The sequence below is a fragment of the Heloderma suspectum genome, chromosome 4 (genome assembly GCF_057233095.1).
Source record: "Heloderma suspectum isolate Gila_16-S chromosome 4, 16-S_ref, whole genome shotgun sequence".
Lineage (NCBI taxonomy): Eukaryota > Metazoa > Chordata > Lepidosauria > Squamata > Helodermatidae > Heloderma > Heloderma suspectum.
Genome location: NC_139461.1, coordinates 15,555,581 through 15,627,669, shown reverse-complemented (window position 1 = coordinate 15,627,669; position 72,089 = coordinate 15,555,581).

Here is a 72,089-nt window from a genome sequence, read left to right as displayed (position 1 = left end):
ACATATATACAGATGTATACATGTAATCCTCCCGTGTCGATGCTCCCCTCAATGTGGATACATCAGTGGGTGGGAGATGCACAGCCATCAGAAGTATGGTTGGTGGGCAGACTGCCATCTCCACAAAAGGGCTATATACATGGATGGGGATTTTTTTATGAACCACTCTTATTTCTCAGATCTAACCTAGCTCACAGGGTGAGGATAAAATGGGCTGGGGAAAGAAATACAAATGAAGCTCTGAGTTCCTTGGACAAAGGGCAGGAAATAAATGTAACACATATGTTCATGTGCAAAGATTTAGAGGATGCAGCAGAAAGAGGCTAGTGTCCCTCTTGGATGGTGCAGTAGTGAGGCTAAGTCAGCTGAGAGGGGATATGGTCATATTTCCATCATGTTGTGGCCCTGGACTCTAGCAATAGCAAAGGTTCAGGGATGAATGAGGATGAGCCAGTTGTATCTGTGGATGCCATGCACCAGGTTAAACCAAGTCCCTGATACTGAACCCAAGGCTGACATTTATGAAGCTGTGGGCCCTGACCCAGTACACCCACGAACACTCCATCCTCAAGACAAATTCACTCTGGAGCAACACAGTATCTCCCCAATGGCACAGGAGGCATACCAGGTAAGAAGCCATTCTCTGAGTTATCGTGTGGATGGATGCTCGACTAGTTGGGACATCTGTGGCCACACCCCAGTTGTGCAACTCTCTCCCATCAAAGATTGGTCTGGTGTCCTCACTTATTAGTTTCCTCTGGCTTCCTCTGAACAATTTTGTTCAGACAGGCTTTTTATTAGTTAATTTAGGGATGGCGGAGAATTCCGTCACAGACTCCAATGAGGCTGGATTCTTAGAATCCGCACCCCCCCCCTGGAGTCCATGGTGGAACAGACCACTCACCTCCACAACCCCGTGAAGTTTACACCGGCCGGATCCTACCTGCCGCCACCAGGTCCAGGTCCGGGACCATCTGCTGCCAGACTGTGGATGCAAATGGTGTTCAGCGTAGCGGTATCTTTACATAGCCTATCATGCAAGGGAACAAGGACGCAAATACGCCATTTGTGTCCCTGTTCCTTCACATGATAGGCTACGTAAAGATTTACCTAGCCTATTATGGCAAAGAGCAGGGACGTAAATGGTGTCCGCTATGCTGGATGCCATTTGCGTCCTCAATCCGGCAGTCCGGCAGTGGTCGGACCCGGGTGGCGGCTCCGTGGACTCACTGCGGAGTGGAGCCAGACAGGGAGGATTCCGGGGGGGGGGGAAGAATGGATCACCTCCCCCCTGTGGACCCCCTGGTGGATTCAGGTAGGTGGGGTTTGTACACCCCTACATTAATTAATTTAGATATGTCCATGTGGTTGAAGCCTGCAGTAACATTTTCAGCCACAAGAGACAGACTTCCCTAACCAGCACATAGCTTTACAGTCCATACAGTGTGAAGCCAGGGAGGGAGTTGAGTAGGCTGAGGGTCAGAGTTATTCACTTGCTCCCTCAGGGGAATGGAGTGGACAGACTTCAGAGGCCTACAGGGGTGCATCATGGCAGAGGAGATGCCTAAGGATTCCATCAGGCATGACAGATGTGTCCAACTGCTGAGTAGGTTTTCTGGGATTTGCTGAGTCAAACTAAAGGGTATTTCATTCCATGTGAAGCTGGGTCCATTCACTATTATCAAATAATGTAGACTGAGGCAGGTATAGGACTCATATGGAGAAGAACTCATGTGGAGCTTTCTGAGGTTCCAGACTGTCTTGCTGAGTCCCCCATCATGTCCTGTGGACTTTTATTCTAGATCAGGACAGGGCACACAGACACATTCCCATCATATGGTGTTCTGCCAGGGACAGAGGTTCTTTAGAATTTGACCAAGGCAATAATCACACCAGGTGGGTTTCTTTGCCTGATTTTATTTAGAGGGAGAGGCAAGATATTAAGAGCAGAGAAAAATATGGAAAGGAACAGGCAGATACAGAGAACTTTTGTCCCTCCAGTTACTGGGAACCCCACTGAAGTAACAGACTGCAGTGGGTCCACAGCTGGCCAGCCATGAGTCATGACACATGTGTTGTTATCTGTGCCCATGGAGAGGTTCCTCTTTATGAGTTCCCTGAGGTTTTTTTTATGTTGTATTTCTCACACAGACTACAAAACATTTTGCCAATTTGTATTGAGATAGTGCACAGCACCACAGTTCTGGATGATTATTACTCTTTCCCAACTGGCAAAATTGTTTTTGCTGATGTGGATTCTTCCATTACAAGCTTAAAAGTGCTGGAGGTGAAAGGCCAGCCAGGAAAATACTTCCACAGAACACAGCTCATTACAGAAGCAAATTGGAGCAGAACCAAAATCAAAGAAGTAGGGAAAATTCAATTTTGGGAAATGCATAAACATTATTTTTAATCTAAGAAAACTGCTCGGGGGCAAGCAGAAGCTGAATTTAAAGAAAAGTTCCAGCATCTCACATAGCTATGTTTAGTTGCTGCTTATCAAATTTTTATCTCATTCTTCAGTACGCCTTAAATTATTAAGGCTTCTGTAATTGAATCTGCCTGAGTGTTTAGTCTATGAAAAAAAAACAGTAAGGTGTATATGAGTGGGAATTACAAATAAGATTAGCAAATGACTGAATAAAAATCACAAGTTAATATTTTTTAAATAAAATATGAGGTGCATATGCTAGGTGGTAATTGCTTTGCATTCACAGATGACTAGAAGATCTCTCCAGATAATCTTTGCTCAGGGTTATTCCTCAGTTGGGTATATTATTATTATCATTATGGAAGCTATCAAGAAGGGCCAGGTGTCTCAGAATGCTGGTGCCCAGCTATCTATTAACCAGCCACATACGATGCTGATTTGGACCTAGTTGCACTGGTGTCCATGTTTGCTTTAAGGCACATTTCAGAACTTTAATGCAGTAGTATAGCTGGGCCTGGAACCTGGGGCCAAAGTCTAGGGGTTTGGGGGGGTGGGGGGATGACCCACAGAGTGGCAAGTGCAGAAGCAAACTCCATTTTATTCCTGTAGTCATGATGATGCTATGAGTTAAGTGAGTTTAAAATGCAAAACTTCACATGCTAAGAAGGGAGGAGATTGATGATGATGATGATGAAACATATATCTAAAACAACCTCAAAGAAACAATCTCAGAAGCAAACAACTATAACCATAAGACATTCCAGGATCGATTAAAACTTATCGTATGCTGCCAAATGCCAGGGGGAAGAGAAAGGTCTTAACCTGGTGCTGAAAAGATAACAATGTTGGTGCCAGGTGGGCCTCATTGGGGAGATCATTCCAAAATTTGGGGGCCACCACCAAGAAGGCCCTCTCCCTTGTCTCTGTCTTCTGAGCTTCCCTCAGTGTAGGCAGCTGGAGGAGGGCCTTTTTCTTGTTGCTCTTTTGTTTAAATCAGGGTTGGGAAACAGTTTTGTTGCTGTTGTAGTTCTAATATATCAGGAATGAAGAAGCAGTTTGGAATAGCATTTGGAACAGCATTTGGAGGTGGGGGGAATACAAATGTTAGTTATGTGCTTCACAACTAAAGTAATATACATGGCCATTGAAAGGGCCCCCACCTAAGATAATTAAGGCCATAGTCTAAACTTACCTAGCTGCACCACTGCTTTATTGACTTAAACTAAAGGTAACTAACTGGCAGTGTGTGGGCTTGTCCTAAGAACATTAGAAGGACTCTAGTAGATTAGATCAGTAGTCCATTTAGTCCAGCATATTTTCCCCCACAGTGACCAACTGGCAACTGCGTACTCTTGGAAACCCATAAACAGGATGTGAAGGCAAGAGCCTTCCCCTCCCTTTGATCCCCAGTAACTGTCATTGCATCTGAGCAATAACCATCATGATAGCGCTCGTGATTCATGCCCTCCTTTTAAAGGCATGGGAACTGACAGCTGTCACCACATCTTATGTCCTTGAAGTAAGCATACATGGTGTGAAGAAGTACCTCCTTTTCTCTGTCCCAGATTGACTGTCACTTGCACTGGAAGACAAGTGCATATTAACCTGTCCATTAGATCCAGGCTGAAACTGTGCCCAAATACACACTTGCATCAAACAGTAAATGCAGGATTTCTGTTATCACTACACTTAGAACTTACTGCTTTTCAACAGAAGCAAGTTCACACACTCAGTGGTAAGCCATGAAGCGCTAAGTAAGTCAAGTGATGTACGAGCTTGTGTGAATTAGCCCACAGAGTTTCACCTCCAGAGTGGAGATGGTCATGGATACTGAAAGGTACTTTCTGAGTACCTCCAAGCAAAGTCATTGAATCTGAGCTTAAATGACAGTGTACCTTGGTGGTCCTCCCATAGGTTTATATTAATTTAAGTTGATGTGCCTGTTTTCTACCTTGTCCAATCAGATTGAAGGTCCTCGCCAGATACACGTCTTTGAGAAGCTCATAAAAAGGACCTTAGGGCAGGGGTGCGGAACATCTTTCAAACCGAAGGTCAAATTCTGTTTTGGAGAAATTCTCAAGTGTCATTTTCCAGTGGAGGGTGAGGCATAAGGAGGCAGGCAACCTACCCCGCATCCCAATTCCAACATATTTTAGCTTAAAACTCTTACTGCCAATAACAAATCTTTAGGAAAGTAGGGATGCTGGACAAATTAGAGATGGACTATAATGAGCTCAGATTTCTATGAATCTGACCTGTGGAATCTGCTGTGGAGTGACCCCCTCGAGGTCCCTGGAGTCTGTGGACTTTTGTATTTGGGGGGGGTACTTTCCCAAAATGTTCACACATCTGTTTGTAGAAAAATGTGCAAGTTTCTGCTGAGGAAAAGTTGAATGGAATGGGGGATAATACGCTAAAGGTATTGTGTACTGAGTACTGAGTACTGAGGTAAATGATGCAAATTGTTACGAAACCTCTTATGTAATTATTTGCATATTTTTCTGCATGACCAAAAAAAAAAAAAAAAGCATCCATCCATGAGTGGATGACAGAACAAAAGGCACCTGACAAGCTGTGAAACACAGATGGAGTGGATTTTACACAGTCCATACATCCCTACTTTTCCACACAGGGTGCCTAATATTCTACTTGCCATAGAGGGGGGACTTAAGATGTTGAGACCCACTGATGCAAGTCAAGGACAGGTGAGGATTTTGTTTCAGTTCATTTGGGGAAGAAGTTACTAAACTTTGCTACGCTCCCTATATTTGGGTGAACGTGAGTGTCTGAAAACTGGAATGCGGGAAAAACTGAAATTGATCAATTCATCCCTCCAGGCCCAGGGCTTTGAGTGAACCCCTGGGTATTCAAGCAAGTTAGTGCTTGATTAGGGTTCCACCTCTTTTTCCTGACAGGCTCCTCATCTTAACAGCCATGTGACAGGCTGGCACATCACAGTCCTCTCTAGGCTGGGAATAGCTGTACCTATTGAACTTGGTTGGTGCAGATGGGTGAGAATTTCATTTCATTTTGCTTTTGATAAGCATTTGCCTAAATTAACAGAGTTATCCAGCAGAGAAAGAAATTGAGATTGATTGATTGATTTTAAAAAAAATCAAATGTGGGAGAAAGTGACACTGACAGTTTTCCCAATCCGTACTCCAGATATTGCTCAACAGAGGTGTGATCAAGTGGCCATTTAAACTTCACCAGCCTATTTGTGGACAGAGAAATAGCTAGGGATGTCAGACAAATCCATCCATGTAGAAGAATTCACTGGGCTTTCATCAGCCCAGCCCCCTGGACATGGGCTCGTCCCCCTGCAAGCTTGCCCAAGTCCATCTGCACCAAGTTGGGCCAGCTCGCAGATTTTTTTCCATTTTAATTTTTTTTTTCTGTAAATAGAAATTTGCGCAAATTGCAGGATGTAATTTGTGTGATTTACACAAATTCTGGTCAATTCTGCCCTAGCCGGGCAGACGAACCACCCACTAACAGTACCTCCGTCTTGTCTCGATTGAGTTTCAGTTTATTAGCCCTCATCCAGTCCATTACCGTGCCCAGGCACTGGTTCAGAACAGCCACTGCCTCACCTGGTTTTGATGAGAAAGAGAGGTAGAGCTGGGTGTCATCCACATATTGATGGCACCTCAGCCCACACCTCCGGATAACCTCCCCCAGCTGTTTTATGCAGATATTAAACAGCATGGGGGATAAAATAGAGCCCTGTGGAACCCCATGGCACAATTGCCACGGCACAGAGCCATAATCCCCCAGCACCACCTTCTGGAATCGGCCATCCAAGTAGGAGCGGAACCACTGTAGTGCAGTGCCTCCAACTCCCAACCCAGACAACCTATCCAGAAGGATACCATGGTCAATGGTATCAAAAGCCGCTGAGAGGTCCAGGAGAATCAACAGGGTCGCTCTCCCCCTGTCCCTCTCCCGGCAGAGGTCATCCCACAGGGCAACCAAGGCAGTTTCCGTTCCAAAACCAGGCCTGAAGCCCGATTGAAATGGATCTAGATAATCCGTTTCATTCAACAGTGCCTGGAGCTGTCCTACAACCACCTGCTCAAGCACATTGCCCAGGAAGGGGCTGTTGGCCAATGGCCTATAATTGTTAACATCCTCTGGGTCCAGGTTAGGCTTTTTCAGGAGTGGTCTAATTACTGCCTCTTTTAAAGCAGCAGGCACCACTCCCTCTCTCAAGGAGGAATTTACAACCTCCTGGACCCAGCCGGACAACCCCTCCTTGTTTGATTTAATAAGCCATGAAGGGCAAGGGTCAAGCACACAAGTGGTTGATCGGACTTGGCCAAGTACCTTGTCTGCATCCTCAGGCCTCAGTAACTGAAACTCATCCAATAAAACTGGACCAGACGGTGCTCTGAACGCCTCTACCAATGGAACTGCATTAATGGTGGTGTCCAATTCATGACGAATCTGAGCGACTTTATCCTCAAAGTGCCGCGCAAACTTGTCACAGCATGCTACCGAGGGTTCCACCGTCTCTCTCCCTGGCCCAGATAGGGATGGCGGAGAATTTCTCCCCGAAACTTCGGGGGGCTGAGCGCCAACGTGTTCGGTACCCCGAACAAGTTTCGGGGAGAAAACCTCCGCACCCCCCCCCCGGGACGGGACTTACCTTCGCTGAATGTCCCTCCCGGCGGCGGGTCCGGCCGGCGGTTCGGCGGGTGTTCGAGCGGGGCGGGAGCGGCAGCCGGTCTTTTGACCGGCTGCCACCGCCGCCATTGCAATAAAAGAAAAAAAAAACGCCCCCTGATAGGCTACGTGACGATTAACGTAGCCTATCATGGCTAGATTTGCAAAGTCAGCTGTGATAGGCTACGTCAATCGTCACATAGCCTATCACGGGTGACTTAAAAAAAAAAAAAAAAAGCGCGTACGGATAATGGCGGCCCCCATAGGGAGCTGCCATTCCCGTTCCTTATTTGGTCGCTGTAGTCTACGTAAAGATTTACGTAGACTACGGCGAAAATAAGGGCAATGCTATAGGCTACGTGACGATTGACGTAGCCTATCACTGCTGACTTTGCAGATCTAGCCATGATAGGCTACGTTAATCGTCACGTAGCCTATCAGGGGGCGTTTTTTTTTTTAACTTTCGCGTTCGCGGCCGGGCGAGGTGGGAAGCCTCCTCCCCGGCCTGAATTTCGGCCGGGGCAAGGCGGGAAGCCTCCCCCCCGGCCTGAATTTCGGCCGGGGCGAGGTGGGAAGCCTCCCCCCCCCTGGCCTGAACTTCGTGGGGAGAGCAGCGAAGCGCCTCCCCCCCACCGCGAACATCCTTCAAGGACAGGTAAGGGACTTTCATCCACCCCTAGGCCCAGAATGTAACAGGCCGCGAACCACTCAGAAAAGCTCCGCTGGACGACACTGAGAAGATGCAATGCTGGTGGAAAAGAACTGTCTCTTTGCCACCCTCACTGCCACAGAGTAGGCTCGATAGTGGGCTCTTACCTGTGTTCGGTCAGACTCAGCACAAGTTTTCCTCCACCTGCGTTCTAGCCATCTCCCCTCTTGCTTCATTGCCCTCAGCTCAAGTGTATACCAAGGAGCTGGCTGGGCTCTGCTCAGAGGGAGAGGGCGCTTGGGCGTGATCGTGTCAACCGCCCGAGTCATCTCTGCATTCCACAGAGCGACCTGGGCTTCGACAGGAGCACCAGCCATACCAGCAGGAAAATCCCCCAGTGCCCTCTGGAATCCATCGGAATCCATTAATCTCCGGGGGCGGACCATTTTAATAGGTCCCCCACCCTTGCAGAGGGGAAAGGCCGCCAGAAGTCTAAACCTCAGCAGGAAGTGATCTGACCATGACAAAGGGACAGATGTTAATTCCTCCACTTTCAGATCACCATCCACCTGCCCCGTCGAGAAAACCAGATCAAGCGTGTGTCCTTTTGTATGCGTTGGGCCGATGACATGTTGGGACAGCCCCATGGTTGTCATGGCGGCCATGAAGTCCTGAGCCGCCCCGGATACAGCAGCCTCGGCATGGAAGTTGAGATCCCCCAGGACCATCATCCTGGGGGATCCTCAACACCAAGTCCGAGACCACCTCTGTCAGCTCAGGCAGGGAGTCTGATGGGCAGCGGGGTGGGCGGTACACCAACAGAATCCCTAATCTGTCCCGGGTACCCAACACAAGGTACAAACACTCAAGATCTGCAGTCGAATGAGCAGGAAGCCTGGAGAGGGAGATTGAATTCCTATAGACCACGGCAACCCCCCCTCACCGACCCTCAAGTCGGTGTTGGTGCTGCACCGAATACCCAGGAGGGCACAGCTGGGAGAGAGTGACCCCTCCCAGTTCCCCCACCCAGGTCTCAGTAATACATGCCAGGTCAGCCCTCTCATCCACAATCAAATCATGGATGAGGGAGGTCTTATTTTGGGCTGACCTGGCATTCAGCAGCAGCACCACCAGACCCAAGGGCAGACTGGTAAGGCTGCCAGGAACCATCAGGTTGGGGGAAGAACCAGAAGAGGGGACAGCTGTAAGGTGTCTAGCCCCTCTTCTCCTCAGCTGGCCTGTTAATCCCCCAACGCCATACCTCCCCCTGCCCGTGACCACAGTTATGGTGGCACCTCCCCCACCCCCTGAGTTGCCCAATAGTCCTCCCAGGCACATATTAAAATATTAGGATATAAAATACACAACAGTTTAAAAGAATATAAAAGAGATAAAAGAGAACAGCAGCTAAGAAGGAGCAGATAGTCCACGTTTGCCCCTTCCCCTTGTCTTTAAAGCTGCTGCCCTCTACTGCTGCTGCTATTTGCAGCAGCAAATAGGTGATATTCAACCTGTTCTGGAGGGGGTTGCACTTCCCCTAAAGGATCAGGTTCATAGTTTGGGCGTGCTCTTGGATCCAGAACTGTCACTTGAGGCACAGGTGAACTCAGTGGCACGGAGCACTTTTTATCAGCTTAGGCTGGTATACCAACTACGCCCTTATCTGGACAGAGATAGCCTAGCTACAGTTATCCATGCTCTGATAACTTCTCGTCTCGATTACTGCAATGCGTTATACGTGGGGCTGCCTTTGAAAACGGTCCGGAAACTTCAGCTGGTCCAAAATAGGGCAGCAAGATTGTTAAGAGGGAGTGGCCTGCGAGCTCATATTACGCCAGTACTTTTCCAGCTGCACTGGCTGCCAGTCCATTTCCGGGCCCGATTCAAAGTGCTGGTGTTAACATTCAAAGCCCTTAACGGCTCGGGGCCAGGTTACCTGAAGGATCGCCTCCTCCCATATGTGCCTGCCCGGACCTTGAGATCATCCTCAGCGGCCCTTCTCCATGAGCCCCTGCCAAAGGAAGTGAGGCGGGTGGCTACTAGGAGGAGGGCTTTTTCTGTTGTGGCACCCGGCTCTGGAATGAGCTCCCTAGTGAGGTTCGCCTGGCGCTTACATTGTACTCCTTTCGGCGCCAGGTGAAGACCTTTTTGTTTTCCCAGGCATTTTAGCTTTCTAAATTTTTATCTTTGGTGTTTTAAATCTGTATTTTAAACTCCTGTACTGCTGCTAGGTTTTATTGTGGTTGTATTGTTATATTGTGGTTTTAATGTTCTGTATATTTTAAATTGTTTTATTGTGTGCTGTTTGGTTTTAGTTTTTGTGAACCGCCCAGAGAGCTTCGGCTATTGGGCAGTACAGAAATGAAATAAATCATCATCATCATCATCATCATCATCTGTGCAATTTGCAAATTGAAGGTGCAATTTGTATAAATCACACAATCTGTTGCAGAAAGTTGCTCAAATGATGCAAACTGAAGCTGGTATTTGCATAGATGTCTATTTTTGATTTTTTGTTTTTGTTTTAATAGAAATAGTTCCCGGATTTCGGTAGGGATGGCAGACAATTCGGCCACGGATCCCAGAGAAGCCAAATTCTAGTGAATCCCCCCCCCCCCAGAATCTGTGGCGGAACGAAGCAACCCCACCGCCACCCTGTGAAATGGGCCCAGAACGGAGCCTACCTTAAGTCAGCCATCCAGTGCTCTGCGAATGGCGGCCGCGTCTGTGGCCGCCATTCTCATTCTGCTGAATGGCCATGATAGTCTACATAAGTATTTATGTAACCTATCATGGCAATAGGCAGGAATGCAAATGGCGGCCACTGTAGCCGCCACCATTTGCGTCCCTGTCTTTTGCCATGATAGGCTACGTATATATTTACGTAGCCTATCACGGCAAAAGACAGGGACGCAAATGGCTACGGCGGCCGCCATTTGCATCCCTGCGCAGCCCAGCAGCCGGATGTCCAGCTGTGGGTGGCTCCGGCCAGCGGCTCCGCAGAGTCACCGCGGAGCGGAGCCAGCCGGGGAGAATTTGGGGGGGAGGAACGGAGCACCTCCCCCCCACCATGAATGACCCCACACAGAACAAGGTAAGGGAATTGTACATCCCTAGATTTCAGGCAAAGCCCCACAGCTCAGCCTGCAAATGTGAGCTAAGTTGGGTGCTTGCTGGGAGTCAGTTGAGTCCAAAAAGGGTCAGATTCCATAGCAATTAGCATCCCTAGCAGTAGCACAGCTCCCCCTCCCCAGGGTCATTTGTTTTGTTTCTTATTGCTGCCACTGGAAGTAAAAACACCAGCAACTGATGATGGCGGCCCAGCCACCATTTTACATCATCCAGGGAAGCTTGGAAGGTGCCAGTGAGGGAGAGGGCCTTCTCATTGGTTGTCCTCCATCTGTGGAATGAGCTTCCCAAAGACGTCCTCCTGGTGCCAACATCGTTATCTTTTCATCACCAGGTTAAGGCCCATCTCTGTTCCCAGGCATTTGGCAGTACGTGATTTGTTTAATCGGTCCTGGATGTTTCTTTAGTTATGACTGACTGTTCAAAGTCCTTTTTAGTTATATGTTGTTTTTTGTATATGGTCTGTGTGCTTTTATGTAAATGCCTTTTAAACTATTGTATTTTAATGTTTTAACTTCTGTAAACCACCCAGAGAGCTTCGGCTATGGGGCGGTATAGAAATGTAATAAATGAAATGAACTTATTTATTTATTTATTTATTTATTTCATTTCTATACCGCCCCATAGCCGAAGCTCTCTGGGCGGTTCACAAAAATTAAAACCAAACACACAATAAAACAATTTAAAATATATAGAACATTAAAACCATGAATGAATGAATCCACCATGCCCAACACCCATGACATGATGGAGGAGAGAAATGGAAAAGCGGATGTCTTTTTCTAGCAGTATGAGGGGGAAAACAGAGAACAATCTCAGAAATCTTTTGAACATATGTTCAGAAAAATGTCTCCTGAGATATTTTTGTCTCAGATTTATTTATTTATTTATTTATTTCCCACCTTTATGCCAAAAAATGGTGCTCAAGGCAGCTAACAATAAAACACAAATTCAAAACAAAATTGTAATTAAAACATAGCATAAAACGAATACAGTAAAAACACAATTAGAAGCAAGCACAATTAGAAGCACAATGCAAGAAATAAGTAGCACCCAACCAATAAAAAACAACAACACAACTTTCAGCAACAGATCAGATTATGTCACAAAGGCTTGCCTGAATAAAAATATATTTCAATGCTGTGGAAGGACAACAGAGGGCGGATCTCCCTAGCCTCCCTCACCATGGAATTCCAGAGCCTGTGAGCAGCCACTGAGAAGGCCCTCTCTCATGCCCTCACAAAAAATGCCTCCAATGACAGGAGTACCAAGAGAAGGTCCTCCCCTGAAGACAGTGACAGTTGGTAATGCCTGTTCTGTAGGGATGGTGATTTCATTCTGGATTTTAGTTACAACCAGCCAAAGCTCTAAAGGTGCTAAACACATTTTGTGGGAAAGGTTTAGCACCTTGGATAGCACCTTTAGAGTTTTGGCTGGTGGCAAATAAAACCCGAAATGGAATCCCTGCCCCTCTGGAACTGTAGTCAACATTCACTAGTCTCACTGCAGCATTCTGGGCCTGTTGGAGTTTCCAAAATTTTTAAAAGAAAGCCCCATGTAGAGTGTATCACAGTAGTCCAAACAGGATGTAACTAAGACACAGGTAGCCATGACCAGATCACACATCTCTAGGAACAGGCACAGTTGACACACAGAGCCTCAGCTGTGCAAGTGCAGTCCCGGCCACCAAAATTTCAGAATCTGCACCTTTCTTTTGCCTCCAGTGGCTGGCAATTGGAAAGCCACATAGCACCACAATAGGCCAGAATTGGTCGATAGGGCTACTAGTTGTTGACCTCATTGTATGTAATGAAACATATGCAGGAACTATTATTTTAATGTGTGTGCCTAATGTGTATTAGCATGAGCTTCAAATAATCCTATGGGAGAAGGGGGGACCAGAATCTGGATGACTGAAAATCGCCTTCTGTCTTTGAAGGGGGGGGGGCTGTTCTACCTCTCAAATTTAATGAAGGCACTAAAAAGATAGATGCTGAAAACACGTTGCCTCGCTTGTCATTAGAGCTGTCATTGATGGGAAAGTCGGCAACTCTAATTGTCAGATTTATGGAACCTGAAATGGCAATAGCTGAGGGGATGGGGAAAAACATATATAAAGCAAAGAAGCAAACAAACATCAATATTGTTATCACTGTTCGTTGTGTACTGTCTGAATAACAGGCCTGCAGAAATAAATCAAGAACAAACTTGGTCACTTCTGAAGGGTGGTGCCAAAGTGGAAGGGGATGTGAACAGTAGTGACTAACAAATCATTCCCCACCCCCCAGATACTGCTAAAAGCCTTAAACATGTTTTGTATATGGTTAAAAAAAAAAAATCCACACAAACATAGGTTTGGGTGAATCTGTCATTTACACCTGTTCTCACATTTGAGTTTTTAAATCTCAAGTTCTTTCTCTCCAGACTGAAGAACTTTGCAAATTTTGATGAATTCTTACTAAAAACAACAACAACCAAACTGGAACAAAATCCTCACCCATCTGCACCTCCAAATTCAATAGGTGCAGCTGTTCCCAGCGTGGAGAGAACCATGATGTTCCTGCCTGCTTTGTAGGTGTAAAGGATGAGGACAGTAGTGTAGTGGCAAATTCAGAAGTGCAGGGCCTCTTCATGACAGCCACAGCCACGCACCCTCACAGCCACACCCCCTTCTAAGATTGTACAACCTTGTAAGATATGCAGCCTTCAACCGGGATCCAAAAACAGTGCAGCTGAGAGTAAGGCAGTGGCATTTCAACTGGACATCTGAGAAAAAATGCAGCAGTTAAAATCTTTTCACTCACTCACTCACTCACTCACTCACTCAAACACAAACATTTTATGTTTTCAATATATGACACTCTATGGAAGCTTCACCCTTTCAACTCAGCCCTCATGGACAGATTCCTTCTCATTTAAACAGCCCCCTTGCACACTCCCTTAGCACCCCAAAATTACCCATTAGCCTTCCCTAAGCTCGTTCATTACACCACCACCACCCAGCAGAAACATCCACACACCCAGCTAGATTGAACTACACACACACACACACACACACACAGAGGTGCAGTGGTAAATTTGAAAATGCAGGAGCTCATTGTGACAGTCTCCAAGGGCAGTCCCAAAATTCCAGGCAGCTGTGTCGATCCATATCAACAAACCAGTTCTAGGAGTTTTCATCTCCACCAGGAGCACGCCTTTGGCAAAGCAAATAGGTCTTAATGGCTCATTCCAGACCAAGTCATCCCAAAGACTTTGCATTCCAACATGGAACAATAATATATTGTTGCTTGGAAAATTCATTCCCCCCAGGGCTACAGTGAGGATTGCTGCTAAGCTCAGAGGGAACAGAGAATTCTCATGGGGGTGGCAGATGACATCAGAGTCCCTGCTAATTAAAAAATGTTGGGGCTGCATCCCTGCCTCCACTACCCCACTGCATGAGGGGCCTGTTAGACTAGAGGGGTGTCAATTAGGGATGGCAGAGAATTTCTCCCCGAAACTTCGGGGGGCCGAGCGCCAACGTGTTCGGCCCCCCGAACAAGTTTTGGGGAGAAATTCTCTGCACCCCCCCTGCCCCCCGCACCCCCCCTCGGGATGGGACTTATCTTTGCCAAATGTCCCTCCCGGCGGCAGGTCTGGCCGGCGGTTCGGCGGGTGTTCGTGCGGGGCGGGAGCGGCAGCCGGTCTTTCGACCGGCTGCCACCACCGCCATTCCAATCAAAGAAAAAAAAAATGCCCCCGTGATAGGCTACGTGACGATTAACGTAGCCTATCATGGCTAGATTTGCAAAGTCAGCCGTGATAGGCTATATAAATCGTCACGTAGCCTATCACGGGTGACTTTAAAAAAAAAAAAGCGCGTACGGATAATGGCGGCCCCCATAGGGAGCCGCCATTCCCGTTCCTTATTTGGTCGCTGTAGTCTACGTAAAGATTTACGTAGACTACAGCGACCAAATAAGGAACGCGAATGGCGGCTCCCTATGGGGGCCGCCATTAGCGTACGCGCTTTTTTTTTTAAAGTCACCCGTGATAGGCTACGTGACGATTAACGTAGCCTATCACGGCTGACTTTGCAGATCTAGCCATGATAGGCTACTTTAATCATCACGTAGCCTATCACGGGGGATTTTTTTAAAAAAAAACAATGGAGTTTGCGGCTGGGCGAGGCGGGAAGCCTCCTCCCCGGCCTGAATTTCGGCCGGGCAAGGCGGGAAGCCTCCCCCCTGGCCTGAACTCGGCCAGGGCAAGGCAGGAAGCCTCCCCCCCCGGCCTGAACTTCGCGGGGGGAGCAGCGAAGCTCCTCTCCCCCACCGCGAACAAGCTTCGATGACAGGTAAGTGACTTTTGTCCACCCCTAGTGTCAATCCTCATTCATCATTAACATGGTTGAATACACAGGGATTCAATCCCAGACTTTTAAGAACAAAGTGCTCAAAGTTCTGGGCCTGGATGGACAATCTGTCAGTTTCAGTTTCTCTCACATTCATTTTTTTAAAAAAACAAAACAAAACAAAACCCTCAACTTGTTTATTGTCCCAAATATTGAGAATTTGTGGATTTGGGTAACTTCTTATCAAAACCAAATTGGAATGAAAGTCTCACCTAACTGTACACCAAACAAACCACATTTTCAAGCTGCCTGCTATCCATGTTTATGCCACTCCTCCACCTGGCTATAAAATCCAGAACTGGGGATGCTAATGAGAACTGCAAATACTGGCTATAAAATCCAGAACTGGGGATGCTAATGAGAACTGCAAATAATGTGCATATAATGCACATTTTAGCTGATTGCAGTGTTCTCTCTCTCTCTCTCTCTCTCTCTCTCTCTCTCTCTTTTTGTAGATAAAGCACCCCACCCCCAGTCCTTAAATGCTCCTGAAAGGTTATGATTCTCACCCATAAATAGGGTGGAAGATTTCGGAAAGCCGTTTTCACTCAGCTCTGATATATGAGGCTGTAACGATACACTACATGCTCACAACTTTGGCTTCTTCCTGCTTTTGAAGCTGGAAGGGATCCAGAGCTACAGAGCTATACAGTGTGAGAGAAAGACACTTTAACAAGCCTCTCAGAGTGCAGCAGGCAAGGGGTTGCCCAGTGTCTGTCTGTGTAATCCATGGGGCATGACTCTGACTCCATAAAGCACTAGCTTCCCCCAAGGATCAATCCAAATATCTTTTATTAAATAGTCAAGAGAGAGAGAGAACCAGAGAAAGGGAGTTGCATTCAGAGTAATAGAGTTTAACTGGTCCTTTACAGTTAGAAATCCTAACTTACTTCTTATAACTCACATGAGAGCTGTGGTCTCCTTCTGTATGCAGAGGTATGGGACTGTCCATAAGGAGGTCCGCAGAGTTTCACCAAGCAAGAACAAAGACAAAGTAGGCTCAAATTTTAGATAGAAAAGCCCTTATTTGTATGAGCTGAGTCTCAGAAAGGGGTGGGAGGAGGAGGAGGATGGAAAGCAAAAAGCCACCGGGCAGTGAGATGAGTCATAATAGGTAGGGGGTGTGAAGAACAAATAACACTAACCATTATTTCTTGAAGTTGAGAAATGGGGTGGGAAGGATTGCTGGATTTTCCCTTTCAGATGCTCCTTGTAGATTCAAAGTGAAACATGAGGGATAGATGAATCTGTCAATCAATTTCAGTTTCTCTCAGTTTCTCATTTTTCCAGTCTTAAATTCGGTTCATTGCAAACTTTGGATTTTTTTCCCCAGACTTAAATTTGGTTTGTCCTGACATGTGAGAATTTTGTTTTTAAAAGTGTGTATGGAAGTGCATCCTTTTTTTGGTGCAAATTTCTCCCAAGACATGTATTTTTTGCCTGATGTAGACTTTTTTTCAGCCAATTTTCCTGATATATTACTTTTTCCCATTAATCACAGAAGTCTAATGAATGCTGGCTGTGCATTCAGGAAATTGATCTGAAAAGCCTCTGCCTACCAAAAAGAACCTTTTCAGCCCTAATGCCCAATACATGTTATCATGTAGACACTGTATTTAAAAAAAAAAAAATTCCCTAGGGATGCAGGACACATTCTTTCAGTTTGTGACTTTTGAACCAATGCGACTATAACTTTTGAACTAATGTGTGAACCAAAATTCAGTTATCTTTTGAAATTCACACTTCCCCAAATTTTGCAGTGGAGTTCTTTGTTAAAAAAAAAAAAAAGACTGTTCAAAAATGTGTATATTAGGGAAAAGTTCACACAAAAATGTGTATCTTCATGAAAATAATATTAAAAAGCACTATATTAGGAAAATTGCTCACCAAAATGAATGCATTAGGAGAAGAGTATACCAAAGTGCACATGACTTTTCATGCAAGCTTTTAAAAAGAATATCTTAATGTTCAGAACAAACTGAAGACTGGAAAAATGAGAAACCAAGAGTATCTGAAATTGACAGATTGATTCTTCTCTATAAGATAATACCTCCAAGATCAGATGCAGGATGCCTCTGATTCCCAGATGATGGGGAAAAGCAGCAGGAGAAGGCCATTGCACTGACGTCCTGCTTGTGGACGTCCCATGGACATCTGATTGACCTTAGTGGAGGCTGGTGGCTCTGACTTTGGTGGGCTGTGCATCTATTCTGAGTTTCAGGCAGCACCCACTAGAACACTAAAGGAGCAATCTAAGGTGCTGAATCTATTTTGGGGATAGAGTCCAGCACCATGGATAGCTCCTTTAGAGGTCTGGCTGATTTTGACTTAAATTCAGAATGGATCCATGGCCCCACCAAAATCAGATCCACCGGCCCCCACTGGGTTAGCAACTGTGCAAAACAGTATGATGGACTAGATAGAGCTTTGATCTGATCAAAGGAGGCTCTTTTGTGTTCTTAGGTTTGGGGGCCTTCGGTTCAGGGATTGGCCATGGTGTAGAGTTTTTTGACCATTCAACAGAGTGCCTTTTGGCTTGGGATGAACATGCGGGTTATCTTTCATCCCTACCTGTTATACCAAATAAAAAAGTGTTCCCGGTCTTCATGCAGAATAAACTTACCTAAAACAGCAGGGTACTCCATCAGGGCATGTTTCTTTCTTGGATAGCATGGCTCTTTCAAAGGGGCTATCAAGGAGAGCTGGAACATTTCCTGGCCACTCTGAGACAAATTGCTAGGGCACTCACTGCCTCAGCAATAATTTCAGCCAGCATATGTGTTAAAGTGTTACTTTCAACCTGCACTTCTGCCCTTTATTAGTCACACCTCCCACTACAGTTTATTATTTTGTCTGTTCAAAATGGCAACACAGAACCACACAAGCAAGCCGTAAGACACTATGTGGCAAAAATTCCAGCACTGATTAGAAGAAAGCAGTTAAAATCATCTCCTACTTTTTGTTTTCAACCATTCCTCTCTCTCTCTCTCTCTCTCACACACACACACACACACACACACACAATTACTCCTAAGGAAGGACCTACACATGTTTCACAAATGGCTAAGGGGAACAGCATTTGACTGAAGAATCAGTAGTAGCTAGGAATAGTTGCTCAGACTTTTGTGTGCCCATTGCTTCTTCTCTACACATATTCCGCATTGTTGTTGTTTTCCTCTGTAAACTGGATTTATTTCCATCTTGGAGGCAATCTGGTGGAGAAACAGGGTTTTGTTTGTTTGTTTGTTTTAAAGCGGAGGAAAGTGGAGGAATTAACATCTGTCCCTTTGTCATGGACAGATCACTTCCTGCTGAGGTTTAGACTCCTGGCAGCCTTCCCCCTCTGCAAGGGTGGGGGACCTATTAAAATGGTCCGCCCCCGGAGACTAATGGATTCTGATGGATTCCAGAGGGTTCTGGGAGATTTTCCTGCTGGTATGGCTGGTGCTCCTGTCGAAGCCCAGGTCACTCTGTGGAATGCAGAGCTGACTCAGGCAGTTGACATGATCGCGCCCAAGCACCCTCTCCCTCTGAGCAGAGCCCGGCCAGCTCCTTGGTATATACCTGAGCTGAGGGCAATGAAGCAAGAGGGGAGCTGGCTAGAACGCAGGTGGAGGAAAACTCGTGCTGAGTCTGACCGAACACAGGTAAGATCCTACTATCAAGCCTACTCTGTGGCAGTGAGGGTGGCAAAGAGACAGTTCTTTTCCACCAGCATTGCATCTTCTCAGTGTCATCCAGCAGAGATTTTCTGAGTAGTTCATGGCCTGTTACATTCTGGGCCAGGGAGAGAGACTTTGGAACCCTCGGTAGCACACTGTGACGAGTTTGCACAGCACTTTGAAGATAAAGTCGCTCAGATTCGTCATGAATTGGACACCACCATTAATGCAGTTCCATTGGTAGAGGCATTCAGAGCACCATCTGGTCCAGTTTTATTGGATGAGTTTCAGTTACTGAGGCCTGAGGATGCGGACAAGGTGCCTGGCCAAGTCCGATCGACCACTTGTGTGCTTGACCCTTGCCCTTCATGGCTTATTAAATCAAACAAGGAGGGGATGTCTGGCTGGGTCCAGGAGGTTGTAAATTCCTCCTTGAGAGAGAGAGTGGTGCCTGCCACTTTAAAAGAGGTGGTAATTAGCCTAACCTGGACCTGGACCCAGAGGATGTTAACAATTATAGGCCAGTGGCCAACATTCCCTTCCTGGGCAAGGTGCTTGAGCAGGTGGTTGTAGGACAGCTCCAGGCACTCTTGAATGAAACGGATTATCTAGATCCATTTCAATCGGGCTTCAGGCCTGGTTTTGGAATGGAAACTGCTTTGGTCACCCTGTGGGATGACCTCTGCCGGGAGAGGGACAGGGGGAGTGCGACCCTGTTGATTATCCCGGACCTCTCAGCGACTTTTGATACCATTGACCATGGTATCCTTCTGGATAGGTTGTCTGGGTTGGGAGTTGGAGGCACTGCACTACAGTGGTTCAGCTCCTACTTGGATGGCCGATTCCAGAAGGTGGTGCTGGGGGATTGTTGCTCTGTGCCATGGCAATTGTGCCATGGGGTTCCACAGGGCTCTATTTTATCCCCCATGCTGATTAACATCTGCATGAAACTGCTGCAGGAGGTTATCCAGAGGTGTGGGCTGAGGTGCCATCAATATGTGGATGACACCCAGCACTACCTCTCTTTCTCATCAAAACCAGTTGAGGCAGTGGCTGTTCTGAATCAGTGCCTGGGCATGGTAATGGACTGGATGAGGGCCAATAAACTGAAACTCAATCCAGACAAGATGGAGGTACCATCAGTGCATGGTTCGTCTGCCCGGCTAGGTGATATTCAACCTGTACTGGAGGGGGTTGCACTCCCCCTAAAGGAGCAGGTTCGTAGTTTGGGGGTGCTCTTGGATCCAGAACTGTCACTTGAGGCACAGGTGAACTCAGTGGCACGGAGCACTTTCTATCAGCTTCAGCTGGTATACCAACTACGCCCTTATCTGGACAGAGATAGCCTAGCTACAGTTATCCATGCTCTGATAACTTCTCATCCGGATTACTGCAATGCATTATGCGTGGGGCTGCCTTTGAAAATGGTCCGGAAACTTCAGCTGGTCCAAAATAGGGCAGCAAGATTGTTAAGAGGGACTGGCCTGTGAACTCATATTATGCCAGTACTTTTCCAGCTGCACTGGCTGCCAGTCCATTTCCAGGCCTGATTCAAATTGCTGGTGTTAACATTCAAAGCCCTTAACATTCAAAGCCCTTTTGATGTACGAAAGTCACTTACCTGGTCCCGCAGCTTGCTTCGCGGTGCGGGGGAGACGCTTCGGTTCTCCCCCCGAAGTTCAGGCCGGGGGGGGGAGGCGCCCCACCTCACCTGGCCGAAATTCAGGCCGGGGGGGGAGGCACCCCGCCTCGCCTGGCTGAACTTCAGGCCGGGGAGAAGCGGCCCATCTCCCCGGCCGTGAAATAAAAAGTGAATGGAAGAAAAAGAAAAAAAAAACACCCATGATAGGCTACGTAACGATTAACGTAGCCTATCATGGCTAGATTTCCAAAATCAGACGTGATAGGCTACGTTAATCGTTATGTAGCCTATCATGGGTGACTTTGAAAAAAAAAAAAGCACGTACGCAAATGGCGGCACCCATGGGCGCCGCCATTTGCATTCCTTATTTGGTCCCGGGTAGTCTACATAAAGATTTACGTAGTCTACGGCGAAAATAAGGGGAATAAGGCATTGCGCTTATTTTTGCCATAGTCTACGTAAATCTTTATGTAGACTACGCGGGACCAAATAAGGAACGCAAATGGCGGTGCCCATGGGTGCCGCCATTTGCGTATGAGCTTTTTTTTTTTCAAAGTCACTCGTGCTAGGCTTCGTAACGATTAACGTAGCCTATCATGGCTGACTTTGGAAATCTAGCTGTGATAGGCTACGTTAATCCTATCACGGGTGTTTTGTTTTTTTTTACTTTATTTTGTAATGGCGGCGGCGGCAGCTGGTCGGAAGATCGGCCGCCGCCCCTGCCCCCGACGAAACACCGCCGAAACGCCGCCGGGACCTGCCGCCAAGAGGGACATTCGCATGACGTAAGTCCCATCCCGTGGGGGGGCGGCAGGGGGGCAGAGAATTTCACCAACAATTTTGGGGGGCCGAATGCCTCCCCGAGACTCGTGGAGAAATTCACGGCCATCCCTAGGGCCAGGTTACCTGAAGGATCGCCTCCTCCCATATGTGCCTGCCTGGACCTTAAGATCATCCTCAGCGGCCCTTCTCCATGAGCCCCTGCCAAAGGAAGTGAGGCGGGTGGCTACTAGGAGGAGGGCTTTTTCTGCTGTGGCACCCCAGCCCTGGAATGAGCTCCCTAGTGAGGTTCCCCTGGCACCTACATGGTATTCCTTTCAGCGCCAGGTGAAGACCTTTTTATTTTCCCAGGCATTTTAGCATTTTAGCTTTTTAAATTTTTAGCTTTGCTGTTTTAAATCTGTATTTTAAACTCCTGCACTGCTGCTAGGTTTTATTGTGGTTGCATTGTTATATTGTGGTTTTAATGTTCTATATATTTTAAATTGTTTTATTGTGTGTTGTTTGGTTTTAATTTTTGTGAACCGTCCAGAGAGCTTCGGCTATTGGGTGGTATAGAAATAAATAAATAAATAAATAAAGCAAGCAAGCCTTGAAGGTCATTTTCAGGGAATAATGACATTCACAGGAAGGGCTAATCACCCCTTCCTTCCCATCATACTCTGTGCAAACTTTCTACTATCCCTGTATTAGCAAAATAAGACAAATATAGGGTCAGAAACATTGGGTCAGATCCAGCATTAGTTATGCTTAGAGTATACCCATTGAAATAAATGGGGCAAGATAATCATGTGTCTTCATACTGTTGCACCCTAAAAGGTGCATGCTTTGACTATGTAAAATGAGGTGTTGAGGTGGTATATAAGGAGCTGAACTGCATTCTATAAAACCGGATATTCATATTGCTGGGTACTGTCTACTCCAGTGGTGCACACAACCTCTGTCTTGAGAGCTGCATGAAGCCCCCCAAAGGCATTAGCTGCAACCTGCCATGGGCTGGCCACTCTGTGAACAGAATGCTGGACTAGATGGACCCTTGTTCTGATCCAGTGTGTCTCTTCTTATGTTCTCGTATTCTTACCTACTTACACACTGACTATCAGGCAAGCAAGTGGTAGCTATGATGAGAAAGAGGGAAAGGAGCAATAGGTGATGGTGAAAATGGCAATTCGAAGGTAGACTCACTGAGGGAGAGGCCCATTGAGCTTGTCTTGCCCAAGGGCCTCTAAAACACCTGGAGCCAGCACTGCCTCCAGATGTTTTGGTCTAGAGCTCCCATGACCCCCCAACATTGGCTATGCTGGCTAAAGCTGATGAGAGTTGAAGGTCAAAACATTTGGAGGGCCACAAATTGCCCATCCCTGTGCAAAGCCTGACCGCATGTGAAGGGGCCAGATTGCATGGGGAAAATGCACTTCCAAGTCCTGGACCACCATCTGAAAATCAGAATGGCCCTCCAAGAGTAGAGAAGTTGGATGTCTCAGAACCAGCCCATGTCACTTCTTCTCTTTACTCATGCATATTCTAGTAACGTGACCCACCCGCTGCACCAAGGACAGATGGGCACAAACTTCCTGGAGGAATTCCATAGAAAAACCTCCCCAGCTCAAAAATTGGAGCTTGGACTTTCAGGGACAGTCCTTCTGACTCTAGCTGAATACTTCCCATAGCTGACTGGCATCTCCACAAATGGCCAAATCCTGCCACAGCCCACACAAACATGTCCATTTTCCCAACCCTTTTCCAAAGATATCAAATTCTTTGAAAACATCCTTGGTTAATTTGCATAATTTATCCTGACAAGAGGGCTGCAGCCCAAGATTTGCCTGGTGATTTCAGATCAAAATGTGGACTTCAGCACACTTCAGCTTGGACTTGGCAGCTCTTGGACCCTCTGCCCTTCAGTTCTTCCTGCCCAGATTCCCTTCCCTTCTCAGTCCACTCCAATAAATATTATCCTGTTTTCTTCATTCTTTGAATCATTCCATCCTCTAACTCACATTCCTTAAGCTTCCTCCCCACTTTGTTCACTTCCTTGGGCCACTGCCTATCCTTTCCCAAATCCAGGCATTGGCCCTTCTCATGGAAAGATCATAAGAAGAGGGGAACCAAGATCATCATTCTTGGTCCCACTTCCAGCACCCTTGCATCCACCTGTCTCTTCCCTTCTGCCCTCTGCATGTTCAACAAATGTCTGAAGAGGAAGGGGGCTGTACTCATATAGAATCCCCCATGCGATCAGGAGCCCTGCGCAGTTGGAGACCCTGGGCATGTGGAGAAGCTGACATGAGTTCAGCTTGCTCTTCCCACAGTCTAGTGGGGATGAGTGGGCTGGTGGTAGCTGGGGTTAGAGACACTGAGGTGGGGCTCAAGGGTGTGGCCCTGCTTGCCCCTCTATACGTTCATGCATATGGGGAAAGTAGTGTGTGAGGGGGGCATTGTTTCTCATGCCCCTTTCTGCCTGCCCCTCTACTCTCTAGAGCAGGGGGTGTCGATCCTTAGGCCCAAGAGCCAAATCCAGCCTTCTAGGGTTTCCAGTCCTCTTCCCCCAACCACCCATGATTTAGTGGTTTCCCAGTGTTTGTGGAATTATTTCCCCATTATAAAATGTTGAAATACATTTCCTGAGGCTTAGGTACTGCTGGCAGTAAGAGATGTAAGCTAAAATGCCTCAGCCCTTTTTGTCTTCAGTCTCACCCACCACTGGAATACACCCACCACCACCCTGAGAGCTTCTCAAAAATGGAATTCTGCTTGTGGGGAAAGAATTCCCCCTACCCCGCCACCATCCCCACACTAGAATCTGTACACTTCACCAATGGATACCAGAGACCCTTGCAAACAAAATTCTTTGGCAGCCGGAGTTCTTTTATTATTATTATTTTATTATTTATTTATTATTTATTTAACATATTTGTATCCCACCCTATACCATTAAGATCTCAGGGCTGTGTACAGATAAATTCACTATAGACAGTATAGAACAATAAATTATTTAAATAGCTAAAACATATTACATCATTAAGCTAGCTAATAACAATTTAAAATCTAAAACAATAAAACAGTTAAAACAGTGTGCAAACTCAGGGAATCCAATTAGTCCCCAGAAGCTTTGGTAAAAAGCCATGTTTTAACTTGGTGCCAAAATGAAATCAGTGTCTGTACCAACCAGGCCTCCAAGGGGAGGGCATTCCACAACCAGGGTGCTGCAGCACAAAAAGCCCTCTCCCACATCCCACCATAGTGTATGTCTCACACTGGTGGGATACAGAGGAGGGCCCCTCCAACAGATCTCAATCCTCAGGCAGGCATATATAAGGGGAGGTATTCTCTCAAATACCAAGGTCCCAAGCTGCTTAGGACTTTAAATGTCATCACCAAAACCTTGAATTCTGCCCGGAAGTATATTGGCAGCCAGTGCAATTCCTTAAGACTGGAGTTATGTGATCTTTACGTGATGTTATCATGTTCCAGTCAATAGCATTTTGCACTTGCTGCAGCTTCCAGGTCATCTTCAAGGGCAGCCCCAAGTAAAATGCATTGCAGTAGTCTAGTTGGGAAGTTACCAGAGTGTGCACTACTGTGGCTAGGTTATCCCTGTCCAGGAAAGGCCATAACTGGTGGGTCAGCCAAAGCTGTCCCCAAGTACTGCAGGTCATAGAATCTACCCAGGACTCCAGTGACAGGGATAGATCTAGGAGTATTCCCAAGCTATGCATCTGCTCCTTCAGGGAGAGTGCAACCCCATCCAGGACAGGTCACTGACACCTACCCAATTTCTGGACTTGTTGGGAACCACCCAAGCACAATGCCCCCAACTCCCATTCTGCAGAGCTGATCCAGTAAGATACTGTGATCAATGGTATCAAAAGCCACGGAGAGGTCCAGGAAGACCAACAATTAGCAATCCCCCATCTTTCACCCAGACTAGGTCATCAGTCAGAGCAACCAAGGCCATGACAATCCTCCAGAGAGCACAGGAATCCATCAGATTCCATAAGTCCCTGGGAATGGACAATCTTAATTGGTCCCCCATCATTTTGGCTTTCCCAACCCACCTGTGACATTACAGCAACTATGCAACTAATCTAGTGAATTCACTGCCACACATATAACACACAACCCTTAGTGTGTTGTGTAATATAGATGGCATATTTGATTGATTCACAAGAGCATCCAGTCTTGGCATTGCTCTTATCCAATCTCTGCCCTATTGTGCTTCAAAATTAATGTTATTCTGTATTATTTTCATGATAGTATGAAAATTGGAAAAGTTAAGTCCTGAAAAGGGCTATTAGGAATAATGCTTTTGAGGGTATAATTAGGAATTAAAATTGGCAGGGATATAAATTGAGCCATCCTCAGTAGCTTGCGAGGAAATGATCTGACATGAAAGAAAATTGCTGCTAATTTGATTCCTTCTCAGTATTATTTCCTTCAAAACAAACAGGTTTCTCTGTTGTGTGTGTGTGTGTGTGTGTGTGTGTGTTTAATGACATACAAGGAACTAATTTCCATAAGCTTTTAAGAGTGATTTTGGTTTTGTTTCTTTGTTTTACCCCAAAATGGGATAGATGAAGGTTGCTCATATGTGATCCAGCTTTAATCCCCTTTATGTAAAAGATATATAGGCATATATTTTCACTTAGAAAAAAGTTATATATTACTTCAGAAATGAGCTATTTATGGCAGGAATGCTGCTAAAATCCATGATGCTCCACTCCTGTCCTGGTGCAAAACCTGTATATTTCCTGTAATCCCAAAGTATCATGAGAATATTATCATGGGTCTATGATAACAGCAGCAAAAAAGTGATTAAATAGATGTGTAAGACAAAGCACAACTATGCCAACTGTGAATATCAGCAAGCATTTGCTCTGCCATGGTGATTCCCATCCGCTTTTCAGAAGCTGGACATATCCCCAGAAATGAAGAGACAAGTATTATGCACCTTGAATTTGCTAGACGCATGCCTGCAAACATTTGGCTCATTGTTTTGAATCCATAGGCTTCTTTTTCAATCTTTCTGGCACTGCCAGGAAAGAAATGGAAACCTTCATCTGAGGCCCTTCTCTGAGTGCCTCATCAAGTCAGGTATGGTTGGTGGAGTGAAAAGGGCCTTTTTAGTGGTGGCACTCAGGTTGTGGACTGCTCTCCTCAAGGAGTTTCATCTAGCACCTATTTTCTTGTTGGTACCAGGCAAACATTTTTTTTGGGTTTTCACAAGCATTTAGAATCAGGCTGTAGTATTTAATGTTTTAGCTCTGTTGACTTTTTTTTAAAATTCTCCATTTCCTTTGGTCTGTTTTGAGGCTTAGTCATGTTTAAGTGTTGTGTTTTGGAACATAAGAGCAGCCATGCTGGATCAGACCAAGGTCCATCTAGTCCAGCATTCTGTTCACACAGGGGCCAACCAGCTGTCAACCGGGAACCCACAAGCAGGGCATGAGTTCAACAATACCTTCCTGCCCATGTTCGCCAGCAAGTGGTGTACATAGGCTCACTGCCTCTGATACTAGAGGTAGCATATAGCCATCAGACTAGTAGCCCTTCATAACCTTCTTCTCCATGAATTTGTCTGATCCCCTTTTAAAGCCATCCAAATTGGTGGCCATCCTTTATATACAAATGCACAGATTATATGCAAATCTTGCTCTCATTCAGGTTCTCAGGTTCTAACAAGCCAAGGTCATTCCATCCCAGTTCTGTACATATTTTTGGCACATTTTTGTATGCTTGCCCCTCATTGGCTAAAGCATGTTTATGCACCTTTTAAAAATGTACAGGAGTGTTGGTGCATTTTTCAGATGTGTGCATGTTCATGATCCTTCCTTCCTTCCTTCCTTCCTTCCTTCCTTCCTTCCTTCCTTTCCTTCACAGAAGGCTTTGCAAGTCTGAAACTGTATGGTTTTCTAATTGTAAATTGCATCCAGTTCTGCATTGAGTTCCAAGAGATGTAAATCAGCAGATCTGTAAAACAACAACAACAACAACAACAACAACAACAACAACAACACTCACTGGAGAGAACTTCTCATCCATCCATACTTTTATCTAGTAGTACTTTAGTTCTGTGGTGCTATTTTTAATTTACTGATTTTCTCCTATGAGCCACCCAGAGAACCCTATGTTACGGGGCGGTTTGCAAAGAATGTGAACAAATACATTTTACCACTATGGTAAAACAAATTGCATAATGCCCATACAATTATGTTCTGCCAGGTAATCAGTCATTGACATATTCTGCTAAGCACCATCCAAAACTTGGTATAGGAGAACCAGGGGAGGCTCAAGCTCATGAAAACTCTCCAAATTTTACTTCAAAGTTTGATTCAGTTTGCTCCTCTTCTCATTTGCAACCTGTTTTTCAGTTCGTTCATGTGCATTTTTCAACAGTTGTTCACTTTTCACAGTTGCCCATTTTTAAAGCCACATATTTTTAAATTTGTGCATTTTTCAAAAGTTGCACATTTTTTTAAAGTGCACATTGGGCAAATGCAAATTTGGGAATTTGAGGAAATTTTCAGGGCTGCTTTTGAGTGATTTGGAAACTGAGATGAAGTTCTCATACACCCATATCCATAATCTGTCAACCTTTGTCATATACCACCCTGATCAGCCTAATTCTGCCATGGCTGGAACCTTGATGTTGTAGATTCTACTGAATCTTTACCTCTTACCTTCCAGATCTTGCAGTTCCTGTCCGAGCTCTCTCTGTATCTTGCTCTGCTGTTTGAAATCAGAAGTGGGAACTCTGTAGGAACAACCAGAACTTCAGGGGATTAGAAAGAAAATGGAACATCACCAGTCAGCACATTCTGTATATATCTGGGCTCCCACACACATCTATTTCATGCCCTGGATGTTGCATATCATTTATGCATGCTGTACATTTCAAATGCCAAGGAATAAGAGCAGAAATTGACAATAAACACTGTTCATTCTCTTCACTTGATCTTCCTACACGAGGCAATCAAACCCTATGAAGATTGCACCTATTATACAGATTGACAGATTAAAGATGCTGTGTAACCCTCCCATCATTTTTGTATGCTTTTTTCACACAAAATCTGTCCATTTTTGTGCATACTTTCCACAAATATACAGATGTTTGCACTCCTATAAAAAAAATATGGAGAACTGCATCTGACAAGTCTGAAAAGTGTGAATATGGAAGTGTAACTTAAGAACATAAGAATAGCCATGCTGGATCAGACAAAGGTCCATCTAGTCCAGCATTCTGTTCATACAATGGCCACCAAGCTGCCCATGGGAAACTCACAAGCAGGACATGAGTGCAACAGCACATTCCTGCCCATGTTCCCATAGCCATCTGGACTAGTAGCCACTGATAGCCCTATCCTCCATGAATTTGTCTGGTCCACTTTTAAAGCCAGCCAAATTGGTGGCCATCACTACATCTTGTGGAAGTGAATTCCATAGTTTAACTATGTGCTGTATGTAAAACTATTTCCTTTTATCTGTCCTGAATCTCTTACCAATCAGCCTCATGGGATGGCCCCATTTGGTGCTAGTATTATGAGAGAGAGAGAGAAAAAAATCTCCCTATCCACTTTCTCCATACTATGAATCATTCTGGATATCTTTGTCATGTCTCCCTTTACTCATTTTTTTCCTAAGCTAAACAGTCCAAGATGTTGTAACCTTTCCTCATAGGGGAGTTGCTCCAGCCCCTTGGTTATTTTAATTACCCCTTTCTGCACTTTTTACAACCTACAGTATCCTTTTTTCTAGGTGTAGTGACCAGAACTGTACACAGTATTCCAAGTGTGGTCACACCATAGCATGATATAAGTATGATATTGGCAGTTTTATTTTCAATTCTTTTCCTAATTATGCCTAACAACTTATCTTTTTCACAGCAACTAGTGTGTTTTGTTTAGTGTATTGGTTCAGGAGGTGCAAATTAGGTAAATCTGCATTATAATAGAAACAAAACAAATTTATTCCCGCTCCCTGTTTAACACTAAAAAACTGAACCAAGACTGCAGGATGCCATAATAAAGAGATGTCCTTTGAATGAATCTGCATCCCCTATCTGGAACTCCTTTGTAGAACAATGTATCCTTCACAGGAGAAGCAGTACTTTTTGAACTTGCTCAAATTCTCTGAAAATTACTTCAAAGCTCATATCGACTCACTCCCATTTTCATTTTTGACCCATTTTTTGGCTTGTTCAAATGGGAGAAGTGCACATTTCAGAAAGGAAAACTGCGCATTTCTGTGCATTTTTTTTTCCAGAAGTGGACAATTTCCCCCCTTTGACCAAAGTATAAAAATACATTTTTTAAAGTGCATTTCAAAGTACACTTCTTTTTTTTTTAAAAAAAAGCATATTTATTTTAATATGACTGCAAATTTGGAAATTGATTAACATTTCTGGGGAGGGGGAGTGCTCCTGCTCATATTTGGGATTGCAAATGGGACCTGATTTGCAGAGACATCATTGGGGGGGCGGTGTCTTATAGCCAGTGTTTGATTTGTTAACTTGCATAGCAGAATGATTTTCAACCTTAAGGATTGGATCCAGGATCTGCCTGCCATGGGTGGAAGAGCTCTTCTCATGGAAGAGCCATCAGTCCAATTTTGGGGACCCCCACACAGTTCACCCCATTTAGCAGGTTTCCCCAGCACCCTGTGTAACATTTTCAGGGGACTGGAGGGACTGCCATGGGGAGGAGGGAGTTCCACCACCCCAGTTGCACATGCCTAACTCTGGATCCAATCCCAAATCTGTTATTAATACATGTCAATTGCATTTCTCCCCTTCAGTTCAATGCATCTCTCTCTCTCTCTCTCTCTCTCTCTCTCTCTCTCTCTCACTCACTCTCGCTCTCATCGCCTCTCCAGTAAGTTGCCTCAGACCACTGCACTTTTATCCATCAATTACTTCATCAACTGTGAAAAGCCAGGGAGATCAACAAACTTAAAGATGTGCATCCATGCATTCATAAACAGGTCTTTCTCTAGCTAGTTAGTTGTACTGGAGGAATGCTTTAATATCTTCCTGTATGTGATGAATCACTCATGTATGATGTACCTCCCAGGACTGGTAGGGATTTTTTTTTTCTTCCTTATTGATCTGGAGACTTCAAATACTGGTCAGGCCTGAGAAAATGCACAAATGAGAGTGAGAGGGCACATAGCCCCAGTTTATCTGTCACTCATGATCATAGAAATACAAAAAGAGAAGAAATATGAAGGTTATATAATCCATTGGTCCTCAGTGGGTGGGCCAACATGCTCAACTAGGTTAAGCTCCAACCTCTGGTCTCTGTGACTGTTTTTAAAGAGATAGACATGGAAAGATAGAAGGAGAACATCAAAAGACAGAGAGAGAAAAGGGGAATGATGGAGCGAGAAAGGGAGAAAGAACATGGAAGGATAAACAAACACAGGGATGTGATAAAACATTGGGACACATATTGCTAGCCTTATTGAAATTCCTTCCCTTATTCAATTTTATGTTAGGATTTGTATCCTGCTTATATTTATAACTTACTAGGTAAAGGACCAGGTTTTGCAGGGGTGGGAATAGCCTTTACTCTGATACAATGAATGAAGCCTTCAAGGAAGCTTACACAGCTATCAGAGTTAGACATTGTGCCTGCCCCATCTGAGTGAAGCCACACCCACTGACACACCTAGGACAGTCCCTGCCATGGTGTACCCCTATAGCCCCTGAGGGAGGGGTCTGAGGAGGAAGACCCACAGCAGGAGGAGGGACAGGCATATAACTGTGTCCCTCAAATTACTGATTTGCTGCGGCGTCAAACTGTATGGCGTGAAAACCTATGTGCTAGTTAATGAAGTCTGCCCCTAGTGGCTGAAAATGTTTCCACAGGCTTCAACCACAAAGACACACTTAAATTGAATAAAACAAATGCATTTTAAAAACAAAATAACCCTCAAGTGCATATTTCTAGGGTCCCCTTAGTATGCATGCCACATTTCAGGTGTCTGGCTTTCACCATCTTGGAGCTATGGCAATGATGGACAGACAGACATCCCCTTTTATGGTTATAGGTATGTTTAAAATGTACAGTTAAAGTTTGTTCACTGCAGTGCTGAATCATCACACTAAGTCTGGTTGAAATCAGTTAGATGGTATTGAAGCTGGTCCTAGGGCCTAGTCTGAAGGCACATGAGGGAGCCACCTTGCTGAAGCTAAGCAGGTTTGAGTCTGGTCAGTGCTTGGAGGGGAGACCACCTGGGAACTACATGTAGCCACCTTGAGTTCCATGATAGAAGAAAGGTGGGATATAAATGTAATAAATAAATACATATTTTTTTTTTTTTAAAAAAATGTTGATTGACACCATTTTGTTTCAAATGGACCACATTTTCACTATGCCTAAAACTATCCCAGATAGAGGTAGAACAAATCCTTAAAAGTTTCATAACAATCAGATATTCAATTTTTAAGTCCATTGAGGACATACAAACACTTCCTTGTATAGAGAGAGAAGGAGAGGAGAGGAGACGAGAGGAGGAGGAGGAGGAGGAGGAGGAGGAGATAAGGTGCTGGAAGTGATTTATGAAAACAAGGAACAACAACCTCACAATAAAAACAAAACAGAAAAGGCACAGCTAATCCATTAACCTGTAGCAAATTATTATTTTTTAATCTCTCTCTCTCACATGCACGCACGCGCGCGCGCACACACACACACACACATATATATGAAGATGCTTCCTTATTATTTGGGACACTAGTTAACCCTTTCTTGAGTGTGGACATGCCCTATGGTCACACAGCACTGCTGGAGCAGAGCAGAGCCTAAAGCAGCTGTGCCAACTGTGCAAACTCTGCAGACTGACGTTGTATTAATGCCAGTCCTCATTTTGTGTTTTGGGTTCATGGATCCAAAACCATTACACTGGAATGAGCAAGCCAGAAGAAAGACCAAAAGCATGCTGAAACCAACAAACAAAAGTCTCCAAAAGGTGGCAGAAGATTAATAAGGTGTTGAACATGTCAATCAGAGCTGCAGAATCCCAGGTCCTTGGCCAAAGCTGGCCTTCCTGGGGTCGAATCTGGTTCCCCAGATGGCCATGCCCCCTTTTAGAGGCTCCACCCTCTTTTCCCCTGAACACTGATCATTTGGCGGCTTTCCAGCTTTCCGGTGGTTTTTTCCCCATTTTTTAAAGGTTGAAACGCCTCTCCTAAGGCTCGTTACTGGGCAGTAGGAGCTGATAGCTCATATATGATGCTATTTTTGGCCATGCCCCTTTCTCTTTGTCTCCACTCCCTTGTCTGTTGACTCCACCCAACATTGGAACATGGCCCCTGAGAGTTTCTCTAAATTCAGCCCTTGGGCCAAAAGATCCTCACCACCCCTTGTGTAAATGGCAACAGGTGAGGGGGTGGCACGGTTGAGCCGTGAAACCCATGTTTCAGCAGGGGGGGCCTCTGCCAAAAGCCCCTTGCTGCTGCTCTTCTGCAACATTGCCACTTGACTACTTTGTTACCTGCCCTTTTCCTCCGTCCCAGAGGAGATGAACAAGTAAATGACACAAAGAAAAGTAGAGGGAGTAGCTGCCAATACGGACTCACTGGTATATCCTCTCCAGTCTCTCTCTCTCTCTCTCTCTCTCTCTCTCTCTCTCTCTCTGGCAAGTGTCCTGGCAACACTGGTGAGGAGAATAAGCAGTGCTCAATGGCAATGGCAGCAAGGCAGTGGTTGGCCCACAAAGAAGGGACCCACTGCAAGTGTCTTGCCCATGGGACCCCCCCTCCCACAACCAGGCATAGGCTGGTAGGAACTCATGTTGTCTTCTGGTCCAGTCCTAAAAGGTATATGTCATCAGTTTCTTACTGGCAGTACTTAATTGCCAGTATCATGCAGTGTGAATATCCAAGCAATATCTTGAGGCCCAATGTGGTGGTGAATGACCTAAGGCTGACCACCTGGGACAAAAGGAGGTTTGGTGCAAAATTAGATGCAAAACAATCTAGAACTGCCTCCCCTAACATGGTAGCCTCCAGTTCTTTTGGACTTCAACTCCCATCAGCTGCAACCAGCCTGACCAATGATCAGGAATGCTGGGAGTTGGAGCCTAAAACATCTGGAAGACACCAGGTTGGGGAAGGCTGGCCTAGAGCAAGGCAAACTGTGGTAGTGGAACCCAGCTTCCTTTCCCCTCCTCCCTCCTGCTCTCTCTCTCTCTCTCTCTCTCTCTCTCTCTCAGCAGGATAAGTGAGAAAAAGGAGTAAGCTATCCTAGAGCAGAGCTGAAGCACCATGTTATTCCCAGTTAAAGAGAAGTTTACACTTAAGGACCAATGCCAACTCCATGTTATAAAACCTTTCTTGCCAGGAGTAGAGATACTGGGTGGAGTCACCAGGCAATAAGTGAGGTGTCCCTAACTGCCTTAGTTATGAACTCAGTCTCCATTGGTCCAGTTCAAGCCTCTCCTTGAATTGGCAAGTCTTGCCCAAATAGCCAGCCAAAATATCCCATGCTGAAGGTACCACACCACCAATGCTAGTCTTCCCCAACTTGCTTGGCCTCCAGATATTTTGGAATTCAACTCTTATCAGTCCCAAACAGCATAGCCAATGGTCAGGAATGCTGGGAGATGTATCCAAACATCTTGAGGTCACCCGGTTGGGGAAAGCTGTCCCATGCCAGACAAGCACCTCATTTGCTTAACTTCCATATGACAGAGAGTTCAGTAGTCCTCCGTTTTAATCATCATGGCTAAGCATTGATGAAGGGAAAGTAAGTTTTTGTCTTATTGGTTTGTCACAAAGCTTGGTCAGAAGTGCCCTTTTCATCTTCTGCCTCCTTGCCTTGCCCACATTCCCCATGGCAAAGCTAATATTAGTCCCATACTGAATGCACTACCTTCATCCACTCTCCCAGAAATTGCCTCTGCCCACCCACTCAAGTGAATTTCTACATTTGGCAATAAGAGGCAATACGTCTCTGATGCATTGCCTCCATCTTCCTCCCTGGAATCCAGTTCCCTGTCTTTTATCCCTTTCTGCTTGCTCTGAGGCTGAGCAGGACTTTGAAAAGAGATTGAAGAACAGTTACACACAATGAGAACAATGCGCTAATACTATGCAGGGTGGCAGAAATGAAAGATCGGCTCAAGTAAAGGAGTGTCACAGTCTGATGCTCAGAGTGGCTGGGCTTGGGGTTGCCTAATTCATCTGATGACCCACTGAAGCCAAAAGTGAACAGATACAATCCTTCACATCCATTTTGGAGCCATCTCAGGATTTGTTTCCCCTCAGGTTAGTATAGTGGAAATAAGCAGCCAGTGCATACAGATCTGCACACTAAAGCTCCAAAAGAGCATGATGGACAGACCTAGGGACTAATTTTAGCTGTGTGAAAGCAGGCTTTTCACTTCAGTCTGCTCATAATCTGATATGCAGTGGTGAAGAGGGAAAAGAAAGAAAGGAATCTCTATTTAAGGATTGCAAACTCACCTACCCAGCAGAGATGGTTTTCTTCCTTCTTCAGATGCCAAAACTACTTTTGAAGGCTTAGACTTGTTGCCCTCCTAGTTATGCATAATATGTAGGAAATAAGCCTGAGGATATTATTGTTTTAGGCAAACCCAGATGCAATTCCCAAAGGGGGCAAAGAAAGAAAGAAAAAGGAAAAACAACAAGAGAGAGAGAGAAGGAAGGAAGGAAGGAAGGAAGGAAGGAAAGAAATAAGTGCTGCATACTCAAGACTGTAATAACTATACTTCTTTCTGGAAATAGAGGTTATAATCTAACCATTAAAATTCCATAACCAACTGCTTTCAGCTATTCACATGTGTGAAATGCTGCACAGCTTCTAAATTCTGTTCCAGCTCTTACTTTGCCACTTCCAGTTCCCTGCGGAGAGCCATTTTCATGGAAAGTGACTTCATCTAAATAATATTTAACTACCCAGAAAAGAATATCAACAAAGACAAATTGCCACCATATTTTAACATAATCAAGTGTGTGTCTGCCAGTGAAACAAAAGGGAGGTGCTTGAAGTGAGCCCTCTTTGTGTCCAGTGCAGCTGAATGTGAGCATATTCCAGCTCCTGGCAGAAGGCAAAGGGGATCTGCAGAGAGAGAGAGGGCACTGCATTGCTCCCTCTCTTGTAGAGCCTTGTGTCAGAAATATTGCATGTTATTGTTATGCTAGGCCTGTACATAGCTGTTCATAATGCCAATCCTGCTAATCCGAAGTCTTCTGATGTCCACTTACATGCATCCAGTAGCCTTCTGCTCCCCAGGTTCCTGGTGTTCAGGAGACACGATGTCTAGAACCGTGACTCTGCACAGCTGCCCCATAAGGTGAGCCACCATGGCTGAAGCATCTTCTTGGGTTCTGGACTGCCCCTGTTCAGACAGCATCCTGAAAGGCCTGGGCAGATAAAATGACCTTTGCCTGGCACCAGCAGGAAATCAGAAGTCCAGTGTGATGCTAGGTGAGCTTCTCTGGGGAGGAAGTTCAAAATATGGGACAATCAAACTGAGAACCCCTCTCCCTGATCAGCAAGTAACTAACTTCATAAGTTACAGGGGTCTTGAAGACAGCTTTTTTGATGATGAACTTCACATTCAGGCGGGCTCATGTGGGAGAAGGCAGTCCTTCAGTTGCTCCAAATTCTCCACTACTCTCCTGTGGTTGTCTTTATGCATGGAACTCCATTCCATGAAAGCTATATGTCATTACTATTCCATCCCCCCTTCTCCAAACCTACATTTCCCCATGAATCACACCCATTTTCATCGCTAAACATAATGCACAGTATCCGACAATGTCGCTGGTGGAACAGACTGGTGGAACAGACACCACTGGCAAATTGAACCCCACCCCACCCATGCACACCCCAGATCTGCTTCAGCAGGCTGAAGGTCCTCCAGAGCAGTTTTAGGGTGTGGACAGGGGGCTGCAGGAGGGAGGAGAGGGAGGAAAATTCCCTGTGCGTGAGCTGAAGTCTGCTTGTTTCATGTTGTTCGTTCATTGTTAAGCACATTTATAACTAGACTTTCCAAAAGAACATTGACCAAGCCTCTTAACAATAAAAAGAAAATACAAATTGAAAGAACACATCTATGAGGGTGGGGGGGAGAGAATGACAGAGAATGACACCCCCATGACAGAAAAGGGTGGCTGGGATCTTACCATATTTTTTGCCATTGCTTGTTGCTATGCCTTTCTGAAGAAAAAATAATAATTTCCCCTCTTCTTGGTTCCAGTAGGAGGAAGAATCAGTATGCCAGGTCCAGGGCTGGTGTAGTTATTCCCTCATTCTGATAGTTGTTGTTGTTGTTTCCTTTTCCCCAGAGAAGACCCTTTTGAAGACTTTTGTTTGCTGGTTTCAGCATGCTTTTGGTCTTTCTGGTTTGCTCATTCCAGTGTAATGGTTTTGGATCCATGAACCCAAAACACAAAATGAGGACTGGCATATAACACAACGTCAGTCTGCAGAGTTGGCACAGTTGGCACAGCAGCTTTAGGCTTTCCTTTGCTCCAACAGTCCTCTGTGACCATAGCCCGTGTCCACACTCACTTCTAAGAAAGGGTTAACTGGTGTCCCAAATAATAAGGAACTATCTTTGAAGGCAGATCCAAAGGCTCCCCTGAGAGACCACCATCATGCGCCCATTTTGCCCTGTCCACAACTGAAACACCAGTGGTGGAAGATCAACAGCAACAGACCTTTCCACTGCCACTATGAGGATACTCCCAAAGGAGTATTTCCATCTCCAAGAGCAGATCTCCCACAGACGGACATCCCCATGTCTTAAATCTCCTGGGACAACCCCCCAGGGTCCATAGGATCACAGCCCAAAACATAGTTAATACACACCATAAAAATCACAATATGGCTAAATACCTGTAGTTATCCCCTGCCTGTATTCATACATGATTGCCTGTCTCCCCTCTTTAGGATCTCCCTCCCACTGCCAAACTTGAGGTTGTAAGCTCAATAGGCAGGGGCCTGATTTTGTGGTCGTTATTACTCCTGTAAAGTGTTCTGCTGCAATAATCAACACCCTAATTGGAATAAATATCATAGATGACTGGAAATGTAATCCTATGCAGCAGTAGGCATCCCGAAGCACATTAATTATGTGAGCTGCTTTGGATTGATTTATTTTTTAAGTTGAAGTACAGCCTATCAGCATTTAAAATAAATGAATTGATTTCAGTGTGTTTAGGCGTGGCTAATCCAGCACAGTGTCAGGCCATTGGTGGTATATAAAACTGATACGCTGGAGTACACATATCATCAATTGTAATTGAAAGAAGCAATTAATTACTATATGTATCCAAATGTGCCATGTGATCCTCAATATACTAAATTGCTACCTGCCCAGTCACATGATTGCAACAGGACAAAATGTTCTTAAACACTTGATTTTGTTGCTTCTGTTTGCCACTTGAAGAATGTGCTTTTGCTACTTGGATCACTTGGGCCTAGGAACAGGAAATGGGCTTTTAGAACTTTCCCTTAAAAAGAATACAGGTGCATAGTTACATATCGCCATCATAGAAGTCCCTTACAACCCTTATAGGCCCCTTCCAACCCTACTATTCTATGATCATAGAGCCAAGAATTCAGTTTTCATCCACTTGCCAGAGTACTGTACCTCAGTTTGTATTGATCTAGTTTAATACTAAATATTTAAAGGAATATTGGTCTTACAGGTTTAAGAACAATAAGAAGAAACCCTTATCTTCTTGGCTGCTGGTTTTCTCTTCTCTCTCTCCTCTCTCTTTTTTATGACGAGAGAAATGAAATGGGAGACAACATTAAAATACAGAGCATCGTGTACAACCCTGGATATATTACTAAATAACTCTACTGCAAGGAAGAATTGCTGTCTTGAAAGTATAAAACTTATTCAGACCCCAAGTTAATAGGCGAAAATCTCTGGTGCATCAGCTCCACTCCTTTAATGAAGTATTAACAAGGTGATCTTATTTTAATGTGGAAGATGAAAGCATGGTGCATGAATTTCTCACTAACACTTCTCGGTGTCAGAGGAATTATACTAAAGCGCAAGCACATCAGTGTGAAAAGATAGAGCTAAAATTAACCAGATCTGGTTATCTGATGCATGTGTGGGTCTGTAAACTCTCAGCTGAACATGTATTGCTAAGTAACTTCTCAGTGATGATCAGCCAAAAGATAAAACCCAAGTCATGTGAATGAGGCCTACATAAACTGCATCTTTGAGGCATCCTTAGGGCTACTTAAGGGCCCACTCCTGCTGCCAGATGCAGAAGGAAGTAAAGAACCTACAGTGTGCCATGGTAGAACTGTCAGCAAGCCTTGAGAAACCAAGTAACACAATGGTTAGTGGTACTGGTGAGCCCCATAGTATCCATCCACAGAATAGTCATTCACCTATCTCTGCCGGAGTCACTGTTCTAGAGATGGGCAGATTCCCTACCTGTCATTCCGCTGGGGAATCTGCCTGTGGGGGGGAGACGATCCCTCCCTCGCCCTGGAATCCATCCAAGCTGGCTCCGCTCTGTGTCGATCCTGCAGAGCCGGCTATCAGGCAGCTCCACATCGCTGGTGAATGCTGATATGGCCGGCAGCCATTGCCGTGCCGTATCGCTGTCTAAGTAAGTCTCCGGACACAAATGGTGTAGTGGGTTCCAGTTGTGGCCGTAAGGCTGGTAGATTAGCCTAAATGCAGCCGTAAATGTATACCTGTATAACTTTCCTGTATAACTCCATCTAATCATCCTATTTGCAGAACAGGCAATTGCGGGTGCATAGGGGGGAGAAATGACAAGACAACACAAATAGAGTTGGGATAAAATGGGGCCACATTTATTGACATATTACAATCTGCGAAGGAAGCACCGGCGGGCACATAGAAAACAAGTGATCATGACAGGTATAGAGTGAGGCATTCCTTGTCTGAGGCATGGCATCTACTGTAGCCACCCTGCAGATTGATCCACCCAATTCTGGGCTGGGAGACCTTCCCCTGTCACCCCCCCTCGAGCCACGGAACCCGAGTGGGTGAGGAGGGTCAGCCTCAAAGGTAAGCCTTATCTCCCAATTTGGGGCCACAAAACCCGGAGCCAAGAGCCTCAGGCCTTACCGGTCACCTGAAACGGTGCCCACGAATGCTCACCTGTCCTCTCCCCCAGTGGAGTGCCCACCCGGAACCGCCACAGAGGGCGACAAGCCTCTGCTTAGTCACCCTCCCCCCAACCTACGCAGCAAAACACTCCAAGATGCCCCTTCGCAGATACTCCTACAAGAAAACATTGCCTAGGTCAGAGATGACCACCATCTTCAGGGATCCCAACCGTCATTCCATGCCCCTCTCGGCAGCAGGATGGACCCAATGATGGCAATCCTGGGCCAGCAGCACCAAATCAGCTGTACATCTCAGGGTTGAAGAATCAGGGCGTTGCCCTTCAGCAGGCATAAATCGTTCCCCCCATGTGCAGAACCAGAATCTGCGGGGGAACCTTCACCAGCCCTTGCTGGAAGAACGTGGACAGGAGGCGCACCAACACATGCCACGTCTGCACAGCCACTGGATGGTGGCACACCAGCTGAGCCCCAGCTATGCTCCGCCACTTGAGGAGGGACTCTGACTAGCCCAGAGAACCATGCTGTGCCCCCAGATGAGCACGCATACCGGTTCCATCGCACCCGGACATCTGAAAGAACAAGAGACAAACATGTGAACCCAGCGTCCTCATGTCCGAAAAGGCCCAGCAGGGGCCTTGTGGAGGCCCAATACGCCTTGGAGCTCCACCTGCCGCCAGCCTGCACATTGTCTGATGTGAGCCCCAGAGACACGGCGCAAGCCCAACGCCTTCAAGTCCACAGAGTGACTACCCAGAATTGATGTTTGGTCAGGGGAGAGGAGTCACTAAGGCAGAAGAAAGGGCCGGGGAGACTCCTCCAGACCTAGAGAAAAGGCCCCCAGGGTGGTGACCGGACAAAGGTCCAGCACCCTGGCTGGGAACAGCAACGCGCTAACCCCACTCCCGACCTGGTTGGTTTTGGACTTCCTCAGTGGAATAAAGACCACCTGCTGGGGAAGTTGCACATCACTAAACTGCCAAGCCTCGTGTGGTGAGGTAACCAAAGGCCACAGAGCCCGTAAACCCAGCAATATGTCTGGCAGCAGAAGGGATCTGGAGTCTGGAGGTGCCAGGGATCCCCGAGACCAACCCTGGAGCACCTGCCAGACCAGGAAGTCAGCAGTGTTGTCGGCCGCACCCTTCATCTTTAGCTCAGAAGGCCAGTGCAGTAAGCCTGCCCCAATAGTCTAGGCAGTCCCTTTCATGTTTAAAAATTGATCCTAGTCCTGAATCAGTTCCAGCTGAACAGGATGCTGAGGCCTTTGCTTGGGAAGAAGCTGAAGCCAAAATTATAGTTACTCTAGCAGGATACCCTATGGGTAGGGTAAGAGAAGAGCAAAAGAGCCTAGACTAGATCTTACTTAAAGGCCAGGATTGGACACATCTCCTGTACTGCCATAGCACTGGGCATAGTACAGAAAGCTAAATAATAAGAAAACTCCTGCTATACATATAAGCCCAAACAGCTCCCATCTACTGCCACAGAGAAAATCTTAACAATTTGTCATCTACTCTCCAAGACTGTCTCCATTCAAAAGTCACCAGGGGGAGCAATGCGAGGTAAGTTAGAAGCCGCACAATGAAACACAAAATGAATATTAGGACCTGCGTGTAGCACTCTAAATGTTTGTTAACCATTCTGCTACTTAATGCTGAAGCATAGCACAGCAAACCTCTAAGTTTTTAAAAGAAGCTGGTTGACTTTTATTTTCTGATTAACACACGGGCTTATAAATATCCAATTCAAAGATCAGGGGAAAAATTAACAACAGGAATTAGCTGCTGGGTACAGCTAAAACTGGAAGACATCAGCTTTTGCCACCCTCGAGGTGATGCCACCCTGGCTTCAACACTGGCACACCAAGTTGGTGTTCTGAGCTTTCCCTGGCCTGTCCACCTTGAAGGTGGACTGAGGGGCCTGTGATTGTTCCAACCCATTGCCCCTGGTCAGCAACCAGTGAGGCAAATTCTGCTAACCACACCCTCCGAAGCTGGCAATGATATAAGTTGGGTTAGCAGCCCATTACCTTCTAGGAGGTGCTCCAAACGCATGCCGCATCTGCCAACCACTGAATGGTGGCATACCGGCTAAGCCCAAGCTGGGATCCACTGCTTGAGGAGGCCCTCCGACGGGCACAGAAAACCATGCTGCTCTCACAGTCGAACACCCGCACCGGTTCACACACACTCCGACCATCTAACCAAGCGCATTCCTCCAGTAAAATTGAGGAAACAAGCTGGACCGATGATCATTATAGCTGGCAAATTGTGCCGCATGATCTGGGAAAGGTCCTTGCCTTTCCCACCCACACAGGTTGTTCCCTCCTAGATGCAGCACTGGAACCTGCAGGGGAACACGCACCAACCCATAATGGAACGGAGTGGGAAAAAAGCACTCTTGCCACAAGCTGCGCTGGTCAATCCACGAACACATGCACCATGGAACAGGTTGCTCCAGGACCTGCAGCTTGACGTATATGCGCTACAACCAGCTCGAAACAACAAGCTGTGTCCGGACGTGCGCACGGGTTGATGTTCAATACATTGATCAAAGAAAATAAATAAATAAATAACTGTAAGGACAAGAAAAGAGATGCTGAGCAGTAAAGTCCACACTTTAGGAATGGACACAAGACCATAACTGTAAACTACCGGGAGGGCTACAACTGTTGCAGCTGAATGAGAGAGCAACACCCCAGGGCTCCCTGTCAACCCAGGTACAGAAGGACCTTGTCCTGTGAGTAGGGGTGCACGAAAGTCACTTACCTGGTCTCGCAGCTTGCTTTGCGGTGGGGGGGAGGCGCTTCGCTGCTCCCCCCGAAGTTCAGGCTGGGAGAAGAGGCTTCCCGCCTCGCCTGGCCGAAATTCAGGCCGGGGAGGAGCCACCTCACCTCGCCCGGCTGCGAAATAAAAAGTAAAAAAAAAAAAAACGCCCCCATGATAGGCTACGTGACGATTTACGTAGCCTATCACGGCTAGATCTGCAAAGTCAGCCGTAATAGGCTACGTTAATCGTCACGTAGCCTATCACGGGTGACTTAAAAAAAAAAAGCGCGTACGGCTAATGGCGGCCCCCATAGGGAGCCGCCATTTGCGTTCCTTATTTGGTCGTCGTAGTCTACGTAATCTTTACGTAGACTACAGTGACCAAATAAGGAACACGAATGGCGGCTCCCTATGGGGGCCGCCATTAGCCATACGCGCTTTTTTTTTTTTAAGTCACCCGTGATAGGCTACGTGACGATTTACGTAGCCTATCACGGCTGACTTTGCAGATCTAGCCGTCATAGGCTACGTAAATCGTCACGTAGCCTATCACGGGGGCGTTTTTTTTTTTTTACTTTTCGTGGAATGGCGGCGGTGGCAGCCGGTCGAAAAACCGGCTGCCGACCCTGCCCCTGTCGAAGCCCTGCCGAACTGCCGCTGCGACCCGCCACCGGGAGCGACATTCGGGAAAGGTAAGTCCCATCCCGGGGCGGGGGCGGGGGGTGCGGAGAATTTCTCCCCGAAACTACTTCGGGGGGCCGAATACATTGGCACTCGGCCCCCCGAAGTTTCGGGGAGAAATTCTCCCCCATCCCTACCTGTGAGACATGAAGTGCAGCATGGCTTACACTACTTAAATACACAACACTCAACTAGGGATGGCGGAGAATTTCTCCCCGAAACTTCGGGGGGTCGAGCGCCAACGTGTTCGGCCCCCCGAACAAGTTTCGGGGAGAAATCCTCCGCCCCCCGCCCCCCGCCCCCCCCCCGGGACGGGACTTACCTTCCCTGAATGTCCCTCCCGGCGGCGGGTCCAGCTGGCGGTTCGTCCGGTGTTCGAGCGGGGCGGGAGCGGCAGCCGGTCTTTCGACCGGCTGCCGCCCCCGCCATTGCAATGAAAGAAAAAAAATAAAAGTCCCCTGATAGGCTACGTGACGATTCACGTAGCCTATCATGGCAAGATTTGCAAAGTCAGCCGTGATAGGCTACGTGAATCGTCACGTAGCCTATCACGGGTGACTTTAAAAAAAAAAAAAAAAGTGTGTACGGATAATGGCGGCCCCCATAGGGAGCCGCCATTCCCCTTCCTTATTTGGTCCCTGTAGTCTACGTCAATGTTTACATAGACTACGGCGAAAATAAGGGCAACGCTATTTGCGTTGCCCTTATTTTCGCCGTAGTCTACGTAAACATTGACGTAGACTACAGCAACTAAATAAGAAACGCGAATGGCGGCTCCCTATGGGGGCCACCATTCGCGTACGCGCTTTTTTTTTTTTTTTTAAAGTCACCCGTGATAGGCTACGTGATGATTCACGTAGCCTATCACGGCTGACTTTCCAGATCTAGCCGTGATAGGCTACGTGAATCGTCACGTAGCCTATCAGGGGACTTTTTTTTTTTTTTTTTTACTTTCGTGTTCGCGGCCGGGCGAGGCGGGAAGCCTCCCCCCCGGCCTGAATTTCGGCCGGGCGAGGCGGGAAGCCTCCCCCCCCCGGCCTGAACTTCATGGGGGGAGCAGCGAAGCGCTCCCCCCCACCGCGAAAAAGCTGCGAGAAAAGGTAAGTGACTTTCGTTCACCCCTACACTCAACGAGAGCCTCTTAGCGTGGTTTCTGGAATTTCCAGCATCCGGGTATTAGATGAAACATTGGCACTGGTGCTCAGCCTGCCGTTTGTATGCCTCATGAGAAAAACAGGCGTTACGCAGGAGGAGTGCTGCAAATTCAATACTACTACCCGATCCATAAGGATCGGATTGCGGGAGGACTGTGGTTTAATAACCTGAATGGAGGCCTGCCCCTCACACACAAGGAATTTAAGAATGGATGTAAAGCCTTGAATCAGCCTGCATGGGCAATGCTGTGTATAAGAGAATTTTGAAAAACGGGATTTCAAGAGATCATAGGGCAGCCCTTGGGCGTGTCACTACACACCAGATGATCCTATACATTGACCCTAACAGGGTAGTGTTTCATACCTCCTGTATTACTGCACAGTTGTAACCTTAATAAATTTAACCAGTTAGCTGAATTGGCACAGACTCCTGCCACTGACTGTGGAGTAAACAAAAAAGGTGGGGGGGGCAACCTTGTTTAGCTTCAGCAAAGCAGAAGCTACCTGTTCCTCCCGAGCAGTCCTTGGAGTGAATGCTAAAGCTGCTGCCTTGCAAGATGAACAAAGAACAACCCTTACAATCATCAGCCCAGTGAGGCGGGTTACACAGAGAGCCAGGGATTGGCCTAAGTCACACAGTGAGCTTTACGGCCAATTGGGGACTAGAACCCATATCTCCAAGTCCCATTATGGCACTTTAACCACTGCACCAAGCTGGAACTCTAAGCTGCCAGGGAGGAGTGAAAACAGGAGAACCCCAAACCAACATAGCTACCAGTCTCCCCTCGCGGGGGTTGGCAATGGCTCTACCAGGGGCGTGAGTCAAGATTCTCACCACGCCCTACCCAGGGAAGCTGGGTATCAAGCCCCAGACTTTGTTAAAAATAAGGGGGCTCTGTGATATGCTCAAAGGCCCGAGTCTGAAACTTAGGCAAGGCGGAGGGCCTTCCCCCTTCCCCCCTGCTCACTTTTCTTCTCATTTCCTTTTGTCCCTTTTCCTCCCTGTCTATGGACCTTGCACTCCGACCTGAAAAATTAAGACCACAATTCGAAGCTGCCTCCCTGCAGAAAGGAGACCTTCTATGTGGGGTGGGAATGGATGGAAACAACCCTTTGAATTGTAGAGGGGCATCTATGTCTTCACCTCCCCACCCAAACACAACTTCGCCTGCAGCAATGGGGCCACATGCACATGTCCCCATTCTTTCCTATGAGGGTGAGAAAGGAAGAAATCTGCTCACAGTGCATAGCCCTGATGCTATGTATTCATTTGGCCAAATAAAAGAAAGCCCTTATCTCTTCTTCCAGAGATCATCTAAAAGATCTCTCTGGAAGAGAGGGAGAGACTAATAACAAACAAAATCCGTGGACTTCCCATGCAGAAAATAAGGCCGCCAAAAATCATAGAATCATAGGGTTGGAAGGGGCCTACAAGAACATTGGGACCAGCCCCCTGCTAAATGTGGGAAGCCTGATTCCCATGTGGTCACCCAGCCAAGTACAAACCTGGGCTGACCCCGCTTAGCTTCTGATATCAGGAAAGATCGGGCACATCCAGCCCTTTGACTGATTGCTTGGAGGTGTGGGGAAAGAACTCTGCTGCATGCTTATTATTATTATTATTATTATTATTATTATTATTGCACTGCAGGCCGTTCAGGAGGCATGGGCGAACCCCCCCACCCCTCTCTGGGCTGGCAAGGCCGCTCTGCTGCCACCCACAGCAAAGGCAATTCAGGCTGCTTCGTAGCACTGAAAACTCCCCTTCCCTCTGCAGGGGCAGCAAGGCCACTTAGCTGCTGCCCACTGAAATCCCCAGCCCTAAGGGCCTCACTGGAGGTGCAGGAAGCGCCCGTAGCGCAGCAAGGCCATGCTACTCAGGGGTGATTGCTAGCTGGTAGGCCGACCTGCTATATTGTCCAAACAGGCCACACTACCCGCAAAATGGGAAGAACCCTCAGGGAATGAACCCCTGTTGGCTGCAGCCACTCCAGGGTGCGGGGGGGGGGGAAATCCCCCCAAGAAAGGCAGCAATGCAGGGGCCTCAGTCAGCGGCAAATGGGCTGCTCTGAGGCGCAGGAAAAAGCCCACAAAAAGGCGGCAATTCTGGCGAGGCGGGAGAAAACTCCCCCCTCCTCCAGTTGGAGCAGGAGGCCATCGCTGCCACCGAGAAAGGTGGCAATTCCAGGCTGCTCGGGGCGAGGGAAAACTCCCTCGTTGGGCAAAATGGGGCTCCACAGAAGGCGCAGGAAGCCCGGAGGGAGCAAGCTTGTGAAAATCCCACTGCTGGGCCGGCAAGGCAGCGCTGCAGCCGCCCGCTGCAAAGCGCAGCAGAATCCGGGCCATATGGGGCATGGGAAACTCCCCCCCCCGATAGGCATGGCGAGGGCCTGCAGTCAGTGGCCCTAGGGGCAAGCGGGGAGGATGCAGGGAACTACTCCCTCCCCCCACTCGAGAGTGATGGCCCCATGAGGTCCAGGGAAAAACAAACAAACACAAACAAACAAACAAAAACAGCCCACCCTAAGAGTGGCTGGCACCCTCCTGTGACTCGCTGGAGCCCTCGCTGCCGAGCGCCGTCGCTTCCTCCACAACGCTCACCGCCTCCTCCTCGACGCTGCTGCTGCTGCTGCAAGAATGAATCCTGGCCGGCTGGCCCTCGTGCTCGCGCTCCCTCGTGCGTTAATAAGCGGCAGCAGCACACGGACAGAGAACAGTCTAGACAGAGCTGCACGGAAGGCGAGCCAAGGGCCCGCGCACATGAAGTCAGCCATCGCTCTCTTCGCCCCCATCCTGAGGCGCATGCGCTCTTCGCTCCGCTCTCCTTAGCCAGAAGAGCCAGAATGAATGAGGAAAGGGGGCGGGGAGGCCTAAATATCGGCCAGCTCAGCCCCCACCCCACCTGGACATCAGGAGCGAGGGCGAATGGCCCTCGATCTTGTCCCGCCCTTCCCCCCAACCCGCAACATCCCCCCCCCACGGCCAGGCAAGCTGGACGTGGGGTGAGGGTACTTCTGCTGTGCTTGTGAATTGGAAGTAGGGATATGTTCGTTTGTTTGCAGATTTACCCAGTTCACATTTCCCAGACCTGAAGGCAATTAGTGGTTGGAAATACATACTTCCCAAACTTAAATGCATTTTCAGCAAAAGGAAAACAAAATGTGTTCAACAAGTTGCGGACATTTGGGGAAAAAATGTGCAAAGAAAATGCTGGGCATTTCCAAAATGTACACAGACATACTTTAGTCAATGGATGCATGCATCCAACAACATGAACGTGCTTAATAATGCATGTTTTAATGTATGTATTACAAAAATGTATACAAATCTCCATACAGAACTTCTGTATGGAGGACAATTTCACCAAATTTCTCTAGGGGGAAGAGAAATCTCCCAACAGATTCTCCCCGGTAGGACTCATAGCTGGCAGGGGTTGTTGTGGCACAGCTTCTTCCTTTTTACCACTTTGCTTTTTATTGCACTGCCACTGCAAGTGGCAACAGCATCAACTATGTATGAATTACTTACCTACCATTCCAATGGGGGGGGGTCCGCAGGGGGGGAAGTGATCCATCCCTTCCCCCGGAATCCTCTCCGGCTGGCTCCACTCTGCAGCGATTTCGCGGAGCCACCGGCCGGCTCTGAAGCCCCAGCGATATGGCCGCTATTGCTGTATCGCTGGCTGGACTAATGTACTGTGGACACAAATGTACTGTGTAATGTACTGTGGACGCAAATGGCATCCGGTGTAGTGGATGCCATTTGCGTCCCTGCTCTTTGATGTGATAGGCTACCTAGATCCTTACGTAGCCTATCACACGAAGGAACAGGGATGCAAATACGCCATTTGCATCCCGTTTTTTTCACACAATAGGCTACATAAAGATTTACATAGTTTATCACGTCAAAGAGCAGGGATGCAAATGACGTGGACGCCATTTGCATCCGCAGTCTGTCAGTCCAGCCAGCGATACGGCAATGGCGACCGTATCGCTGCGGCTTCGGAGCTGGCGGCAGTCAGGATCCGGCTGGTGAGGACTTCGCGGGGAGGTGGAGGTAAGAGGTCTGATCCTTCAGGGACTTTGGGGGGCTGGATTCAATAGAATTCAGCCTCCTTGGCATCCGTGGAGGATTTCTCCAACATCTCTAGCATCAACAGCGTAAGCAGCCTAGCCCCAATTTTGCATCCTCCATAATGCAGGTGTGAGGGGGGCAGTATTGTTTTCAGCTCTATGGAAGATGTGGAGCTAGTGCTGAGCCAAAATCTGTCCTCAAATTCCCTGAAAATGTTCTTCCCTCATGAAAGAGGCTTCCATTTCCCTGCCTCATTCTTAGGGTGTCTTATACATTCTTTTGAATTTCTTTTGATGGTGTTTTTAGCTTACCTAATCACTGTGACATGGCTGAGGGTGCTGTGTGTGTGTTTTCCTGTCTGTCGCACATCTCTCCATTGCTCTGTATCCTCTCTGGCTGCCTGGACTTCCTGAGCTGAAAGGGCCCTGTGAGAGGAATTACCTCATGATATATTTTCCTGGGCTTTCATTGAAGTGTGGGAAGACAAGGAGGCTACAGGCTGCCAGAGGGATGATTGTACAATGAAAGACAGGATACTCACTCACTCACACACACTCCTTGGCCTCCTCATAACTAAGCTGAGCACAAGAACCCTGAACCCAATCCACAAGACTTTTTTCTGAACTTTTCTTCCTTTGAATTTCTTTTCAAAAGCAGTGTCTTTTCTATCAAATTGAATGACAAGTGGCTGAAAATAATGTGGAAGAATTGCTCAGCACAGCTCTAGTGTATTTATTCAATGTGATGTTAATTGGTGAATTTTCATGTTTCAGTTATAACTTTGGAAATTGTACCTGCATATTTTTGTTACCTACCTTGAACACCTTTTTTAGTTGAAAGGTAAGGTATAAATTTAATAAATAAATAGATTTTCCAATGGGCAAGTTAAAAGCCCTCAGCAGCTGCAGAAACACTCAGGTACATAGGATCAGGGCATTAGTATTCCATGTGGTGTAGCTTCAGATAAACAGTGGGTCTCCATATGCCTTTTCAATAATATACCATCATGGCATGCACAGAACACAGGTCCAGCAACTAAAAAAAATAATCAGATTTGATACTAAGTTAGAAACTTACAATTCCCTTTCTGGAACTGTGATTTTTTAATTATTATTATTATTAAATACTTATCTCTAATCTAGTTGCTCATGGGGAATAATGTAAATTGAATTTTTTGATATGATTGGAGATGTTCAATGAATTACTTAAATCTTAGAACAAATCTTCTTTGCAATCAGATGGATGGCGGATTACTTTAGTAAAGTAGTTAGGAAATGAGCAAAAAATATTTTTTTTTAAAAAAATGAATATAGATCTATATATTTGGCAATGTGAATTATTTATCCCAAAGTGCAATTTCTAAATGTACAGTTATGTTCCCAAAGTAATACCACTTATGTAAGTGGCATATTCAGGCACAGTGTTTTTTATTTTTATTTCCAAATTATGCAGTCTAAATTATACATTCATTCAAATGCTGCACTTCAAAAGACAGATTGTCACTGCAGACAATAAAGCTTCTCAAGTAACACAGAACAACAAAACAAGTATAGCTTGGGGGGGTGATTGTATATTTAAATATAGATTTTTATACCCATGCATACAATTATACATGCTTAGAAAATTTTACATAGTGGAAGGAGGGAAGATGGGGTTATTTCTCGCATGGGCTAAATTTAGTCTCAGTCAAACTGACCTGGGTTGTGGCATAAGAAACATATATTCCTTGGGGTTATCTTAGGGATGTACGAAAGTCACTTACCTGAACCGAAATTTGATTCGCGGGGGGGAGGCGCTCCGTCCCTCCCCCGAAATTCTGGCCAGGGGGGGAGGCACCCCGTCCCTCCCCCAAAAAATTATGGCTGGGGGGGAGGTGCCACGTCCCCCCCCCAAAATTCTGGCCGGGGGGGAGGTGCCCCGTCTCTCCCGCCGCGAATCCTGCCGGCCGGGAACGCAAATGGCGGCGGCTATACCCGCCACCGTTTGTGTCCCTGCAGTCAGCCATGATAGGCTACGTAAATGTTTATGTAGCCTATCATGGCTGAGTTAAAAAAAAACAACAACTGTGCATACGCAAATGGCGGCGTCCATGGGCGCCGCCATCTGGGTTCCTTACTTTGGCACATCTAGTCTACGTAAACATTTACGTAGACTACGGCGAAAATAAGGGGAACGCAAATAGCGTTCACCTTATTTTCGCCATAGTCTACATAGGGGTGTCAGAGAATTTCTTGCCGAAACTTCGGGGGGCCGAGTGCCAACGTATTCGGCCCCCCGAAGTAGTTTCGGGGAGAAATTCTCCTCACCCCCCCCACACCCCGCACCCCCCCCCCTGGGATGGGACTTACCTTTCCCAAATGTCGCTCCCGGTGGCAGGTCGCAGCGACGGTTCGGCAGGGCTTCAACAGGGGCGGGGGTGGCAGCCGGTCTTTCGACTGGCTGCCGCCGCTGCCATTCCAAGAAAAGTAAAAAAAAAAACAAACGCCCCCGTAATAGGCTTAGGGGTGGACGAATGTCCCTTACCTGTCGTCGAAGGATGTTCGCGGTGGGGGGGAGGCACTTCGCTGCTCCCCCCGCGAAGTTCAGGCTGGGGGGGAGGCTTCCCGCCTCGCCCAGGCCGAAATTCAGGCCGGGGGGGAGGCTTTCTGCCTCGCCCGGCCGCGAACGCGAAAGTTTAAAAAAAAAAAAACACCCCCTGATAGGCTACGTGACGATTAACGTAGCCTATCACGGCTAGATCTGCAAAGTCAGCCGTGATAGGCTACGTCAATCGTCACGTAGCCTATCACGGGTGACTTTAAAACAAAAACAAAAACGCGTACGCTAATGGCGGCCCCCATAGGGAGCTGTCATTCGCGTTCCTTATTTAGTCGCCGTAGTCTACGTAAATGTTTACGTAGACTACAGCGACCAAATAAGGAACGGGAATGGCGGCTCCCTATGGGGGCCACGATTAGCCGAACGCGCTTTTTTTTTTTTTAAAGTCACCCATGATAGGCTACGTGACGATTTACATAGCCCATTACGGCTGACTTTGCAAATCTAGCCGTCATAGGCTACGTTAATTGTCACATAGCCTATCAGGGGGCGTTTTTTTTTTCTTTTATTGCAATGGCGGCGGCGGCAGCTGGTCAAAAGACTGGCTGCCGCTCCCGCCCCACTCGAACACCTGCCGAACTGCCGGCTGGACCCGCCGCCGGGAGGGACATTCGGCGAAGGTAAGTCCCGTCCCGGGGGGGCGGGGGGGCAGACCGTTTCTCCACTGATTTCGGGGGGCCGAATGCACTGGCATTCGCCCTCCCCGAGATTCGTGGCAAAATTCTCTGACATCCCTAGTCTATTTATTTAGGGGCATATAAAATTGTCAGAGATCTTTCCACAACCATATCAACATTCTTAGTCTCACTTGAGAAGGACTCTCCAAATTCACTTGCTTTGGAGTGAAGCTGGGATGTTGATGATGGTGGTGGCCTGATTAAAATTATTTCCTGCATATGCAAGAACTCCAGGGCACATGGGATGCTGTCTTCTGCTGGGCTATATCTAGGAGTGGGCCAGAATTTCTTCTTAGTTTGGTTTCAATCACAATTTACTAAGGATGTCAGAGAAATCTGTAACAGAACCAAATGAGTTCGGATTTTCGTGAATCTGGCCCTGTGGATTCCACAGCTGACCGGGTTTGCCCCTGTCGGGCGGATTCTGCAGACCTGCAGACCAGTTTTTCTAACTTTCCCAAATTTTGTGCAAATTTCATCATTGAAAAATATGCAAAATAAAAACAACCAGCCAACAATGTGCATTGCCCCCATAGGCTAAAGTGAGAAAAGGGAAATTTGCACATTTTTGCATGTATGCATTGTGCAAATTTGTGAGTTTCCACAAATTCAGAAACAAAAAAAATCCAATTCCATGGATGGGTGGATGATGGAATGAAAGGCACCTGACAACCTGCAAAACATAGATGGAATGGATTTTACACAATCCATACATTTCTAGAATTTCCTAAAATTCATGAGGTACATGAACACAGTTTGGTAGGGGTGTACGGATATGCCCTACCCAACGCCAGCTTGTCTGGCTGAAAGGGGGGGGCATTGTGGGCAGGTGGGGTGACAAGACGTAGGGGCCTCTTATTGGTGCATCCCAGTGGCACCACCATGCAAGGAGGGGCAGGCTGAGTTGCCTTAAACTCAGCCCTCCTCCCAATCTCAGTTCTCTGGCTCGACGCAGCTAGAGAGAACTACAGCTCCACCGAGAAACAACGAAGGACACCTGCCTGCTGGAGACCGGCTTCGTCGTCTTCCCAGCCACATGAACTCGGCGTGCAATCTGCACGCCCAAAGCCACACGGCGGGGCGCGCGTGCTCCGCCGCGGCTCCATCGGGGCTGGCACCCCCCCTGCCGGCAGAGGTGCCGGCGTTGGTGACGGAGCACGTTTGGGCACTGCGCCTATGGGCCTCGGCGGTTGAGGCTGCAGCACGCCCGCCCCCCCTTCCTCAGCCGGCACTTGCCGCCCCGGTCGGAGCACCTGCGGCTGTGCCGGCACACGTCCGGGAGCAGCACCGTCGTTCCCTCCCTCTTGCCGGTTGCCATGTGCCTGGGCCTCCACGGCCCCAGGATTGCCGGCCCTCGCGGCAGGGCGCATGTGTGTGGGCGCCACCCTCCGTCAACCGGCCCTTGCCGCCTTGCCGGGCACATGCTCGGGTGCGGCACTGGTTGGCCCGTTCCCCTGCGTGGGCGTTGGCGATTGCGGCGGCTGGGTGCCCCCCCTTGCTGCGGCCCCGGGTCCCCGGTGCTCTCGGCGGGGCGTGCGTCTTCGTGCGCTGCCCCTCCTGGCTGCAGTTGCTGGGCCGGTGCAAGTGCCAGCGTCTGCTTGGCGGCACAAGCATGCGCACGGCGCCGGTGGCTGCTGGCACTTTCCAGCCTTGGGGGGGGGGTGCCGGCGCTTAGAGCGGCAGCGTGCTCGCCCCACTTCCTTTCTCGCAAGCACTCATCCGCAACCCCCACCAGCCGCTGCTCCCCGTTGTTGAAACTCCCCCCACCTGCGCAGAGGAACTTCCCGCAGGCCCCTTTGCAGATCAGACAGAAATATATTATTTACTACATGAGACAGGAGGACACCGTCCTACCTGTAACGCTCCCTCCATGTCCACAGAATTTCCTGGCAGATGGTGCATCCATCGCCACATTCGCATAGGCCATAAGCCATTTCTCTATGTGCTTTCCAACGTGCCCTGCCACTGGCAACGTCATTCCATGCCTTCCCATTGATCCATGGGAGCAGCGAGGGCTGCAATAAGGCTACTTCTGGCCAGGTATGCCGGACCACCTGCATCTCAACCAAGGCCTGTTCGATCAGGTCCTTGCCTGGCTTACAGCCGAAGTCATTCCTCTCAGTGTGCAGCACCTGTACCTGCGGAGGAAGACTGACAAACTTTGGTGGAACAGAGTGAGGAGGGGACTCCCACTGTATGCCTCGTCTGTGAAGCCACTGGATCTCAATGTGTTGGGGTGACTTGTTGAACAAGTGAGCAATGAAGTTATGAGTCAATACAAGAAATATTTGTGGTCTTAAAGGAAATTATTGAATAGGAACTTGAAAGATCATTTTAAACTGCACAGAAAACAGCCCTTGTTCTACAGAATAAATGGAAACTTGAGAGTGATGCATGAAATCCAGCCATTCTCTGCTTCCCTAGCTTGGTGGTGTTGTCCAAGCACATCAGGAAAACAGACAAGAATGATGCTGTGAAATAAGCAGTAAAGAAAGGTTCGGAAGGTGCTCAGGGTTAACATGCCACAACTTGAAATTGGATGTCAAGCAATAGGTACATTTATGGAGCCTGCGCAGTGACTGTTATCATGTCATGAGATGTTGCTCTTGACAGTTCTATTAATCTTTCAGTTCTGTGAATGGTTTATTTAATTTGATGATACAGTTAAGAAAGCACAAAAATAATCTAGAAAAATTATGCTGTTGTAAAAGAAAGAACTGCGGCAAAAAGAGCAAAACATTCAGCCTGATCCCATGCATAAATACTCAGATGTAAACCCTAGTGTGCGTTCAGTAGGGGTTGTTGTTGTTCAGTCGTGTCCGACTCTTCGTGACCCCATGGACCATAGCACGCCAGACCTTCCTGTCCTGCGCTCTCTCCCAGAGCGTGCTCAAGTCCATATTCATTGCATCAGTGATGCTATCTAGCCATCTCATCCTCTGCCGTCCCCTTCCCCTTTTGCCTTCAGCCTTTCCCAGCATCAGGGTCTTTTCCAGAGAGTTTTCTCTTCGCATTAGGTGGCCAAAATATTTGAGCTTCAGCTTCAGTATCTGTCCTTCCAATGAGCAGTCAAGGTTGATTTCCTTTAGGATTGACTGATTTGACCTCCTTGCAGTCCAGGTCAGTAGGGGTTACTTAGAATCATATGTGCATAGGATTGCAGCTTCACAGTGCAATCCTATGCAAGTCTTCTCAAAAGGAAGCCCAACTGAGTTCAATGAGACTAGCCCCCAGGCAAATGTGTATAAAGAAGATTGCAGCCTTAGTCCTTCTTTATGCTTGATGGTTACAAGAGTTTGAAGGGGACACAGGTGTTCTATGATCCCTAGAAGGAGGTGAGAGATGATGTGGGGCCATACACCACAATCTATCAGAAATCAGGAAAAGAACAGACCTCTGTGACTTACGGAACAGCTGGGGCATTGTCATACATTCACGCTCTTCTCTTGGGGCCAAACTCAACATTTGGATAATCACACAAAGTGGAACTATGCATGATAGTTTTTTTACCTTTGTGGAAATGTGTGCAGCCCTAATTGAGGTAGGAACCATGGGACCACGGGGGGGGGGGGGGGTTAAACCTTCTCCCCATATAGTCTGCTTAACTGGTGGGGGAACCCTGGGATTGTACGCAGTGCCTTCTGCTTGCAAAACATGAGCTCTACCATTGAGCTATGGCTCCTCCCATAGCCAGTGATGGCCTCCTCCTATTATTTATCCACAGTTTTTGTCCCATTATTTGTCCAGAGCAGTGGAGGCTGGTGGCTTTGATTGGAGGGAGGGGTATGAATCCATTCTGGGTTTCTGTCAGAACCAGCCAGAACTGTAAAGGAGCTATTCAAGATGCTTAACTCCACCCCAAAATAGGTTCAGCACTGTCAATAGCTCTCTTAGAATTCTGGCTGCTTCTGACTGAAACCCAGGATGGATTCACAGCCCCACTGAAATCAAAGCCACCAGCCTCCACTGGTCCAGAGTATTCAGAGGCATGTTGTTTTTCATTTAGTTATCATATCTAGTAGTCATCAAAAGACTTCTCCTCTGGGAATGTGGGATGTCCATTTAACAACAATGACTAAGACTCATTGATAGACATATTCTCCATGTATGTCCCTAATCCATCTCGGTTGCTTGTGGTAGTGATTCTCATCATGCTGTCACTGTGTAGTGTAAGGAGAGGTAGTTCTTTTTTTGTCATTCCTGAACCTATTGCCAGTTTAATCTCAGATGGGAGAAGGAGAAAGAGCCAACAATACCATCTCTGTGGGCAGATGTTCAGCTTCATTTAACTGAAATCACTGCCATTAAAATAGAAAACAAAATAAAACAGTGAAGGGGAAAAAAATATACCAGCCTCTCCAACAGGTTGTTTGTTAGGTGGTTTTATTTCCCAGGCATCTGAGTGTAACATGAATTTGGTCTCCTAAGAATTAACTGCATTAGTGCGGGTGGGAGGAAACCAACAAATTAGCATAATTCTTCCCTCCCAACAGATCATTTGAAGAGCTTGAAAGGTGCAGCGCATGGCAAATGTGCTAATGCTTCTTTTATTATGCATTGGAAATTTGAAATCATTTGAAATAATGGGATATTAGGTAAGCTCCTCGTTTTGCCTAATGGATTTCACAGATTTCCATCTTAAAGAACATTGCAATTCTTATATTCACTTCCATACCTGCCACAGCTAGTTATTGTGACATCTGCAGGGACACCATCCCCACATCAATTCAGAGGGCAGAACTCTAGTTTAGCAGCCATTGCTGGTACCTGGTCCTTGCCCATTCCTCTCCCAGCTGGGCCATGTCAGATGTTCACTGGCAGCTCTTCTTCCTTCCCAGTCTCTGACTACTTCTGCCCAGACCAAAAAAATAACAATTTAAACATCCTTCTGGCAAAAAGGTGAATATGTATGTGCTTGTCTACCTGCTGTTGCTGCTGCTGCTCCCTAAACCCCTCCTGTGTCTAGCTGCCCCTGCTGCTCACCATGTCCACTGAACCACAATGGCTCTCAACTCAAGGACATGGTCCACGTTGCCTGAGTGCCAGCGATGCTGGGACTGCAATACAGAAACATTGGCAGCCACCTTTTATTGAGTCAGATCATTGGTCTATCTAGCCCAGTATCATTAGCACTGACTGGCAAGGGTTCTCCAGGTTTTCTGGCAGGATTCTTTCCAGCCCTACCTGGACATGCCAGGGATTGAACCAGGGAACTTCTGCATGCAAAGCAGGTGCCCTACCACTGAGCCATGGCAGCAACACCAGCTCACTGAGCTCAGACATATTTGCTTCCAGCCAGATTGGTCACAACACAGAGCCACTGAAGAGCGGTAGTGCAGCGGCTCCCAAATTAACTACTAAATCTTATTCTTACAGCTGCCATCATCATTGGTTATCAAGTCATGCACTTGCTCTCTTAGGATTAGTTTTTGGCTGCTATTGGTTTGGCATGCTAATGTAAAAGAAGCTCATTTAGCTGAACTAATGATTCATAGGAAGCAGAAACCAATGTTACCAGCACCAACATATTTTTTTAACATGCTAAGGCTGCAATCCTGTTAATTTCATCCTGAAATTGTTAAGTTAATTTTATTATGATTATGATTATATTGATTTATTATTATTAATTGATGTAGCACCACCTGTGTGGAAGCACTGTTTCTCCTCTGTAGAGTTCATAGAATTATAGAATAGTAGGGTCAGAAGGGTCCTACAAGACCATCGAGTCCAACCCCTTGCTCCATGCAGGAATCCAAGTCCAAGCTAAGATGACAGATCCCTAGCCCAAGAAGCTTACAATTTAACATTTGAGACAAGAGTAATAGGGGAAGGTAGGAGAGGCACAGATAACAGGGAAGAATATCCAGTTGTTTTATTTACACATGTTTTGGCTTAGTTACAGTCTTTGTTGAGGTAGGGCACAAGAACCAAAGGCTTAGTTGAAAAGGTGGGCCATGAAGATAGATCTGAACAAAGGATGTATCCTACTTCATCTGGGTTAATTGTATTTGTGTGCATATATCCCCCCAAATGTACACATCAACTGTGCACATCTTTGAAATTTGAACGATCTTTGAATCTGTGCACATTCTTCTCCCATTGATTAAAGCATATTTGTGCACATTTTTCAAAAGTACTCATTTTTCATGAGCATTTTCCAAATGTACACATGCTGTCAGTCATTTTCTCTCTTCTTTTTTTTTGGTCCACAAATTACAGTGTAACTAGCTTGGGAATGTATGGACTTTGATCACAGTCTGTGTTTAGTCCAGAATTTCATTTACTATTTATTTTAAACATTTCTTGGCTGCCTTTCAGAAGCTCTCCCAAGGAGGCTCACAGCAATAACATACAAAAAAAAAAACAGTTAAAAGATTAAAAGCAATAAAAACATAAACACAATAAAATAGGAAATAAAAGCAATGATCAAAGTTGACAATAAAACCAGCAACAACAGCAGTCATATCAAGAGAAGGCCATGGTAAAATAACATAACACGGTAAAATAGGCCTTCTTAAAAGCCTGCAATGATGGAGCTTAGTGGACCTCTGATGGCAACTTGTTCTAAAGGTGTGGGGCCACTGCAGAGAAGGCCCTCTTGTGTGTGTTCACCCACCTAACTGCTCTCATGGGTGGGCAAATGAAGCTGTGAATTGGGTAAATCCTGATCAAAAATTAATTGAAATGAATGTCTCATACATTGGAACCCTAGTTCCAAACATGGGGGCAAAAGGGAAAAAGAACAGAGTCTTTGGAGAGAGTAGGAGAATAGTAAGGACCATGGAAGCCAATGGGAAACCCTCCTCAGATTCCCACTGTAAGGGATTGTGCACTGGTTTTCTTTGGACAGGTTACAGAGCCAGTCCCTGACTTTCCTTACTGAAAATAGCTGACGACTCACCACACAAGCTGATATGAAAGACAAGAAAATCAAGTGGGTGAAGGCACTTGATATTTGGAAGAGGGCAGTTGGCTCTGATGAAAGCAATTATTAAAGAAGAACACATACCTCTGATTGCCTTTGTTGGGTGCTGGGCACAGTCTCTAACCTTGTGAATGGAGTACAAGCACTAAGACGCGCAGCCAGCACAGCTGTGCGAGGAGCAGACAAAAGATGCAGATAAGAGGAGCTGATGAAAGGAGAGGATTTTAGCTGTTGCACCTGGACCTCCTTTGACAGCAAATTCATTAAGAAGAAGGAGAAGAGATGCTGATAAGAGATGGAATCTTTGGCACCTTTCTCTGGCAACCTCATTGCCTTGAAAAGTAAATCCTGTCCCCTATCCCACCTGTTCCACAGTCAAATGTGGTCATGTAGCAATGTTAATAGGTCTCTGTGCTTCTGACTATTGCAGGATTGCATGCTGCTGCCTGAGAAGCACAGCAATTAGGTTTGCCAAGGAAAGAAGTGAGGGTTAGGGAGCCATTTCAGCTATGCTGGATTAAGGAAGGGAAAAAAAGAACTCACAGGGCAGATCTACACTTCAAGGGCATATGGGTTTTATATACCACTTCCTCCAAAGAATGCTGGGAAGTGAGGTTTGGCAATGGTATTAGCATATCTCTCAGAACTTTGATACCCAGGGTTCCTTGAGGGAAAAGGCACTGTCTATTAAATTAATTTAAGTGAATTTAAATGAAAGGGTACAATCCTATGCATGTTTAGACAGAAAAAAGGCCTACAACTCCCAGCATGCCCCAGCCAGCAAAAGCAATGGCCTTTTCTCTGTCTAAACATGCACAGGATTGCACCCTAAATGTGTATAAGGATTAGTTCAGTTCCTCTCTCAATGCGAACTTACCCATGTTCACACTTCCACACTAATACATGGACTGAAGCGCAGTTATATCCTGCAAAATCTGCACTGTTTAAATTGTGCAATGGAGTTCTCCAATTAAAAAATGGACAGAAACTCATTTGTGCAGTGCAGTGTTTCGTCGGGTCCAGATGGTGAAGGGAAGGGAACAAATTAGACACACAGACTAATGTCACAGACAAATTAGACACACAGACTTAGCTGGGAGAGTAAAGTGGCCATGGCTTCATTGACTTCTGCTTGGATAGGCTTGGTGGCAGCATAGGGTGTAGGTCCTGTCATCGGCCAGCCCAACTGCTGTCCAATTCCCTCTTCCTGGCCTGCATTGCAGGAATGCTGGTGATGGATGGAAAGGCCAGGGATCACCATGGTGCAGCCCCCTAATATGAACCCTTTTACTCAACCCTGGACATGGCCACCTCACAGCTGGTCTTGATGCCACCTCTCCGAGATCCTTCTGGGAATCCCCACCATGGGAGAATGGTAGCCCAATCCACTTCCCTCTACAAATGGATCTAGCCCAATGCCTAACATGCCTACAGAATTGTGACATAAAGTTTATTACATGGACATCCACAAAGAATTTACTGAAAGTCCAGATCAACTTATTTACAACAGGAATACTCTTGCAATGAGGAAGGCAAAAAAAAATTCTGCACTGTCCTTGCAAATTGTGTGCGGGTCAAATTCCTTCATAACCCCATTAACTGGCAACTACTTCTGCCACTTAGAGATATCACAAGAATTCAGGAAGGGGGTGGAGTGTGGCAGACTCCACTCTCAGAACCCAGACTGGCTCGGTTATACTTTGCGCACCCCCGGACCTGCTCACCGAGCAGCTCTGTGCCTGGTGAACTGGTCCAGCCATTTCTCTCCTCCTTTCAAGGAGCAGAGAACAAGGGGTTAATGTGACCTAGGAAGCCTTGAGAGGGGGAGGAGGCAGGAGTTTACTTTAACCCCTTCTTCTGCACTTTGACTGGAGATTGCACCTGAATCTTTGATCTGGAAGGTGCAAACTGGATAAATTCTGATTTATTTATTTATTTATTTATTTATTTATTTAAAAGAATACAAATGTATTTCCCATGCACCCCTACTCAGCATGCACAGACATTTACACATGAAGAGCTCCTGCACACGAAGTGGAACACTGCCCAGTCAGGGTTCCACCTTGCGTCTAGTTACATCTGTAGGTGCTGAGAATGCTTTCTCATGAGTGTCCAACTGGGAGAAGGGCACACGCATTGGGCAGTTTCAGGGATGAGTGCTGCTGACCGCCCTCTTATCATTCACCATTACTCATTGCTTCATGGAGGAACCCTGGATTGTTCTCTGAGGACTGGCAATTGAAAGGCATGGGATTATGAAAGGCAGGATAGTCAAACAAGATTAAAACAAACAAACAAACAAAACCCCAAAACAGGCTGGTGTGTTGAAGAGTGGTGGCTAAGATTTTTGCAGTATAATTCTCTCCATGTCTACTCAGATGTAAGTCCTAGTTGAGTTCAAGTGGGTTTCTTCTCAGGTAAATGGGTATAGCATTCCAGCCTGAGATACAAACCAGGATGACACTGGTTCAAATTTACCTCTGCCGTGAACTCACCAGGTGACTTTCAAAATGCTAATTTCCCTCAGTCCTTTCCAACCTTGCCATATAAGGCATAATCATACTGGCCTACCTTACAAGACAGTTGTGTGAATACATAACAATTAGGGCTGGGCATCCCCACCCACTTTCCCCTGATCAGCTGGGGCAAGGGCTTGGCAAGTGGGTCTTGAGGTGGGGGTGGGGGGGTCTGCTGGATTCCCTGACAGAATCAGGCAGCCACACCATCCCTATGTGCTAATCAGAAAAAAAATGAGCTTGCCAAAGTTCTTTGAACACCATCTCAAGGCTAGTTCCGACTAGGGATGTACGAAAGTCACTTACCTTTTCGCAGGTGTGATTCACGGTGGGGGGGGGAGGTGCTCCGTCCCTCCCCCTGGAATCCTCCCTGGCCGTCTCTGCTCCATGGCGGCTCCGTGGAGCTGCCAGCCAGGGCCATCCGCAGCCAGAGTTCCGGCCGTGGCCGGGCTGCTGTGGATGCAAATGGTGGCTGCCATAGCGGCCGCCATTTGCGTCCTGCCAGGCTGCTGTGATAGGCTACATAAGTATTTATGTAGCCTATCACAGCAAAGAGCAGGGACACAAATAGTGGCCACTACGCCGTTTGCACTGCTGCTCTTTCCGTGATAGGCTACGTAAGTATTTACGTAGCCTATCACGGCAAACAGCAGGGATGAAAACGGCGGCCGCTACGCCATTTGCGCCCCTGCTCTTTGCCATGATAGGCTTGTTGTTGTTTATTAGTTCAGTCACTTCCGACTCTTCGTGACTTCATGGACCAGCCCATGCCAGAGCTTCCTGTCGGCCATCGCCACCCCCAGCTCCCCCAAGGTTGAGTCCATCACATCCAGAATATCATCCATCCATCTTGCTTTGGTTGGCCCCTCTTCCTTTTGCCTTCCACTTTCCCTAGCATCAGCATCTTCTCCAGGGTATTCTGTCCTCTCATGATGTGGCTAAAGTACTTCAGTTTTGCCTTTAATATCATTCCCTCAAGTGAGCAGTCTGGCTTTATTTCCTGGAGTATGGACTGGTTTTATCTTCTTGCAGTCCAAGGCACTCGCAGAATTTTCCTCCAGCATCACAGTTCAAAAGCATCTATCTTCCTTCGCTCAGCCTTCCTTATGGTCCAGCTCTCGCAGCCATAGGTTACTACGGGGAATACCATTGCTTGAACTATGCGGACCTTTGTTGTCAGTGTGATGTCTCTGCTCTTCACTCTTTTATCAAGATTGGTCATTGCTGTCCTCCCAAGAAGTAAACGTCTTCTGATTTCCTGGCTACAGTCAGCGTCCGCAGTAATCTTTGCACCTAGAAAGACAAAGTCTGTCACTGCCTCCACACTTTCTCCCTCTATTTGCCAGTTATCAATCAAGCTGGTTGCCATAATCTTGGCTTTTTTGAGGTTGAACTGCAACCCAGCTTTTGCACTTTCTTCTTTCACCTTCATCATGAGGTTCCTCAGTGGCTGCCATTTGCATGGCTGCCTTCACAGTGATAGGCTACGTAAATACTTACGTAGCCTATCACGGAAAGAGCAGCAGTGCAAACGGCACAGTGGCTGCTGTTTGCCTCCCTGCTCTTTGCCGTGATAGGCTACGTAAATACTTAGGTAGCTTATCACTGCAGCTTGGCAGGACAGAAATGGTGGCCGCAGCAGCTGGCTGAAAGACCAGCCACCGCCACTGCCGCTGGAGCCCCAGGTAAGTTTCGTTCTGGGAAGATTCTGCAGAGTGGCGGGGGTGGGAGGCCATTCCACCACGGGTTTCAGGGGGCTGAATGCCAGTGCATTCGGTCTCACTGAAATCCATGGTGGAATTCTCCGCCATCCCTAGTTCCGACTTGAGTCCTTGTCAGATCATAAGCTTTGTTTTTTGTTTTTGTTTTTTGCATGAAAATCCATGCATATTTCCGTGCATATTTTTCCAAATGTACACATCAAGCATGCACATCTTTGAAATGAACACAGTCTTCCCAGATTGGTTAGAGCATATTAGTGGGCATTTTTCAAAAGTACTCATGCTGTCGAACACCTTTTTGGTGGTCCATGAATCACATTACAGGCTCAGAAATATTGCAGATTGCATCCAAGTCTGTACAAAGGAACTGAAACAAATTTTTCATCCATCCCTAGTTAGGAGACACCTCTCCCTGTTTTTCCCTTCCCCTTGAGAGACAAAGGGATCACTTTTGACAACTTAAACTTTTCCAGTCAGTAGAGGCAGTGCCAGGAGAGCTTCAGGGTCAGCAACAGGTCCCCTGGTTCTAATTTGACAAATCCCGTCCATTAAATACATGACTAACAAATACCCACCCAGATGTCATGCCATTCTAGCAACCTATTTTATGCTGTTTGGAAAAGAGGAAAGAGCAATCCCTTTGACGATCAGTAGTGACAGGTGCCACCGTTTAAATGCTGGTCACTTAAAAAAAAAAGAAAAAACAACATGTGTATTTAACTTTCTCAGCATGCTGGAAGGCTTTTAAAACACCATCATGCTGATGTTAAAATAATAAGGTCATCCAGCTTGGCAATACGATTGCTTTTTTTATTGCTCTGTTTGTGCTCGGAAGCCAGGTCTTAATTCCAAAGGTTATGGCTTTTAAAGCAGCAGACACAGACCTCCTGTTTCCCTCCCCTGAATGCAAGCTGGGGCAGGATGGAACCAGGGGAAAGGGGGTGCAGACATGGACTCCAACACTTTTGCTAATGTGGCAAATCTGCTTACCAGCCCTAGGTTTGTTTTTAATTCGAGTTTCTTTTGTTTTCTCTTTCCTTTCCTTTTTTAAAATTCCTCCCTCCCTCCCTTTCTTCCTTACTTTTCCCCACCCCTTGTGTGAAGGTTTGGTAACAGCTGCTTCACCACCTCAAAACCACGGCATGGTCAATTTTGTGAGAGGAAGTCACAGCGTGCAGTTAGTGCTATTTGCAACTGCCTCCTCTCGCTGCTGTGCATTTTCAGCATCAGATGAAGAAGGGATTTCATTATTATTTTTTGTCATCTGCTTGCCTCAAAGTCATAACTAGAGTTGTGCACAAATGGCCTCTCAAACTTCTCCAAACGTCGAAACCCGTGCTTTTCTAAACTTGCAGTGGGATTGACAGAACAAGCACACACACACCCCGCATTCAAAAGATGTGTACATTAGAAAAAGGTGTATGTAAAAAACGTGTACTTTAAAAAAAAATCTACACACAGACACACTTTTGCCAATAGGAGAATAATGTGTACATTTCAAAAAGTATGTACAAGTGATAAGTACATTTGGGGAAAATGCACACAATAAGACACATGCATTTGCATGCAAAACAAACAAACAGAACAAGATTGCAATCTGATATGGACACAAATTGGAACAAATGCTGAAGGGGAATTTGGAGAACCTCAGTGAGCTCAGGTTTGCTGATTTGCACATCCCTAAAATAAAACATCCATTTAGGGAGGTGAGAGTCTCGCCTTTTTTGTGAAAAATTATTGCAGAAACATGATCTAGTTTTGTGATATCCTTTTCGGTGCTAAAATGCTGGAACAAAAAAAAAGAAAAAAATGGAGGAGAAATTCTAAGAGAGTAGTGGCCTTAGAGAACTAGAAAACTACTATTGCTTCTACTACAATGCATTTAAGGCTGAGGAGAAATCAGCCCTTTAGAAATAGGTGGTACACATGAACACATGATCACTGTTTGCTTTTCCTTTTTAACTACCTGGACTATCTTTAGGAGGAAATTATTCCTTTTCACTTCTCTTTCTGTCCCTTTTTGAAGAAGCAACCAATACATTGAGGTTTCTAATCCCCAGGTGCTACTAAAGGAATAAATAAATTAATTAATAATGAACTCTACTTTGCATCTGACTAACCCAGCTGTTTTCTTGAGCCCAATATTTATTCACTCTGCTTTCCAAATTACCCCACTCCATACTTCTGTTCTCCTCTTGGCATTCAGCTACAAATAATTAATACATCCACTAAGCACTATTTCAATGGACTATAAAGCCCAATATGACCACTAATAGTAACATAAAAGCTCATTGCAATGCATATAAAGTAAGGTTTTCAGCTCACCCTCTTAACAACGACTAAACAAAGCTATTTATTTCTAGATTCTTTAGGAACTATGCTATTTTACAACTTTCTTCATATGTCAGAGAGATAATCTTTTGGGGATGAGAAGAGCATGATGCAGGAGAAACAAAATCAGGTTTCCACTATAGGAAATGGTTACAAAGCCAGTATCCAATTGGGTCCTTCCATGCGTGGCCAGCCCCACTGGTTCTGGTCCATGTGTGGAAGGCCCCACCAGCCTTGATCCTTAAGCATCCCCTACCACTTGTGAGATGTGATATTGTGCTTCCAGGGGCAAGCACCCAAATGAGTGGAAACACTCATTTCTGGAGGTAGGGAGGTCATGGAACCTTCCCTCTTCCAGAAATGAGTGTTCTTGCTCGTTTGGGGGCTTGCCCCTGGAAGCACATTATTGCATCTCATAAGTGGTAGGGGGCACTTGCTGATTGAGGCCAGTGGGGACTTCCATGCATGTGGGCCAGAACTGGTGGGGCCCAGTTGGAGACTGCACATTATAAATAATTCTGTGAACTTGAAAGATGAATACATGGCTTCCATACATGGAGCATGGAGCATATTTCTGGGCATGCTCATTGCATGGAGTGAGTGTGCACCATTCCTCGTTGCCTACCCAGTTTGCTGTCATTGGGCCTAGCCAAAACCAGCTGACTAGTCCTGTGGTGGTGTCAGGGTTCCCGTTATGACCTGGACCTTCTGAGCAACTCCTTAAGGATCTTATCAGGGTGGACACTGAGCCCATAGAACCTCAGAGCAGTTCTGATTCTCAGGAGGAGGAGCCGTCTGTGGGAGAGGAGCGTGCTCTTCCCGCCCAGGCCCTGCAGCTGGCAGAGATTCCTCCTACCAGCATTCCAGACATAGATAGCAGTCCTGGGAGTGAAAGAGCATGAGAGGAGGACTGGCTGTATGCTTGACGCAGACGCAGAGAGCGACAAGCTATGGAGGGCGCGGAAAGGAGGTGTAGCGCCCGTTTGGCGCGCAAGCAACAGTCATGTCCAGAGGACCCAAGGAAAAAGGGGAGGGACACTCCCTAGCCCATAAGTTCAGGGTCCGCAAGTGATTCTCGTTCAAACGGGGACCAACTGTTTCCAACCCGGGGCATAGAATACTCTGCTGTTCATAGCTTAGTTGCTGGTGTTAGAGTTAGTAAGTTGTAAAAGGAATAAAGCCTTGAAAAGAATCCTTTGTCTGTGTCTGGAGTTGGCTACTGGAGGAGACTGAAAGAGGCTGGCTAGGGCCTCCAGACAGATCTCTTGACTCCTGAAGAGTCCAACCTTCCTTCTTTTACCTTCCCCTTTCCAATAATGTGGATTTTAGGCTGTAGATGCGGTGTGACTGACACTCTAGACATGGAGTTTAATGACAACAGTTTACTGGTAAAGCAAAGCAAGCAAATCACAACTAAAGGTATTTACACAATAGAGCTGAGTGATACAAAAAGCCTTAAAAGAAAATGCACGTCCCTGTACCCTAGCTGCACTTAGACTCCACTAGGCTACTGCTTCCTGCTCTCTCTTCAGGCTCTGGTCTCCTGGCTCTGCTCTTATTGAATCTCTCGCTCTCTTTTCATACCCTCCTAGGGACGGGCAGAATGCTTTCCTGACATTCCGGGGGGGGGGTGTCTGCAGGGGGGGAGGTGATCTGTTCCTCCCCCCCCCCCCGGAATCCTTTCGGCCTGCTCCACTCCGCGGCAATTCCACGGAGTTGCTGGCTGGCTCCAATGCACCAGCGACACGGCCACCATGCCATATTGCAGGCTGAAGGGGACTACTGACTGTGGCCACAAATGGTGTCCAGGATGCCATTTGCCTCCGTGGTTTTCATTAACGCGATAAGCTATGCAAATATTTGTGTAGCCTATCATGTAAAAGCAGGGACGTCCCTGCATCCCCATTTACGGCTGCATTTATTTTAAACTAAGGCCTCTATGGCTGCAAATGGCATGCTGGATGCCATTTGCATCCGCAGTCAACCCACCCACCCAGCGATATGGCAAGGGAGGCCGTATCACTGGCACTCTGGAGCTGGCCAGCAGGGAGGATCTGGCCGGCGAGGATTCCTCCTGAAGGCACAGGTAGGAGATCTGATCCTCCACGGACTTCGGAGGGCCTGATTCAATAGAATCCGGCCTCATTGGGGTCTGTGGAGGATTTCTCCAACATCCCTAATGTGGACTGACTCCGCTGAAATGCATGGCATTTGAGGCACTGAGAAAGTAAAGGTTTGGATGTTCTAGTCATGGTATTATAAATTGTTGTTCAGTCGTTAAGTCATGTCCGACTCTTCGTGACCCATGGACCATAGCACGCCAGGCCTTCCTGTCCTCTGCTCTCTCCCAGACTGTGCTCAAGTTCATCTTCATTGCATTGGTGATGCTATCAAGCCATCTCATCCTCTGCCGTCCCATTCTCCTTTTGCCTTCAATCTTTCCCAGCATCAGGGTCTTTTCCAGAGAGTTTTCTCTTCACATTAGGTGGCCAAAATATTTGAGCTTCAGCTTCAGTATCTGTCCTTCCAATGAGCACTCAGAGTTGATTTCCTTTCGGATTGACTGATTTGACCTCCTTGCAGTCCAGGGGACTCGTAAGAGTCTTCTCCAGCACCACAGTTTGAAAGCATCGATTCTTCGGCGCTCAGCCTTCCTTATAGTCCAGCTCTCACAGCCATATGTTGCTACTTGGAAAACCATAGCTTTGATGATATGAACCTTTGTCGGCAAGGTGATGTCTCTGCTTCTGACTATGCTGTCTAGGTTTGCCATAGCTTTCATCCCAAGGAGCAAGTGTCTTTTAATTTCATGGCTACAGTCACCGTCTGCCGTGATCTTGGAGCCCAAGAAAATAAAATCTGTCACTGCTGCCATTTCTTCCCCTTCTATATGCCAGGAAGTGATGAGGCCAGATGCCATGATCTTCGTTTTTTTAATGTGGAGTTTCAAACCAGTTTTTGCACTCTCCACTTTCACCCTCAACAAGAGGCTCTTGAGATCCTCTTCGCTTTCTGCCATTAGGGTGGTATAGTCTGCGTATCTGAGGTTGTTGATATTTCTCCCGGCAATCTTAATTCCAACCTTTGATTCATCCAACCAGGCATTTCTCATGATTTAGGTCATACCTGAATGGTTTAGTGGTTTTCCCTACGTTCTTCAATTTAAGCCGAAATTTTGCAAAGAAGCTCATGATCTGAGCCACAGTCAGCTCCAGGTCTTGTTTTTACTGACTGTATAGAGCTTCTCCATCTTTGGCTGCAAAGGACATAATCAATCTGATTTCGATATTGACCATCTGGTGATGTCCATGTGTCGAGTCGCCTCTTGTGCTGTTGGAAAAGAGTGTTTGCTATGATCAGCGTGTTCTCTTGGCAAAACTCTCTTAGCCTTTGTCCTGCTTCATTTTGTACACCAAGGCCATGCTTGCCTGTTACCTCGGTGATTTCTTGACTTCCTACTTTAGCATTCCAATCCCCTATGATGAAGAGGACATCTTTTTTTGGTGTTAGTTCTAGAAGGTGTTGTAGGTCTTCATAGAACCCATCAACCTCAGCTTCTTTGGCATCAGTGGTTGGGGCATAGACTTGAATTACTGTGATGTTGAATGGTTTGCCTTGGATTCGTACTGAGATCATTCTATCATTTTTGAGATTGTACCCCAGTACTGCTTTTCCCACCCTTTTGTTGACTATGAGTGCTACTCCATTTCTTCTATGGGATTCTTGCCCACAGTAGTAGATATGATGGTCACCTGAATTAAATTCACCCATGCCTGTCCATTTGAGTTCGCTGATTCCCAAGATGTCGATGTTCAATCTTGCCATCTCATGTTTGACCACCTCCAGCTTACCTTGATTCATTGATCTGACATTCCAGGTTCCTAAACAATATTGTTCTTTACAGCATCGGATTTTCTTTTCACCACCAGACACATCCACAGCTGAGTGTCCTTTCAGCTTTGGCCCAGCCGCTTCACTCTTTCTGGCGCTACTTGGAAATACCCTCTGCTCTTCCCCAGTAGCATATTGGACACCTTCCGACCTGAGGGGCTCATCTTCCGGCGTCATCTCTTTTAGCCTTGTGATACGTTCCATGGGGTTTTCTTGGCAAGAATACTGGAGTGGGTTGCCATTTCCTTCTCCAGTGGACCACATTTTGTCACAACTCTCTGCCATGACCTGTCCATCTTGGGTGGCCCTGCACGGCATAGCTTATGGCTTCACTGAGTTACACAAGCCCCTTCGCCGCAACAAGGCAGTGATCCATGAAGGGTGTGTGATAAATAGGGATGGGCCAACTCACTGGAGTCCACCCCGCACCCTGCTCACCGGACACCTGCCAGCTGCCGCCCCTGCTCGCTCTGGGACACGAGCCAGCTGGTGATTCGCAGGAGCCCAGCAAGCAGCCACCTGCTTCCCCAAGGAGCTGCTTCCCAGTTGGCTCGCTGAAAGCAGCTGCCCCTCTCTCTGTCAGGTACTACTACGCTAGCAGAGTGAGGTGGGGTTGCTTGGCAGCAGAGGTGGCAGGGTGGGAACCAAGAGCTCCTGTCCTGCTGCCACCCCCGAGAGCAACTGTGTCCCTCTCTGCCTGGTACCTGCTCAGCGGCAGTGAGATGGGAAGTGAGAAGGAAGTGCGATGGCACTTTCCTCTCATCTTCCCCCTTGATGCTGCTGCGGCCGCTGAGAGCAACTGAGTCCACCTCTGCCAAGTAATGGCAGAGGGAGGCAAGGTTGCTTGGCAGCAGAGGCAACAGGGAGCAACTGGAGGCCGGGCTGCTCAGGCACTGGCAGCCTGTTGTGCACTGTTCCTTGACAGGAGAGCATGAAGAGTTAAGACTCCCGGCAGTGGTGTCCTTTTCAGGAAAAGCTGATTTTGCATAAAATCGGCCTTTATGAAACAGGCCAAGCTGCCTCTCGGATAAGAGGGGGGCGCCGCTTTTGGTCAACTCAGCACATACCGAGTTGGGCAGGAGTAGGGGGTCACAGACTGGCATCTGGGGGGCGAACTGGTGGGAACCCACTGAGCTTGAGCCCCCAGACAGGCCTTCGCAACATCCCTGCAAGTGATGTCCCTGTGTGTGAGAAGCAGCTCTCAGACCAAGGAAGGGTTAATTGATCACTTATTTAGTGATCAGTTAATCTTCAAATCTGACCTACTTCCAGTATGGCTCATTCCTCCTACTAAGCTACGTTTTCCTCCCTTCTTTTCCTTCCAATTTTCACAGTTAGCTCTCACATGTCCATCTGCAATGCCTTTCCACTCCATTAAGTTATTATAATATACAGCCATAAAGATAATACAAGTGTAAATTATGGCATTAACATTCCAGTCATCAACACATAAAGCCCCAAGTGAAGACAAAAAGCTGATATGCTATTTATTTGTAAATATCAAAATCCAGAAGCTAAACATCCGCTTACCAAAGTAATTGGAACAGGGAAAGACAGATACCCACTAGCAGTAGTTTCCATTTAACAGCACACAAAATGTGAGTTCATATTTGTTTATAGATTAGTAGAAAAGAGGAGATTTATTGTAGAATAACTGGGGGAGATTCAATTCTACTTAAAAAGAGACACACATTCTGGCCTCATGTCTGCAAGGTTACTAATCCTGCTAGAAGGGATGAGTGGAGAACACCCCTGTTTTATGGCATCTCTCACCCTCAGATAAAAGCCCCCACCCTCCTTTCAGTGATCTTTAGGAAGACAAGTTAATAGGAGTAATAAATATTATCCCATTATCCCTCCCTCCCTCCCTCCCCCCCCCGTGTGTGTGTGTGTGTGTGTGTGTGTGCATGCATACCCTGTATTGCTAACTAGGGATGTGAGAACTCATCCCAGTCCAGGTTCTCCAGACGCCTGCCCAGCCCCTGTCCCTGGACCACACTCAAGCTCCTTCCACACTCAGTGAGTAGCCCGCACTCACCCCAGTGGCCTCATTGAGCTCCATGGTCGTCATTTTAAAAAAATAATAATAATATGGCGACTGCAAAAATGTGAATGTCTTTGTGTGCACGAAAATGCGCATTTTGTGAATGCACATATTCTCGTGTGTGGAATGCACATTTTTGTGAAGGTGCATATTTGTGTGTGCGCAAAATGTGCATTTTTTGAAAAATGCTCATTTTCGCACATGCACGAATATGTGCACTTGCAAAATGTGCATTTTCGCATGTGCACAAATATGCGCATTTTTGCAATTGCCATTGTATTTCTCAAAAATGGTGACTGCAAAGCTTGACAAGGCCACCAGGGTGAGTGCAAGCCATTCACCAAGTACAGGCAAGGGGTGAGCAGGGGCAGGGGCTTGGCGAGCGGGGCTCAGGGGTACAGGCAGGGGTGGTTCCGCTGGATTCCTGAACTGAATCGGGAGCCTGCACCATCCCTATTGCTAACACAACTGGGCAATACTTCCCATCTTCCCTCCCACAGTGTGCTGTGAAGACAGTTATATTGTCCCTTGCCATGCAGCATGGGATGATGGAAGGCTGCCCGGTTGCCTTACTAGATTCTATCTTATCTACCCTACGTCCCTGCAGAGCAAGGAGAAATTAAATCATTCTCACACATTAGCCTGGAGGTGGAATGATGAGCAGTCCATTTTCAAATATTTGCAGGGTTGTCATGTAGACGTTGAGGCAGTTTGGCTTCCTGTTGCTCCAGAGGGTAGGATGCTAACCAATGGGTTCAAATTATGAGGAAAGACATTTAGACTCAATATTAGGAAGAACTTCTGGATGGTGTGAGCTGTTTGACAGTGGAACAGATTGCCCCACAAGGTGGCAGACTCACTTTTGTTGGAGGCTTTAAGCAGAGGCTGGATGGCCACCTATCAGGGAAGTTGCAGTAGTGGACTTCCTGCATCAGCAAGGGGTTGGAGAGATAACTTTGTGGTGCCTTCCAGATCTATGGTTCTAAGGACAGCTTAGGAAGACAGCAAGTGTCATGCTGTTGCCCAGACAATGAGGGGTTGTGTTTATTTTCCTATGCTGTGAAGCAATTGGCAGGAATGTGAGGAATCACATTAGAGGTGTTCCTAATATCATGTGAGGAGAGAGAAGTGGGAGCAGATGCAAAGGAGAGGCGTAGAGACATTAGAAAAAATAAATGTGTGTGTGACTGCAGTTGCATGTATTTAGGCACAAATCATACTAGCCAGAAAATCCCCCAGAGCGCTCTGAAATACATCAGA